Genomic DNA, 72,089 nt, shown 5'->3' on the forward strand with positions numbered 1-72,089 from the left:
TATATAAAGGAAAACATGGGAAAGTATTGAAGTCCACGAAAATGCACACTAAAAAACATACTTTACTTTTCTGTTGATTCACAAAACATACCTTCAAATTCTCTTTCCAACTGAGGTATTATAGTTGGGTGATGCATCTCTACCAATGTTTTGTTTGCTGACAGATACAAGTCATCATTACTATAGATTCTGGTATGTTACAAAGATCTTGACAGTACACAAATCATCATCACTAATATTTATCTTGTACTTCCAATGGAAAAAGAACTCTAGACATGCCCAAATGAAACCTCTTCTGGAATTGAATAAAAAATGATCAACTAATTTTTACTTTATGTGCTTTTTTCCGATCATCACAAACTGCAAAACTTCTCAGTATTTGTATATGTAAGTGCACACAGCCATACTGTCTTATCTACTTATATACACATGTACATACATACTGAAACTCAGAGGCTCCTATGCGTATTACTACTGAGAGAAAGTCTGTCAGCTGTGGGATAACAGAATAAATATAATCTGACATCAACTTGGTTGTATGTCCCTTTTGATATACCCTAATTTTTTTTTTTACTTTCTTAAGGGTAATGCAATTCTTAATCAAGACCTGCTTAGTAAAGGAAGATAAAATTAAAATATCATTTGGGCAAGTTTAAAAATAGCTACTTCAATTTTTCTAGGTGGAATTCTTGTTGACCTTCAACATAAATTATAACTACTCAATTTTATGTGGTTTAAATTATGTAAAGAATAAAAAAACCCAGTATTGGTATGAGGTCTGTGTTTAAACATTCTGGATTTGGGCATTTCATTTCAAATTTGATACATAAACACATGGCTATTAAAAACACACATGAAATACAAGTAAATAGTTAATGCTTTTAAAACAGACAAAAATACTAAAATCAAAGTTATCTTGACAAATAATTTTATGTGAAGTCTCCATTTATGGATGAATATGATCATACAAACACAAGAAAATAACAACTATCATTTGTATAATCCTAAACATTTACAGAACACTTCATACATTACCTCATTGACTATACAGAATCTGAACTAAATATGCAACATTTGCTATAATAGCATCATGCAGATGTTTACTATAAAGGTACAGTACAAGTTTCTCAATTGTACATACAACTGTCTTCCAACCAAAATGGTAACTTTTATGAATTGCTTTGAAAGTTATCATATAAATTATGACTTATAAAGTAGAAATTACCTAAGAGAATTTTCTCTTAGAATTTAGGTTTGAATTAAGCATTAAAGTTTCTCTATCTGAAATGTATCATTAACATTACATTTTTTATGAGTTCCATGATTTTAATAGAAATCTGCTGACATTGTAATTATAGAGTATCTGTATCATCCTTACTATGACAAGTATACAATTATAATGTGAGGGATAAAGGTGACTGGGAAGTCAAAATACATCAGGCTACCTGGTACTTGCCCCAAATGCTGTCAATTATATCTGTCCACCCAGGTATTACAATAATTACTTAGGCTGCAGTTCTTGCCATTTCCATTCATTTGCCTAAGAAAAAAAAGTTCACATTGCTCTGTGGAAACTGTTTTTTCTTTTCAACTAGAGTTGAAAAATCCAGACAAAAGAAGTTTATTTTACAGAACTTTGTAAATATTGAGCAATATTTTACAAAATGGGTATAACAAATGAACTATTTCTCTTAGGAGACTAGAACTACTTCTTTTAGTTTTTCTCAGTTAAATTTCAAGAAAAATGGACCTCCTGAGATAAGTGGTCCCTGTGTTAGTCTGGTAAAGGCGGAGACTTCACAAAAGGCAGCATAACCAGGGAAGAGGCCCTAAATCAAAGCGCCACACTAACAAGGTTGAATCCTACTAGGTTGGGGAGCAAGCCTGTCCTTGTTTACCACAAAACAAACTGCAAGATCAATTTTAACTTCTTGGTCAGGTTTAAGAAAGAAGCTTTCTTAAAGAGGATTTAGAGATGATACATAAATACTTTAAGAACCACAATGGGTTACATTATTTTCCTTCAGTAATTATTTAGTTTTTCTTAGGAATCAAGTCTGTAATTCTGTTTGTTTTGTTTTTGTTACCAGTCCTGAAGTGTGGACTCAAGGCCTGAGCATTGTCCCTGGCTTCTTTTTGCTCAAGGCTAGCACTCTACCTCTTGAGCCACAGCGCCACTTCCGGCTTTTTTCTATATATGTGGTGCTGAGGAATAGAACCCAAGGCTTCATGTATACGAGGTAAGCACTTTACCACTAGGCCATATTCCCAGCCCCTAGTCTATAATTCTGATTACGCTTTTATGCACACCTATTTCTGTCTCTGCATAACCTCCTCACAAAAACATGTTTATTATAAGACAGCCCTTCTAAGGATAAAGTTATGTCATTATTTTGTGATGCTTGAATTGCTGCTTGATATTTTTATCCATTACAGAATAAAAAAACTTCAATAAAATTTGCCAGTTCGGATATGTAGTATCAACGACAAAGATTCTTTTTTTTTTTTTTTTGCCAGTCCTGGGCCTTGGACTCAGGGCCCGGGCACCGTCCTTGGGTTCTTTTGCTCAAGGCTAGCACTCTGCCACTTGAGCCACAGTGCCACTTCTGGCCATTTTCCATATATGTGGTGCTGGGGAATTGAACCCAGGGCTTCATGTATACGAGGCAAGCACTTTTGCCACTAGGCCATGTTCCCAGCCCCAACAAAGATTCTTTAAAATTGATTTTCCTCTCAGAATGCTAAGCATTTTTAGCATTAGGTGATTAACATAAATGAAGCCTCAGACAAGCAGGTTTCTCTGCATATGAAACAACAATAACAAAAAAGAATATGCAGTTTTACAAAGATAAACATACACAACTGAAGAAAACATAGACAAATTCCTAAAAATATGCAGACATTATTTCTTAGTCCACATATGCTTCTTTAAAATATAAACATACACTCCCAAGGCCAAGCAACAGCCACCATTATCCTTAACAACAACAATGTACTTTCAGTTACCTGAAAGGCTTTATTATAGTCTGAAGAGTTGATATTTGGGGGAGAGAGGCACAGGGCTTATTTTTTTACATATGGCACAATGGGGATAAGTCAAGTTCCCAACCAGGAGTTTTAAAATGCTCTTGTCTTGGATCAGTGTGGCTTCTTGGTGAGGTATTCTGGTGTTAGAGCTTAAAGCATTTCTCATTGTACCTATGAATAGTCACACAGCCATGATAGGACACTGGCCTGGGCATTGCAGCTACCCCTGTGATGATACTTGTTGCAGGATCGTAACAGAGGATGGTGTCTGTGGCTTCTCCATTTTCCCGTCTTCCACCCAGGATATATATTTTACCATTGCACACAGACATACCACAGTTTTCCTGTTTAACCAAATACACAAAGAAGAAATTAACTGTTGAAGATAAGAATTTGGTAACAAACTTAAAATTAAAATAGAGTTTTTAAAAGAGGAGACATAATACGTATACTAAAACATAATGTAATTTGGGCACAAGCTCCTTTTTGTTTGTTTTGTTTTTTACTAGTTCTGGGGCTTGAAATCAGGACCTGAGCACTGTCCCTGGCTTCTTTTTGCCCAAGGCTAGCACTCTATCACTTAAGAAAGTGCCACTTCCTGCATTTTCTGTATATGTGAAATTGAGGAATTGAACAGAAGCACTATACCAGTAAGCCACATTCCCAGCCTAAAATTATTATTATTACTTTGTTTTTGTTGCTGCTGGGACTTGAACTCAGGGCCTGGGGTCCGTCCCGGAGCTGTTTTGCTCAAGGCTAGCACTCTACCATTTTGAGCCACAGCTCTACTTCCAGCTTTTTGTGGTTAATTGGAGATTAAGAGTCTCATAGACTTTCCTGCCTGGGCTGCCTTTGAACTATGATAATCAGATCCCAGCCTCCTGAGTAGCTAGCTATGTTACAAGCATGAGCCACAGTGCCCAGCTTTGAAATGAACTATTCTTTAAAATATTCACCACTAAAAATAAAAGGCAGCTTAGATTAATTTTTTTTTTTTACTGGGGGTGTGGCTCAAGTGGTGTATGCCTGCTTAATAAGTCCAAGGTCCAGAATTCCAACACTAGCAACATCAAAAAACCTTCCGGGGCTGGAGATATGGCCTAGTGGCAAGAGTGCCTGCCTCATATACATGAGGCCCTGGGTTCGATTCCCCAGCACCACATATACAGAAAATGGCCAGAAGTGGCACTGTGGCTCAGGTGGCAGAGTGCTCGCCTTGCGCAAAAAGAAGCCAGGGACAGTGCTCAGGTCCAGAGTCCAAGCCCCAGGACTGGCAAAAAAAAAAAAAAAATAACCTTCTTCCCCCAATGTGGTACATATACACAATGGAATTTTATGCCTCTACCAGAAAGAATGACATTGCCCCATTCATAAAGAAATGGAAGGACTTGGAAAAAGTTATACTAAGTGAAGTGAGCTGGACTCAAAGAAACATGGACTCTATGGTCTCCCTCATAGGGAATAATTAGTACAGGTTTAGGCTAGTCACAGCAGAGGATCACAAGAGCCCAATAGCTATGCCCTTATGAACACAAAAGATGATGTTAAGTGAAATGAACTCCATGTTATGGGAACGAGTGTTATATCACTGTTGTAATTACAACATGCCATGTGAAACTGTAGCTTTTTTTTGTTGTTGATGATAATCCTCTTGTATCCCCTGCCTGTGGTTGTCCCCGTGCTATCACTGTATTTCATCTGAGTACCCTGGATACTGTATATACTGGTATTAGAACTAGGGAATGGAAAGGGAATATCAAAATCGAGAGACAAGGATAAAAAGACAAACAACTCCAAAAGCAATACTTACAAAACCATTTGGTGTAAACCAACTGAGCAACTCATGGGGGGAGAGGGGAAGGGGGGGAGGGGGGAAAAGAGGGAGGAGGTAAAAATTATACAAGAAATGTACCCACTGCCTTACGTAATACACCACTGTGACAATAAATAAATTATTCAGAAAAACCCTCCCCCCAAACTGTTTTTCTCAAATGTTATATAAGAAGGATAAAAGATTTTAGTCTGTACCCTAAAACTGAAGATCATATTATGTCCTTTCCATGAGTTATTCTGAATATATTACTAATTATTACTAAATATCTCAACATCAATAATTTTGAAAAAAGTGGTGCAATACTCAAATGCTGTTTATTGTCACTATTGTACCCATGTTTCTTGTATATAAGATTAATTTCAAATTATGTCTCTCAGGTACTTTACTTTTCATTTGTTTTACTTATTCAACAAGTATTTTCTGAGCACAAATAAATGCAAGATACATAATACAGGAGTTAGAATAAACAGTATCTGTAAGAAAGCTGCATTTTAGTATGGAAAATAAGATCAGTTCTGACCAAGATAACTTCATTTTTGTTGTAATGGTGGAGTGGTTCTTAAAATCAGTAGAATTACAAACAGAGAAGGCAAAAAAAAGCATTAAAAGTTAAAAAGAGCATGGACTAAGGCAAGAACTTGTGTGATCTGTTAAGAGAATACAGGACATACTTAACGTAATCAGGATAAAGTTCTAGAAAGCTGAGGATGACAAAGCAAAGTTCAGATAACAGATGGCCTAGAATGAAGGCTGGACTCCTGCCTTAAGTAGTAGAGTGCCTATTTATCAACTGCAAGGTTCTTACTTAGTTCAAATGTCAGTATCACCAAACAACACCTACCTGCAGCTAAAAAGAACAATGAAGTGGTAAAACTTTTAGATTTGGGGGCTGGGAATATGGCCTAGTGGCAAGAGTGCTTGCCTCGTATACATGAGGCCCTGGGTTTGATTCCTCAGCACCACATATAGAGAAAATGGCCAGAAGTGGCGCTGTGGCTCAAGTGGCAGAGTGCTAGCCTTGAGCAAAAAAGAAGCCAGGGACAGTGCTCAGGCCCTGAGTTCACGGCCTAGGACTGGCCAAAAAAAAAAAAACAACTTTTATTAGATTTGGTTCAGTAGGTTTCCAATCAAAGGAGAGACATAATTTAACTTGTTAAGTTTCTAGGTTTGGAGATAGAGAAAAAGTAGGGGTTGAAAAGGTAAGTTCTATTTTAAGTCTGACTTTTTGTGTGTATTGGTTCTTAACTGTGGGCCTGGGCACTGTCCTTGAGCTTCCTGAGTTAGAGCTCTACTTCTGGCTTTTTTTTTGGTAGTTTAATGGAGATTCTCACAGACTTTTCTGTCTTGGCTGGCTTCAGAACTGTGATGTCCAGATCTCAGCCTCCTCAGTAACCAGTATTACAAGAAATGTGGCTTTTAACTCTAAAATCTTCAACACCCATATTAAATAGGGAGGTGGACTCTGGAGGTAGGGGCACAGGAGACAGGCTCTGATGGAGAAACACTGTAAGGAGATACACTGTAAGTCCTCAGTAATAAGTAGCAGTTGAAAACATTCAGGAAGGGCTTGGGATATGGCCTAGTGGCAAGAGTGCTCGCCTCGTATACATGAAGCCCTCAGTTCGATTCCCCAGCACCACATATACAGAAAATGGCCAGAAGTGGCACTGTGGCTCAAGTGGCAGAGTGCTAGCCTTGAGCAAAAGGAAGCCAGGGACAGTGCTCAGGCCCTGAGTCCAAGGCCCAGGACTGGCCAAAAAAAAAAAAGAAAACATTCAGGAATAAAGTGGATTGAGTAGGGGGGAAAAAAAAAACAACAACTATGAAAGAGACTACAGAGAAGACCAGAACAACATAGCTGGGTGTCAATAAAGCCAGATGTCTAGCATTAGAAGTGGCATTTTGGCAGTAAGAAGGAAACCAAAGCCATAAATCCAGAGGTTAGGAAGACCTTTGGGAGGCATGACAGGGGTGGGTGTGTGGCGGGGGGGGGGGGGGGGGGAGTGTTGCTGTAGGTGAAGTGTAGATAAAAAGACTTTTATAACATGTCTTTTATAACAAAACCAACAAAATATCTAGACTCTAACCACAGAAACAACCAGTTTGAGAGCATGATTTTTCTTCTAAAGCATGAAACAGAAAGAGATAATCCCCGGGCTAGAACTCTGAAAAAGGTTAAGAGGGGAAAAAATAAACATTCTAAGTGTGATGGGTTCCTCACTATGGGATGGTAAAAAGTAAGTGATTTCCCAAAACAGTTCTTTGTAGTGGCAGAACACATGCCTGCTATGTACAAGGCCATGCATGGGTCTGTTTCCTAGCACAGAATAAAAACTTATAATCTTATGTAAATTGTGTAAACTAATGCTAGTTCCTTAGGAGTTTAAAAGACATATATCATAATGCTTTATGTGGAACTTCTAAGCTTATGAAATAATTCAAGTACACATGAAATATTTGAACAATGAAATTCCAGTGTATTAATAATGATTGTGTACTTGGTCCCTCTTAGATGAATTACTCTTTTAGACTGTTTAAGGCTATTACCTGTCGGCTGAATGTATTCTGTACATGCATCCAGTAATCTTCAACTGGATCATAGCAATATATTGCTTTGGTCAGTCCACCAGCAACATAGATCAGGTTGTTTAAGGAGACAGCAGTTATACATCTCTTGGCAATTGGAATAGCTGCACGAAGTAGCCAAGAATTGGTTTCTGGGTCATAAGATTGAACCTAATAACAGAAATGTTTGGTTAAATGTAAAAAAAAAAGTAAATTTACTTAATAAAAAGTCTACCAAGACATAGAAACATGATCAAGAATCAAATTTCATTAACTTTGAGAATTTATGAAAATTCTAAAATGAAATACAAATCTGTTACTATCAAGCAGGGGAAAGTAAAAAATGTGCATACAAATTGTTTCCAGGATGAACAGCCATCAGATCTGCCCTATGTATTTCTAATAAAATTAAATTCTTTAGTGTAAATTCTTTAGAAGTTGTTTTATGTAGGATAACTGTTTCAATCAGAATATAATCTCTTTACACTTTTAGGAGATCTTTTCTTCAGAAGATTAGTAAATCTCAATTTAGCATAACCTAAATTATTACAAATTCTGAGCTAAAGAACTATAAACAAGTAACATTTGATGATACTGCATTAAAGTTTAACTTAGGGAAGAAACTAATTGACAAAATTCAGTTAATATGGTTAAATCATTTAGGCTCTGGACACTTTTCTCCAGAATAAACATGTTTCCTGAGATTTTAGGAACTCAGTGGATTATAGCTATTTTGAGACAGCCTCTATTTACACAAGGGCTTTCTTTTTTGCTTTGTTCTAAAATTACTTTGAAAGTATGCAGAAAGTGGCCTAGTGGAAGCAGTAAAATTGAATATTGTGCTTTTTTTAAAAAAATTTTTTTTACATTTGCAGATTTTGGAAACATTTGCAAGTTCTCTGATTCAGAGGAATTTTTTTTTTTTTTTTTGCCAGTCCCTAGCCTTGGACTCAGGGCCTGAGCACTGTCCCTGGCTTCTTTTTGCTCAAGGCTAGCACTCTGCCACTTGAGCCACAGTGCCACTTCTGGCCATTTTCTGTATATGTGGTGCTGGGGAATCGAACCCAGGGCTTCATGTATAGGAGGCAAGCACTCTTGCCACTAGGCCATATTCCCAGGCCCCAAATACTGTGCTTTTTTTTTTTTTTTTTTTTACTAATTCACTTGCCAACGGTTTTGAGTGTGAATAACTTTTTTTTTTTTTTTTTTTTTTTTTTTTGGCCAGTCCTGGGCCTTGGACTCAGGGCCTGAGCACTGTCCCTGGTTTCTTTTTGCTCAAGGCTAGCACTCTGCCACTTGAGCCGCAGCGCCACTTCTGGCCATTTTCTGTATATGTGGTGCTGGGGAATCGAACTGAGGGCTTCATGTATAAGAGGCAAGCACTCTTGCCACTAGGCCACATCCCCTGCCCACGAGTGTGAATAACTTTTAGATATCACAGCAATAAAAATTTGAAACTGAAACTCATTTTAGAAAGGTTAAGTCACACTTGTTACAGGAAATTATTAAAAACTACTTTAGGGCCTGAATTTAGCAACTGAAAATTCATTGTTTTTTCCCCAAAGAAATAGGGCAGCAGATAACATTTAAATGGACCCTCATACTAAGTGCCCTAGCCACCTACTTGATAAACTGTTTTTCCCTTTCTGCACATACCATTGGTAATTTCTTCAAGAGAACATGACTTACCTTATCAGAACAAGTATTATCATCAGGTCCTCCACCAATCACAAACAATTTGCCTATACAGCTTGTCACTGCAGGAGAGCTCACTGCTTCCTTAAGGGGAGCAACTTCAGTCCATCGATTAGAGAAGGAGTCATAACACTCTACGCTGCTAAGTCTGTTTTGCCCATCATAGCCTCCAACAACATATACCTATATATAAAATATATGAAAAAAACCCTTAATTATCAAAAGTCTGAACTTTGACAAATTAGTTAAAAATTAAGAGGATCTATCTTTTGAAAGCCCTCGACAATTATAATCTTATGTAAAAATAAATGAAAATCCTAATTGCCCAAAGGCTAGATTTTGACCTAATTAAAAATTAAGGGATCTGCCCCTCTTTAAAAGCCCTTGGTAGCTACAACATATTTAACTCAGGATGTCTGAGCTTTAAAAAAAAATCAAATCCCTTATACTATTGTCATAGAGTCTTATATTTTTCCAAATAGCCTCCTTTCAATAAAATTATAATACCACAAACATATTGTATACTTATTTACCTTACTGTATGTATCTGTGCTTTGTACAGGAAAGACTAATTTTTTATTCTAAGGACAAATCTTCACCCTACCTGTGCAAGTGCTATTGAGAATTGCATGATTCAAAGATGATGAAATGTCTGAAGGATCATTAAATTGTGAGATCTTTTTTTTTTTTTTTTTTTTTTTTTTTTTTTTTTTTTTTTGGCCAGTCCTGGGCCTTGGACTCAGGGCCTGAGCACTGTCCCTGGCTTCTTCCCGCTCAAGGCTAGCACTCTGCCACTTGAGCCACAGCGCCGCTTCTGGCCGTTTTCTGTATATGTGGTGCTGGGGAATCGAACCTAGGGCCTCGTGTATCCGAGGCAGGCACTCTTGCCACTAGGCTATATCCCCAGCCCCAAATTGTGAGATCTTTGAAGGCAGAACCTATCTCATGTCTCTCACAGTATCTAGAAAAGTACCTGACACAACCAATTTTATAGTACACATAGCAAAGAGCTTTCACAACATTTTTGGCAAATAAAAAATTAGTAGTATCTTTTTATATGATAGGCCAGCCAGTAAAAAAAGACAATTATTAAGTGGCTTATAAGAGGAATAATCTATTAAGCATTATGGGACATATTACCAACTTTTTACTTAACAAAGCTCATCAGGTTAACACATTTTTGTTGTTGTTATTGTCGGTTGTAGGACTTGAACTCTGGGCCTAGGCACTGTCCCTGAGCTCTTCAGCTCAAAGGTAGTGCTCTACCACATGAGCCACAGGCGCTACTTCCAATATATGTCTTTTAATGAACAGTTCATCATCAACTCTTTACCACCATATATAATTCTCTTTTTTATGTCTTATACTTGGGATTGAACTAAAGCACTTGAGCCTAAATACCAAGCAAGCCTTCTACCACTTGGGTCACATCACTAGTACTATTTTTTTGCCAGTCCTGGGGCTTGAATTCAGGGCCTGAGCACTGTTCCTGAGCTTCTTTTGCTCAAGGTTAGCACTCTACCACTTGAGCCACAGTGCTACTTTGGTCTTTTCTGTTTATGTGGTACTGAGGAATTGAACCCAGGTCTTCATGCATACTAGGCAAGCACTCTACCACTAAGCCATATTCCCAGCTTGTATTTTTTTTTTTTAAGTCTGCTTTTGAGATAGGATTTTACTAACTTTTCCGGAACTGGCTTCAAACAGGTGATTATTCTGCCAGTGCCCCCTGGGTAGATCAGATTACAGGCATGAACCACCACACCATGTGTTCCCCTCTTTCCCTTCCCCCTCCTCCCCGCCCCAATTCTGGAGCTTGAACTCAGGGTTTGGGCACTGTCCTTGAATTCTTCTGCTTAAGGCTAGTGATCTACCACTTAAGCCACAGCCTCACTTCTTGCCTTTTGGTGGTTAGTTGGAAGTAAGAGTTTCACAGACCTTCCTGCTTTGGCTGCTTTTGAACCTATTCCTAGATTTCAGCCTCTTGAATAGCCAGGATTACAGGTGTGAGCCACATGCATCCAGCTCTTTATAATTTTTATTAGTATATATTATTTGACAATGGGGTTTCATTATGACATTTTCATGTATGCACGCAACATTCCCCTATTAAATTTCTCTCCCCTCCTCCTTTCTTAAGTTTTAATATCTTTCACTGCTTTATTTTCATATATGTATATATAAAGTACTTCAACCCTATTACTCTGATTCACTTTTCTTTCCTCTATCTGCTGGCACCCACTGTCCAACAGAACCTATTTTACTCTCCTTTCATTTTTTTTTTTTAGTGTTTACTAACCATATCAAAAGGTTTGGTCATAGTATTTCACACATACATATACTATATTTTAATCAGATTAACTCACTCTACTTCTATTTTTCCTAAACTCATCCCTATTGTTCAATGTCTTTCAGTAAGTTTCCTTACGCCAACTTCATGTGTTGTGTTTAGTTATTATTTACTTTGCATCATTCTTTCCTTCTCCTGTGTCCTCTCCTCCACCCCCAGACAGTTCCAGATACAACCATGCTCTGTGTGTGAGTGTACATGTATGTTTGGCTATGTAGGTGTAAGTCTAGGAATACATATACTGTTTTAGATCTGATCTGGTTTTCTAATAACTGTGAAGTACTTCTGAAACTTCTACAGCATCTCACTTTTGCTTCCTTTTTCCAGGCCACCACCCTTCCTCAGGGTCCACATCACTTCCTCTCAAATACCCTTCACTCATGTGCTCTCTAAACCAGAGATCAATGCCTAAGTGTCGAGGTCAAGCTTCACCTTCTGTTGACATATGCATATGATTTACCTTTCTGTGCTTCTCTGTTTCCACAGTAGACAATGTCATTTCTATCGCACATTTCTCACACTAGTTACAAATTATCTATTGGTGAATTTGTGCACCCAATGCTATGCAATGCAACTTACAAAAGGCCATGTAAAGCAGGCATTGATGGCTCTTACCTGTAATCCTAGCTACTTACATGATTGAGATTTGAGGATCAAGGTTTGAAGCCAGACTGGGCAGGAAAGTCTGTGAGACTCTCTTCACTAATTACCAAAAAGCTAAAAGTGTAGTAGTGGCTCAAGTGGCAGAACACCAACCTTGAGCAAAAAACTAAGGGACAGCACCCAGGCCTTGAGTTTAAGCCCCAATTCAGACACAACCACACACAAAACAAAGTTGCAAAAATTCTAGTTGTTTTGTGTGTCACTAGTGAGTATCCAGTTGACTTGGTCAATTTTGAATATTAAGTACCAAAACTACACATAATGTAATGGGTAGAGATAAACCACTAGTTTTAGAAAATATTTTATTGGTGCTGGGAATATGGCCTTGAGCGCTTGCCTCGTATACCTGAAGCCCTGGGTTTGATTCCCCAGCCCCACATATATAGAAAATGGCCAGAAGTGGTGCTGTGGCTCAAGTGGCAGAGTGCTAGCCTTGAGCAAAAAGAAGCCAAGGACAGTGCTCAGGCCCTGAGTCCAAGGCCCAGGACTGGCAAAAAAAAAAAAAAGAAAAAGAAAATATTTTATTTTCAGTATATTTATCTCAAGGTCACTGTTTCACTAGCCTTGTCAAAAGCTACAGCAAACTACATCAGGATCTTTAGGAATTCAATAGATTTTAATCTGTTTGGAAGGGCGCGAATATTTCCTAATATAAAAGTTTTAAGAAACCTTTATGGGGAGATAGATGAAGGAAGACTGGATCAGGGACTGGGTGGGAAAGAGTCCAGGTAACCATTTCTGATTCAATTAGAGAGGTTCTGGGGTTTTATTGGTGGTTCAGGGTCTCATTGTAGGGCTTAAGAGGCAGCAATCTTTTTAGAAAGCTGCATTAGGGGAGCAACTGAAGACAGATGTATAATGGTATCCTGTCTTCACATAATCTTGTCATTAGTTTAAAGGAGTTTGAAGTATATGATAGAGAAGTAGTGTCAGGAAGACACTACTTGGTACAACTGAGGTATACTTAGATGTTTAATACATTGGGCTATTATATTAGATTTAACTTTTAAAAAGAGGACACAGTATTTTGGAAAAATTTGCAACTACTAGTTAATAGATAATTCTTAGATTAATAAGGATAGCAGACAACCCAAATTTTATGTATTTTAGTAATATCCATTAGCTGAGGTCAATCATATATTTTCTTCAAAATAAGATAACTTAAATATACATCTACTTCACTGCCAAAGTCAGTAAAAGGAAAAAGTTGATTGCATTAGACACTGGACTTTCCTCATATTTAATATGGCTTTTTTGTTTTCCAATTCCTTTTAGGCATTTGACTCCGGTGATGCATGACCAGAGAAATGTGTTGCACTGCCATGAATTTCAAGCTGTGAGAACAAAATATCCATTCAAAAATACAGTGTTATACTGTGGTTAGAAATGGAAGCAAATGCAATTTGAATCCAAAATACCCAGAGGGAAAGTGAAGTACAGAACTTGACTGTGGAATTTATTTTGGAATTGTATCAGCAATAGTAATAAAAAGGTGTTTCTCTTACTTTACCAAGGAGAACAGCCATTTTGTGACGCCATCTGCCTTTATTTAGAGAGGCAACTCTGATCCAAATATTTAACTGTGAGTTATAAATCCACACATCACGGCTGTTGATTCTTCCACCTTTAAATGCAAAACAGTGCACATGCAATATGTCACTATGTATCTACCACTGAGGGATCTATGCCACCTAGGCACAGGTAATAAAAACATGGAATTTATTCATCCAATTCAAAGATATGAGAATTTGCAATAAATGAAAGGAGGATACTTTCACAGCTTAATAGAAATAGTTTACACAGCAGATTTTAACTTTGCCAACTGTTATCTTGAAAAGTAATGACTAAACTGGGGGAAAGTTAAGGAAGGATAATACTTTCCAAAAAAATGAAATGTACTCATGACTTGACTTATGAAATAGTATGCTCTCTGTACAATACCTTAGCAATAATAACAAAAGTATTTTTTAAAAGAAGTAATGACTGTAAGTCTACAAATAATAAAATAAGAGTTTGCAAATGACTAAACCTGTTAGTTTAGAAGTCAGGTATCAGAAGACCATCAATAGGTCTATTCTAAAGATGCTCTACAAACCAAAGTACAAAATGAGGTTTGTGTTGGTATGTCATTTAGCGAGTAATAATAATCTGCAAAACTAGTAAACCTACCAATGAACAGATTGCCAAGCATACCTAGACATGATAGAATTTTACAGAAAATATGATTTAAGATTAAATTAAGAATCTTATTGAAAAATCCTATTTTATAAACTTTGGGGATATTTTCAGAAGGCATGGGTAAATTAGAGATGAATATTTCTAGGTCTGCATGCTTTATAGCGATTTCTAAAGAGATCATTTTAAATCATATTCTACACATTTGAGAGCCATTTAAAATATGATATGACTAAAGGCTTTTCTAACAGATCCCTTGTCAATCATTCTAAACCATGTTGTATATCTTTGCAAGGGCAAAACCATTCTCAATGTGACTAATATAAACTGAGTTGCCCAAAACGATCACATATACATTTTATTTTTTTCTTTTCTCTCTTTTGTCCCAGGACCTTGCACATGTTAGGAAAGCACTCTATCACTTGGTCTATGCACTCAGTCCTCATTTTCTTTTAAGACACTATTGTTTAAAACATCCAGGCTATGCCAAAATCAGAAATAGTAGCTTCTATAATATCCTTTACTTACCTGAAACAAGAATGTCATTCCTTAGTGCACAAACAGCATACTCTGATTTGGTAAATTCTGGAAGCTTAGCCAAAGACTTCCATTCTCCTGTGACAGGATCATAGCACTCAGTATATGGGAGATTAAATCCTCCAACTCGTTCACAGCCACCAACAACAACTATCACCTCTGAATAGCCAGTGGACCTAAAATAATTATTGTGAGAATACACAAGTAATAAATTATAATATACTCAAGATTGTTCAAAATCCTATAACAAACCACACAGTTAAATTCATTCTCTGAACATGTTTGTGCTCCACAGTGGGAAAGTACAGGCTGGCAATTCCTTTTGAGAACATTTACAGCGAAGTTAGCAGCACTGATATTCCATTGAAAGTGCCTAGAAGTTTTAGGGTTTTTATTGGTTTTTGAGACAGTTTCTCCATTATAGTCAGGCTGGCCTCAAACTCACAATCCTCTTGCTTCAGCTGGAATTACAGGCATGTACCCCATACACACAGTGAAACTATGGATTTTGACTTTCAAGTTGTAAAGAAGTCCAAACATACGTATAATGTATCAAGGATGTCCTTCAAATGCAATTTTACAACTATTGTTATTTGCCTGTCTGTCTCTCTCTCTAAATATCTATCTAAAATATATTTGAATGTATCTATCTACCTAAAACCACACAAGGTATGATAATGTATTCATCATCTCCTCTCTTTTCTTTCTTTTTGTTTTTGTTTTTTTTTTTTTTTGGCCAGTCCTGGGCCTTGGACTCAGGGCCTGAGCACTGTCCCTGGCTTCTTCCCGCTCAAGGCTAGCACTCTGCCACTTGAGCCACAGCGCCGCTTCTGGCCATTTTCTGTATATGTGGTGCTGGGGAATCGAACCTAGGGCCTCGTGTATCCGAGGCAGGCACTCTTGCCACTAGGCTATATCCCCAGCCCCTCTCTTTTCTTTCTTAAGTGGAGTTGGTTTGTTTTTTGTTTGTTTTTGGTAGCCTAGCTTGGACCTGAACCTTCAATATTTCTGTTTCAGTTTCCTGAATGCTGGGGAGGTCTGTGCCTACATTCCAGGGCCTCAAACCTGTAGGTAAGGGCTCTCCATTGAGCTCTATCCTGTGCAAATTGGGGCAGCCAAGAACGACTTTCTAACAGATCCTGGGGATCAAATCCAGGGCCCTGTGCACACTAAGCAAGCACTCTGTCACTGGGCACAGCTCCCAGTTTACTATACAGTTTACAAAATGTAGGCAAATACTGCTATTTTCATCAAGTTGCTGGTTCTAAAAAAAATCTATATATATAATCTAAATGTCCTTTAAAGGAGTATATGAAGTTTTTCACAATTAAAAAAAAAGAGAGAGTAAGAAGTCCAGCACCAGTAGCTTGTAATTGTAATCTTAGCTTCTTGGAAGGCTGAGATCTGAGGATTGTGGTTCGAATCCAGACTGAGCAGAACATCTGCGAAACTCTTATCTCCAATTAACCACCAAAAAGCCGGAAGTGTGGCTCAAGTGATAGAGTACCAGCCTTGAACAAAAAAGCTTAGGAACAATACTCAGGTCCTGAGTTCAAGCCCTAGGATGGGTACTGTCTTCCCATCCCCCTGTAGAATGATGAGAAAGGAGATACCAAATGTTTCTCCAAGATATTTTGTTCATGAAGTTAAAGGACTCTCTTACCATTAAAAACAAAGTTATTATTTTTTTTTTTTTTGGCCAGTCCTGGGCCATGAACTCAGGGCCTGAGCACTGTCCCTGGCTTCTTTTTGCTCAAAGCTAGCACTCTGCCACTTGAGCCACGGCACCACTTCTGGCCGTTTTCTATATATGTGGTGCTGGGGAATCGAACCCAGGGCTTCACGTATATGAGGCAAGCACTCTTGCCACTAGGCCATATTCCCAGCTCTGACTATAACTGTTTTGACTTAATAGTTTTGGTCAGTGTGAAGCTAAAAACAAAAAAGCAATATTAATATGTCTCTGTATTTGAGCTATTTCAACTGACTGAATCATTTGCCTATTCCATGTCAGGCATACTTTTCCCACTACAAAATCATAAGTATGTGTTACAGAAATAAATGTTGCTCACAAAAATGCAACAAAAAAAATGGAAACCAAGAAAACTCCCAAAATAATGTTGAAAGGTGATCCTAGCTAATAATCAAAGTAATTAAAGAAAGAGTAACAAGAAAGGAAGTAACATAGGCCTATTCATCATTCAGAAACTCAAAAGTAGCTAAAAGTCAAATGATTAAATGAAAAAAAATGGACTAAAACAGTGGAATAAGACTTTAAGGTTTAAAGAGACAAGATTTAATAAAGGGTACTTCTAAATTCAATATGTTAATTTATCTAAAGAAGTTGTTAGATATCAGAAGAGGGGGTTAGTCAGTCCTAGAAGCAATAAGTAAATATGTAAATGAATCAAAGTATAAATACTAGGCACAGAGGCAAGGATCTGCTGTATCCATTCGTTACTGTCTAACGGACAGTTCATCATATCTAAGCAGACTTGAACATTATTAGTTCTCTGACAAGAACAATTTTTTTTTTTTTTTTTTTTTGTTTTTTGGCCAGTCCTGGGGCTTGGACTCAGGGCCTGAGCACTGTCCCTGGCTTCTTTTTTTTGCTCAAGGCTAGCACTCTGCCACTTGAGCCACAGCGCCACTTCTGGCCATTTTCTGTATATGTGGTGCTGGGGAATTGAACCCAGGGCCTCATGTATATGAGGCAGGCACTCTTGCCACTAGGCCATATCCCCAGCCCAAGAACAATTTTTTGACTGGGACTTTCTCAGCTCAGAGGATCTCGGGTCTAAAGATCTACAAACTCCCTTTGTTTGGATTTCAAGTTTGTCAAATAATTTTTGAATGCTTTAGTTTCCCATATAGTACCTTGTGTATATTAGGAGAATATGCTGGCAGATTGCCACAAAATATTTAGTCTGCTTGACAGTGACATTTCTTACTGCAGATAGTGATATAGATCAGGAGATCAATGAGTTAATTATTCTCTCAAAGTTCTTGTGAATATGCCCCCAATAGTTTGATCTACTTTTACTTTCTAAACTTGTTCAAGATGCAGCATCAGTCTGGGTGACCATTCTGCAACATGCAAAATGGCTTCTTTAGGGAAACAGCTATTATTGATCAAAAGATTTAAATGTTGACTTTTCAAAATCAGCAATTATCTAAGAGTTTATCATCAAGAAGTAATTGTAGATATGCTTAAAATACTGACACACAAAAGATGTTTGTCTTAATTTTAAAAAATACAAAATAGCTTAAACGTGCATGGGAGTGGTGCTAATGATATAAAATCATTTACCAGGCTTCATGTCATGCAATCATGTTTTTATTACATATTGATAGAAACAGAATATGAAAATGCTTACAATCATGCAAGTGAAATAATAAATTCATGAGAGGAAATAAAAGAGAACAGGGCTAGGGAATTCAGTAATAGAACATTAGTCTAGCATGAACTGTGTTGCAGGAAGTCCCAGCAATACATGAACAACAACAACAACAACCAAAAGAAAGAAAGAAAGAAAAAACTGGGAGCAATGACACTCCTGCATGGCTGCTACCCTAGTTATTCAAGAAATTGAGGTCAGGCAGATCAAGGTTCCAGGTCAGCCCAGGCAAAGATATTCATGAGATTACAATCTCAACAAAAATAGCTTGGCTTGGTGGCATACACTTGTGCTACAGTGAGAATCATAAAATAGGAGAATTGTAGTCCAGGCCAGCCTAGGCAAACCTGAGGTTCTATCTCAAAAATAGTCTAAGCAAACTGGACATTGGTGGCTTATGTCTAATCCTAAAAAGCTGCTCAGGAGGCTAAGATATGAGAATTGTGGTTTGAAATCAGCTCAGGTAACACAAACCAGACTCTTCTCGATAATTACTAAGCAAAAAGCTAGAAATGGAGGCATGATGAAACAGTAGAGCAGCAGCCACAAGTAGAAAAACCCTGAGAGAGCTTGTGGTCCTGAGCTGAAGCCCCAGTACTGGTGTGCATGTGTGTGCTCATATTATGTACAAGAGTGTTATTTCTGGGAGTTTTTAAAAAAATATATAGATAGTATACTTTGATTATCTTCCTCTCTAAATTTTGTTCACTTTTTTGGGGGTTCAAGATACAAGACTTGAACTGAGTACCTGATGCTTTTGCTTACTTTGTAGCATTCTACAAACCGAGCCACAATCCCCATCCCCTAAATATTGTCCAATTAACAAAGCATTCCACTCCCACTCTGCCCACTTTAAGAAAGAGCAACGAACAGGAGAAAGAAAACCATACCTTCAAGATGTACACATAAATGGATATGTTAAAATGAAACCCCCTTGTACAAATAATATTAATAAAATAATCACACTTTAGTAGTCACTACTGGGTATCTGCTCAATCTAGTCTGAGGCAGGGTTTTTATATACTCAATTTCTATTCTGTGCTTCTGCTCCCATGGCCATAGGCAAATGTACAAAGAGGGTAGTGTGGCTGAATGTGAAATTGTATGTTTTGGAGAGATTCAGTCTGAGTGACTGAACTTGAGAAATATAAATGCAAAGCTATGACTGGCCATGGTCAGCCAGACTAATGAGAGCAAATTATATAGACATGCAGAAAAAGTGAAGGAAAGAGGTAGAGGAAAAGAACAGTTTGGTTTCAAGGCTTTTCAGTAGCCTGTTAGTTTTCTTTGGGGTCCTGTTGAATTTTTTCCCTGAGGTTACAAGCTACTGACTCCTTTTATCATTTGAGCACATTTTTAAATTTTATGCTTAAACTGATTAACTGGTTTTTGTTATTTGTAATCAGAATTCTGAATGGATTCAAAGGATTGCAGAAGAAAAACCTACAACAGCTTTCAAATTCAGAAAAAGATTCTCAATCTTCCACTTTAAAAAAGAAAACAAAAATTGTGAAGTACCATTTTTCCTCTCCATAGTAACAAAGCTTTATAAACTGAGTTGACAGAGTAGAGAAATAGATACTTTTGTATTCCTGGGATGAAGTATAAAACTGGAAGGCAATTAATAGAATTTACAAAACTAATACTGTACATATCTCATGACTGAGCAATTCTACTTCTGATAATTTAGGTTATCAATGAATACTGTATGTATTTAGATACATGTTCACTGAGTATTGCTTGAAAGGGCAAAAAAAAGGCAACCTAGACACAATCTAAATATCCATCAATTATAGATGAGTTAAATTATGGCCTGTTCATAAATGGATTATTGTATAGCTCTTAAAGATCAAAATTTGAAAATTCAATAATTCAACGAAAAAGGAGAAAGAACTATAGGTGGTGATACAGAACAATTGCCAACCTCCACCCCACTTGTTTTTAAGTTTTGGCAAGAGTTTATTTTGGCATTACAGGATAAAGGTAGAAGTAGAAAAAAAAAGAGAAACATTTTTTGCCCCCAGGCAGAAGACAGCTAAAGATTTTACTAAGAATACTTCTGTCTGAATGTGTATGTGCGTAGTGGCCATGGGCTCAAATTTAGGGCATGGGCACTGTCCATGAACTTTTTTGCTCAAGGCTATTGCTTTACCACTGGAGCCAAGGCTGCACTTTTGGCTTTTCAATGGTTAACTGGAGATCAGAGTTTCATGGACTTTCCTACCTGGGCTACCTTTGAACTGCAATAAGCAGATCTCAGCCTCTTGAGTAGTTACAATTATAAATGAAAAGCCCGCTCCAGCATACTTTTAAATGGTAAAAGTATAGAACTGTGGATGTAGGACCTTATCTGCATAAATAGGAAGGAAGTTTGTGTACAAACACACATGGCACATACACATACATCTATACAAAGAATATTCATAAAGGTTAAAAAAAATGCTGTAAAGAGATTCTGTGTGAGCACTAAAGGTTCTCCCTTACAACAATCTGAGTTCAAAATAATGATCATTTGAAAGTGGAGGTATGGCTCAAGTGGTAGAGTATTAGCAAAAAAGCTAAGCAAGAGTGTATGACACTAAGTTCAAGTCCAAGTCCTGGAGATAATAATTCATACATAAAAATGGTAGCCATACATCATATCATATAGTAGAATATCTTTCTTAATAGGGACTAGGTGATCAGAACACTAAATTCTAGTTCTGGCTCTGCTCCTAACTAATTCTGAGAGTAGAGTAAGGGCTTCAGTTTTATCACTTATAAGAGAGTTGATAGATTAGTTAGTTACAAAATAGTCTTTCTTAAGAATAAATGTAATTCTAACACACTTAGTCCTTGGTGAAGTGCAACAAGAACTTGAGCCTTGACCTCCCCTGGTGATGGCAATTAGGTTCCCACATTCTTTATATAGTAATTGATAGTCAGATAAGAGAGAAAGGAGACCATTGGAAGAAACAAGGGCTGATTCCAACCTTCAAGTGTTGAGCTTATTATTAACTCTTAGCTATCACTATTTTTCAGAGGAGTGGAGCAAAGGGCATCAAGTTTTTTCTACAGGTAGGAACAACTTGTCACAAATGATCATTATATTGAAAGACACTTGTTCAGCATAATATCACCTATGTTCTACTTGAGAGCTTCATTTTGTAGCCAGTCTAGTCTTACCAAACTGAAAAATCAGCATCCACCAGGAAAAATTACTCCTGCAGGAAGAATCTTTATAGTAAAGACAATCTGGATTCACACATGATATAGAATTAAAACCAAACTATTGAGCAATCAGGAGTTAAAAAATCTGGCATTAACTACAGAAATCTGGTTAACTACAGAATTCAGTATTTGGGTTTGAGCAGGAAACAAAAGTGGAGGTCAGATCCAACTGTCAACAATGGGCAGTAGCATGACATATTTTTCAGGGACAGCAGAATAAATACCAGCTAAGATTCATAAACTGGGATGAGGCTAGGGCAAAGTCCCATCACAGGCTCAGAATTCACTCTTCTCCAGATGAAATGGTCACTTTGGACGCCTAGCAGTTAACATACAGAGATGGCTCCCAGACAACTTAAATATTTATTAGACAAAACTTAAGCTCAAGGAGGAAGATGGTGCTGCCATAGTAGGGAGGCACCCCAACTCGCTCCAACTGATTAGTGAGCTGGGAACTCCAGCACCCAACACACCATCAAGAACCCAGCAAAAACAGCAGCCAGAAGCAATAGAAAAACGCAGGAAACGAAAAAGAACAAAAAAAGAAGAGCCTATAACCTGCACGGAGCCGGAAAATCTCCAGGGTACCCCTCCCCCACCCGCCAATCCTGGCCAGAACAGGGCCAGGCTGGGAAAGGGAACCCAGTGCCAACAAACCGACTGCCGAAAAGTCATGCCAGGAGCGCGGAGTCCAGACAGCAAGAGCTCCACGTACCACAGAGGGAGCGCGAATTGAGACAGACGGCGATGACGGGAGGCACGGGACGGCATGGCAGGGATCAGACGTGAGCAGCAGGGGAACCGGGCAGTGCAGAAGGGGAGAGCTGGGGCCGCCACCACCAAACAACGGATCGCTGCACCCCAGCACCACAGCCCCGAAGGGCCAACAACAGCGCAGGACACACATACAATCCAAGACCAGTAAGTTCCCCATTACTCACCCCCCCCCAAACGGGAGACCACCTATCAGAGACCCAAACCCTACAAAGAATCTAGAGCTCCCTCCCTCCCCTTCTGCACCCTGAGGGAACAAAGAACCCCCAAATCAGGCCGAAAAAGGTCCCTTCAGGCTCTGGGAGGACACAGGAGCTAGCAGAGGAGGGGTGGAGCAGCGCCAAGGCAGCAGAGGAGCCTGAACCGGCTGCACCGGCCCTGCCCCCTTCCCAACAGGGGCCTGGGGACCAGCAGGCATTGGAAGCCCCACTTGAGGCGCCTGGGCCTCCTGGATTTTTTGAACAAAAGTCACAGGCTCACAGGTGGGCAATACCAGCCCAGCAGGGTCACCTGGGCCCGATCACACACACACCCTCGCAGAGGAGGCGCAGTCTGTGGGCGCCAACCTGAGCCCGGGCACTTGATCCCACTGGGGCCCACACATACCACCCTCCACAGCAAACTCACAGGAGGGCACAAGCACACCCCAACAACCCGGGGCTCGCTCTGGTAGGCGTAACCCGCACAGGTAGGCAGGGCCCCACCAGCGGCAGTGCCCGCTCTGATAGGTGCACCCACACAGGAGGGCAGAGCCCCCCAGAGGCAGCAGCCACTCAGATTGGCAAATTTCACACAAGTGGGTGGGCTGCCCCTCAACAACACTGGCCCCGGAGCAATCCACACAGGCGGGAGAAAGGCCTGAGAGGTGAGCTCCCCTGACCAAGGTAACGAGAGGAGAAAAGAACCAAAGAAGAGAAAAGCCTCCACGCCACGCTGAATCAGCGACCAGAAAACCCCCACCAGGGGCACGCTAGGGTCAGCACAACACAGTGGCAGGACACTATCCCACAGAGAAAGACAGAGAACCTACCCACCCCCAAGTGCAGTGAGGGTGACCACCTCGGCAACAACCGAGACGGGCACGCTCACCCATTGGGCAGGAAGGTTCAACAACCAAACTCAAACCCAGAGCCAGGACACAAGTCTTATACTGACAGACCAGCGGGAACCAGCACAAAGCCAAACCAGGGAAGCCACCCACAGATCTCCAGATGCACAAATCACAAAGAAATATAACAAATTTCATCAAAGGGAAAGCCAACTCGCCAGCTCCAAAAAGCAGCAGACTGAAGAGGAGATGGAGAATAAAAAAACAACTGAGGCTATATTAGCAGAAATGATGGAAAGTCTCAGAAACGAAATCAGAAAACAATTCCAGGAGTTCAGAGTGGAAGTCTCGAAGGACATCCAGGAAGCCAAGAAAGAAATGGAAGCAAAAATGGATACAATGCAAACCTCCCACAAACAGGAGTTCAGAGTGGAAATCTCGAAGGACATCCAGGAAGCCAAGAAAGAAATGGAAGCAAAAATGGATACAATGCAAACCTCTGTCAAAGAAGACCTTAACATCCTGAAAAGTGAAATGCATGAAAAAATAGATTTAAAATACAACTCTTTAAAGGAAGAAATTTCCACAGTCAGAGCTGGTCTGGTAACCATAAATAGCTCTCTGACATCCATAAACTCCGCACTTGAATCCACAGCACAAAGAATTGACCATATGGAAGCCAGAATCTCTCTCTTGGACAGTGATGCAACCGATAAGAACCAGAAAATTACCACACTCCAAGAAACGGTAAAGCTCCAGGGCAGACTAATCCAGGAGCTAGTGGACAAAGACAAGAGATATAATCTGTGCATAATTGGAATAGAAGAAGGAGCCCAATACCAGAGCAGAGGACTTCAACATATTTTCAATAAAGTGATTGCAGAAAACTTCCCCAATCTCACAAGGAACCCCATCCAGGTAACCGAAGCCTATAGGACACCTGGCAGACCAGACCCCAGAAAAGCCATGCCAAGGCACATAATATTCAAGACTTCGGATTTCAGGAATAAAGAGCAAATTTTGAATGCAGCCAAAGCGAAGAAAGAAATCTTTTACAATGGGAAGAGGATCCGAATAACAGCAGACCTCTCCACACAAACCTACCACGCGCAAAGAGAATGGAAGAACACCATCCAAGTTCTACAGGCCAACAAGTACCAACCTAGAATAAAATATCCAGTGAAGTTGGAATTCATATTCGAGGGGAAAACCAGATCTTTCCATAACAAAGAGGATCTAAGGGAGTATGTGAATAAAAAACCAGCCCTACACGAATTCTAAGAGGGGACTCCCATCCAACAGAAACCATACAGGACACACAGACAGAAACAGAAAGAAACTACAATAGCCAGAGCCCAACAGAAAGAGCAGCTCACTAAAGACAAGAAAGAAAAAAAGAGGAAAAGCAGCCCAACAAGAAAATGGAAGGAGAAAAAACACTCATATCCTTGATCTCTTTGAATATAAACGGTATAAACTCTCCGATAAAGAAGAGCAGACTGGCAGAATGGATCCGCAAACAAAAAGTTGCCATCTGTTGTCTACAAGAGACCCACATTACAGCAAGGGATAAAAACAGGCTCCGAATGAAAGGATGGAGCAAGATATGAAAGGATGGAGCAAGATCTTCCAAGCAAACGCACCTACCAAAACGGCAGGAGTAGCCATCCTGATCTCAGACAAGCCGGACTTCTCATTAAAATCAACTCAAAAAGACAAAGAAGGTCACTACATTTTAATACAAGGAAAACTCCAGAATCAAGACATCACGGTGATAAATGTATACTCACCGAACAAAAGAGGCCCTATATATGTCAAGCAAATTCTCACAGAACTACAGAACAAGATAGACCCAAACACAATCATAGTGGGAGACTTTAATACCCCACTCTCCAAGAGACAGATCCAACACCCAGAGGATTAGCAAGGGAGCTGAGGACCTAAGTAACACCATATCCCAAATGGATCTGACAGATCTATACAGAATCTTCCAACCTACAGAGACCCAATACACCTTCTTCTCATACTCCAAAACAGACCATGTCATAGCCCACACAAAGAACCTCAGCAAATACAAAAGTATTGACGTCATCCCATCCATTATATCTGACCACAGTGGATTAAAGGTAACCCTCAATAACAACAGTTACCACAGAGGCTATACACATTCTTGGAGGTTAAACCCCACACTGTTATCCAACACTTAGGCCACAGACCAAATCAAAGATGAAATCAACGAATTCATAAGCCATAATGACAATGAAAATACATCACAAAGAAACCTATGGGACACAGCTAAGGCAGTACTGAGGGGCAAGATCATCGCCCTCAGCACTCACATTAAAAGAAAGGAAGCAGAGCAGGTGAATAACGTCACGATGAAACTAAAACAACTGGAGAAACAAGAAATGATCGAACCTAAAATGACTAGGAGGAGAGAGATCACAAAGATTAAAGAAGAGATAAATCTGATTGAAAATAGAAAGACCATTCAACAAATAAATAAAACTAAAAGTTGGTTCTTTGAGAAAATAAATAAAATTGACAGACCCCTTGCAAGACTTAAAAAAAAAGGAAGAGAAGAGACTCATATACGTAAAATCAGGGACTCCACCAGAAAAATAATAACAAGTACACATGATATCCATACAATCATAAGGAACTATTTCCAGAACCTCTACTCACTAAAAAACAATAATTTTGCAGAAATGGATCAATTCTTAGAGAAGTATAAACTGCCCAAACTGAACCAAGAAGAAATAAATCAACTAAATAAACCAATATCTTACAGTGAGATACAGGGGGTAATCAAGAACCTCCCAACAAAGAAAAGCCCAGGCCCAGATGGATTCACCAATGATTTCTATAAAACCTTTAGTGAGGAGCTAATACCAATACTCCTCAAACTCTTCCACGAAATAGAAACAGAGGGAGAAATCCCAAACTCATTCTATGAAGCTAATATCATACTCATTCCCAAACCAGGCAAAGATCCAACAAAAAAGAGAACTACAGACCAATATCACTAATGAACACAGACGCAAAGCTCCTCAATAAAATATTAGCTAACAGTATCCAGAAACTGTTCAAGAAAACTATACATCATGACCAAGTAGGCTTCATCCCACAGTCACAAGGATGGTTCAACATCCGTAAATCAGTCAATGTAATTCACCACATAAACAGAACTAAAATCAAGAATCACATTGTTATCTCAGTCGATGCCCAAACAGCCTTTGACAAAATACAACATCCATACTTATTAAAAGCTCTGGAGAGAACAGGGATAGAACATTCCTCAAAACAATAAAAGCCATATACAACAGACCAACTGCTAATATCATATTAAATGGAGAGAAACTTAAATCATTCCCCCTAAACTCAGGAACAAGACAAGGATGCCCACTCACCCCACTTCTTTTCAACATAGTGCTGGAATCCCTAGCCCTAGCAATAAGGCAAGAGGAGGACATCAAAGGAATCCACATCGGCAAGGAAGAAATCAAACTATCCCTATTTGCACACAACATGATCTTATATCTGAAGGACCCAAAAAACTCATTCCCCAGACTCCTACACCTAATAAACCATTTTGGCAAAGTAGCAGGATACAAAATCAATCAAAAAAAGTCAGCAGCTTTTCTGTACACCAGCAATGTACAAGCAGAAAAGGAAATTATGGAAACAATTCCATTTACAGTAGTCAAAAAAATAAATAAATAAAGTACCTAGGAATCAACTTAATGTGACGGACCTATTTAATGAGAACTATAAAAATCTAATAAAGGAAATCAAAGAAGACACACGGAGATGGAAAGACCTCCCATGCTCATGGGTAGGCAGAATCAATATAGTGAAAATGGCCATATTGCCCAAATTGTTATAAAAATTCAATGCAATCCCTATCAAAATCCCAGTCACATTCTTCACTGAAATAGAGAAAGCAATCCATAAATTCATATGGAACAGCAAAAGACCTAGAATAGCCAAAGCAATTCTAGGCAAAAAAAGCAGTGCAGGAGGTATCACAATACCAGACTTCACGCTCTACTATAGGGCCATCATAACAAAAACAGCCTGGTATTGGTATAAAAACAGATCGGAAGGGCTGGGGATATAGCCTAGTGGCAAAAGTGCCTGCCTCGGATACATGAGGCCCTAGGTTCGATTCCCCAGCACCACATATACAGAAAACGGCCAGAAGCGGTGCTGTGGCTCAAGTGGCAGAGTGATAGCCTTGAGCGGGAAGAAGCCAGGGACAGTGCTCAGGCCCTGAGTCCAAGGCCCAGGACTGGCCAAAAAAAAAAAAAAACAGATCGGAAGACCAATGGATCAGAATTGAAGATCCAGAATTAAAACCACACTCTTACAGTCAGCTGATATTCGACAAAGGAGCTAAAGACATACAATGGAATAAACATAGCATCTTCAACTACTGGTGCTGGGAGAACTGGGCAGCCATATGCAGAAAACTCAAAGTAGACCCAAGCCTATCACCATGCACCAAGATCAACTCAAAATGGATCAAGGACCTCAATATCAGACCTGAATCCTTGAAACTACTGAAGGACAGAGTAGGCAAGACGCTAGAACTTATAGGCACAGGAAGGAACTTCCTGAATAGAGTCCCAGGGGCACAACAAATAGGGGAGAGACTCGACAAATGGGACTATTACAAATTAAAAAGTTTTGCACAGCTAAGGACATAGCCACCAATATAGAAAGACAGCCAACGATATGGGAAAGGATCTTTACCAGCACAGCAACAGACAAAGGCCTAATATCTGTCATCTACAGAGAACTCAAAAAACTAAGACCCTCCAAGCCCAATACACCAATCAGGAAATGGGCAAAGGAGCTCAAGAGAGACTTCACAAGAGAAGAGATAAAAATTGCAAAGAAACATATGAGGCAATGTTCAACATCCCTGGTAGTAAAGAAAATGCAAATAAAAACTTAGATACCACCTCACTCCAGTTAGAATGGCCTATACTCTGAACTCAGGCAAAAACAAATGCTGGAGGGGGTGTGGGGAAAGAGGAACCCTTCTCCATTGTTGGTGGGAGTGCAAATTAGTACAACCACTTTGGAGATCAGTATTGAGGTTTCTCAAAAAGCTCAATATAGACCTACCCTATGACTCAGCCATACCACTCCTAGGCATCTATCCTGAACAGCAGGTCCCAAGATATGAATGGATCCAAAAATATGGTACCTATACACAATGGAATACTACATAGCAATTAGGAATGGTGAAATATTGTTATTCGCAGGGAAATGTTCAGAACTTGAACAAATAATGTTGAGTGAGACAAGCCTAGAACATAGAAAACAAAGGGGCATGATCTCCCTGATATATGACTGTTAAGATGGGGTGACAGAGAGACAGTAGAGACCAGGTCTGTGAAACCAAAAACTGCTTGTCAAATGGTATTTCCCACAGGATTGGGTCAGCGATCCCACATTATGTAACTAAAACCAAACAACTACTCAACATATAAAAGCCAAAAATTGACCTCTCAGTGGAATACAATAGCTCAAAAGCTATGTATGTACGTTCATATAAGACTATTTTCGAGAAAGAAAAACAGGGCGTAAGATATCAGAAGAAATGTACACACTGCCCTACTATGTAACTGTACCCTTTTTGCACAACATCTTGTCAAAAAATTTGTATTCAATTAATAAATAAATTAAATTAAAAAAAAAGACTATTGTCGACATATTGTCTAATGCTGACATTACATTTAAAGCCCTAGGTGAATTTTCTTTGGCGTAGGCCACGTGGTTACTGGATGTGTTCTTGGTACATTGTGTATTGTATGTCTACCTGACCTAGGGTAGGGAAAGAAAAGCAGGGTATAAGATATCACAAGAAATGTACACACTGCCCTACTATGTAACTGTACCCTTTTTGCACAACACCTTGTTAAAAAAACTTGTTTAATTAATAAACAAATTACAAAAAAAGAAAAATAGTATTCCTAAATAAAAAAATAAACTGAAGCTCAGTTTAAGTTGATTACTATATGACTCTATCAATTTCAAAACTATTCCTGAATCTAATATGTATATGAATATTTAATAAATTACCTTTAAGTAGTTGTACAAAGGAGTTGCCATCTAACAAAGCAGTTAATGAATGCAATGCTTCTTGATTAATGTGATCCATTTATAAATATGAACATTTCCCCGCCCCCCGTCCAAGAATATGAACTCCCACTGGGCTCCAGTAGCTCATGCCTGTAATCCTAGCTACTCAGGATGTTGAGATCTGAGGATCAGGGCTCAAAGCCAGCCCCAGCCTGGCTTTGTGAGACTCTTAGCTCCAATTAACTACACCCAAAATGAAAAAGCCAAAAAGAGAGCTGTGGCTCAGCCTTGAGCACAAAAGCTCAGGGACCCAAGTCATGAGTTCAAGCCCCAAGATGGGTACCGACTCCCTCCCCCAATGTTTTCCATATTAAACTTTTAGTTTGGAAACAAATTTCCACTGTGTGTTAGGGACTTAGGGATAAGGTCAAAGGAAGAGAGCAAGAAAATAGGTAGCTAAGGGCATTGAATAAAAGTCACACAAAGTATATTTTTTTGCTGAATTTATGATATAATATTAAAAAGGTACTAGAAAGAGACACTATGTGTACTGATCAGGAGTGTCAACTCTGAATACAGTTGAATACAGCAAGAATACACTTTGAATCCTCAGTATGCCACTTACTAAACTATGTGATCTGAAAAAACTATTTTTCTGAGCCTTAGTTTATACATCTATAAAACTGGTAAAACAAAAAGTATTAACTCTCAGGTGTTTTCTGAGCATTAAATGAGTTAATACATGGAACAGTACGCAGAATACTTCCTGGCACCTAAGTGTTCTATTATTATTATTATTATTATTGTTTTGCAGTACTGGAGACTGACCCAGGGCCTTGTACATGCTAGACACCTTGAGTTCATCTTTGCATCACTAAAGATGGGACAATTGGATATATTTTGTTGCCTCATGTGATCAACATATATATTATATAGGGAGGATTCTAGTCACAAATATTTAACTAATTTCAATGAAACTGAAGTTTGTAAGTAATTTTTTTGTCAGTACTGAAGTGTAAGTGTGAAGGGACTTCATGCATGTTTAGTAAACATTCTACTGTTTGAGTCATAGCTCTAGGCCATTTTGTTACTTTCAAGATAGAATCTTATGTGAGTATTTTTTGGTCTGGGCTGACTTAATCCTCTTGTGCATCTGGGATCACAGAAATATAACACCATACCCAGATTGTTCTCTGAGACAGGGTTTTGCTAACATTTTTAACAGGCTGGACTTGAACCATGATCCTTTTATTTCTGTCTACTTAGGACCTAGGATTCCTGGAGTGATCTATTTGTCTAACCTCGAGTTTCAATTTCTAGGAGGCATAGTTACAGGATACCATACGGAAGCAACAAGACTAATCCAGAATATATAATATTTTTCTGGACAACTTTTCCATCAAATCAGAATCATAAAAAAGAACTACTTTGGAATAAATGAAACTTGTTGGAAATAATCAGATGTAGTATGTATTCCTGAATTAGATCTGGGTTTATTAAAAGGCAGTTTAGAAAGCATTTTAATAAAGGATTAGGTATTAGGATATGAATTATTATTGATTTTAATGTAAAATCTTATTTTGTCTATGCTCTTTTTTTGTGTGGGTCATGGGGCTTGAACTCTGGGCCTGGGTGCTGTCCCTGAGCTCAAAAGAGGATTTAGAGAAATAGCAGGATTATGAGGAGAATGTTATTCCAGATGCCAATGGAAGAGAAAGTTTCAAGATGGGTAAACCAATTAATGTCAAATTCTGAAAAGCGATCAAGTTGGATCAGGGCTGAAAAGAGACTAGCAAATAAAAACAGGTCAGTGATGACTTGATTAAGAGGAGTTTCAGTAGTGACTGGAGCAGAAGTCAGAGGAGGGAATTGTGGTTGAAGAAGTGAAGACATCACAGCTCATTCAAAGAGGTTTGTAAGATGGAAACCTGCACAAATAATACAGAGTTCAGATAATAAAACTTCTAGTAATTAGGGCTAATATACAGTAACAGATATGTGTAAGATAGAATGTTAGCAACAGAAGGTGATGGCTGACTTGTAAAATAAAGGATTTCTCTTTACATTCCTCATATAATATCTGTGTAAAATAAATACCTGCCATTAATTTAAAATATCTGCAAATTCAACTTAAATATAATTTTTAGTGGTCTTATAAATTAAAGTGATATTGTAATCTTACATATATAGATGTGTTTTGCTATATGAAATAGATTGGTTCCCTTAAAAATCCGGTGTTTGTTAAGTAGGGCATTGATGATCATGATTAATTTCTAGCCACTCAAGATGCTGAGATCTGAGGATCACAGTCTAAAGTGAGTCTGGACAGAAAAGACTATGAGACTCCATTTCTAAAGCAACCAGAAAAAGCTGGGTTGGAGGCATGGCTCAAGCGGCAGAGTTCCAGATGACAAGCTAAAGGCCCTGAGTTCTAACTGCAGTACTGTTTTAAAAAAAGAGAGATAAAATATACTTTGGAAATAAAATAATTAAGTAATTAAATTTGAAAAGTCATCCTTTTAAATGAATGATTGGGGTCAGATGCCAGTAGCTACTTAGGAAGCTGAGAGCTGAGGACTATGATTTGAAGCCAGCCTAGGCAGAAAAGTAGCCAGACTCTGACATCTACCTAAACAGCAAAAAGCCATATCTGTAGGCATGGTTCAAGTGGTAGAATAGCAGCCCTGAGAGAGCACAAGCCCCTGATTCTAAGGCCCAGTACTGGCACAAATAGAAAAAAAAAAAGAATGATGAGATGCTAAGGCTACAATGGGATTTTATTTAGGACATACATTTATAACATTAGTAAGTTATTTTCCCTTTGGTGAGATTGTGTATCCAGAAAACTCCTCAAAGAGCTAATAATCACATAACCTTAAGACTCTTTAGCTTTATTTCGTGTGGAGGTGAGACAGGATCTCCTAGTTAGCCTGGATTTGCTATGTAATCCAGACTGGTTTGGAACTTAAGATCTTCCTGCCTCAGCTTCCTGAATGTTGGGATTTCAAATGTGTACCATAAGGCCTGGCTTTTGCTTTTTAAATTCAGATAGTTGGGGCTGGGAATATGGCCTAGTGGCAAGAGTGCTTGCCTCGTAATACATGAAGCCCAGGGTTCGATTCCCCAGCACCACGTATATAGAAAACGGCCAGAAGTGGCGCTGTGGCTCAAGTGGTAGAGTGCTAGCCTTGAGCACAAAGAAGCCAGGGACAGTGCTCAGGCCCTGAGTCCAAGGCCCAGGACTGGCAAAAAAATAAAATAAAATAAAAATAAAAGTAAATTCAGATAGTTATGAGCGTGTGTGTGTGTGTGTGTGTGTGTGTTGGTTTGTGGGGCTTGAACTTGGGGTCTGGGTGCTGTACCTGAGCTCTTTTGCTCAAGGATAGAGTTCTACCACTTTAAGCCACAGCTCCACTTCTGGTTTTTGAGTGGTTAACTGGAGGTAAGAGTCTCTTAAGGACTTTCTGCCCTGGCTGGCTTCTAACTGTGATCCTCAGATCTCAGCCTCCTGAGTAGCCAGGATTACAGGTGTGAGCCACCAGCACCTGCATTGAGCTTTGGTCTTTCTACATTGTGAAGATCAGCATAGGTATCTTAATGGCCCTTAAAAATTTAAACAATTCTAGAAAACTTATCAATGTATTTATAAAAGAAAATTGATTATTTTTTTGTCCTTTGTTAAAATCAGAAGTAGAATCAATGTTTCTTTTTTTTTTCTTCTTCTTCTTCTTTTGAAGCAGAAGCAGGGTCTCACTATATACCTCAGGCTGGCTGCTTAGGCACTGTGACTGATAGGACTATAGGTCTTATATTTCCCTTTTAAAACAATTCTTTTTGGGCTGAAAATATAGCTCAATGGCAAAGCACCAGCCTAACATGTGTAAGACCCTTGGTTCAATTTCAAGCATCACAAAAAAACCTTCAATTATTATTATCATTTTTTTTTTTTGGTGCTGGTCCTGGGGCTTGAACTCAGGACCTGGGCACTGTCCCTGAGCTTTTGGCTGAAGGCCAATGCGCTACCATTTGAGCCACAGATCCACTTCCAGCCTTTTGGTGATTAATTGGAGATGAGTCTCACATACTTTCTTGCCTGGGCTGGCTTTAAACTATAATCAGGATTTACACATGAGCCACTGGCACCTGGCTTAATTACTTTTAACTCAAATAGCTAACTTTGAAGAAACACATGTACTTTTGCCTTAATATAAAGGAATTTGGTTGGTTGGTTTTGTTTTTTGCCAGTCCTGGGGCTTAGACTCAGGGCCTGAGCACTGTCCCTGGCTTCTTTTTGCTCAAGGCTAGCACTCTGCCACTTGAGCCACCGCACCACTTCTGGCTTTTTTTTTTTATATATGTGGTGCTGAGGAATCGAACCCAGGGCTTCATGTATACAAGGCGAGCACTTTACCACTAGGCCATATTCCCAGCCCCTATAAAGGAATTTGTTAAACTTTTATAAAATAATTACCCAAGGCTGGGCACCGGTGGCTTACATATGTCATCTTAGCTACTCAGGAGGCTGAGATCTCAGGATCGTGGTTTGAAGCCAGCTGGGGCAGGAATATCAATGAGACTCTTATCCTGGAAATGGCACTGTGGCTCAAATGGGACAGCACTACCCTTGAGCAGAAAGGAGATCAGGGCCAGCACCCAGATCCAGAGTTTCAGCCCCAGGACCAGCAAAAAAATAAATATTATATATGTATATGATTTATTTAAAAATTCAAATTTTAAAGTACTGAAGTGATTTTCTTCTTCTTCTTTTTTTTTTTTGCCAGTCCTGGGGCTTGGACTCAGGGCCTGAGCACGGTCCCTGGCTTCTTTTTGCCACAGCGCCACTTCTGGCCATTTTCTGTATATGTGGTGCTGGGGAATTGAACCTAGGGCCTCATGTATGGGAGGCAGGCACTCTTGCCAGTAGGCCATATCCCCAGCCCTGAAGTGATTTTCTTAAAGTAGATCATACTTACATTACATTACAAATTTAGTAATAGTAAATCATTACTAGGCATTTATGCTTTACCATTAAAGATATCTTTATCTCCTATTTTGTTTACTTTTTATTTTGAGACAAGGTGTTGTTCCATATTGCCTAGTACTCAATATATATTGAAAGTGCTTACATTCCAGAACAATGACACTCAAAATCAGAGCTAAAAATGTGGTTTTCTGCTTGGCGATGGTGGATCACGCCTGTAATCCTAGCTACCCAGGAGGCTGAGATCTGAGGATTGCGCGATTCAAAGCCAGCCTGGTCAGGAAAGTCCTTGAGACTCTTATCTTCAATTAACCACCAGAAAACTGGAATTGGCACTGTGGCTTAAGTGGTAGACTTCAGCTTCAGAGCTCAGGGACAGGGCCCGGCCCAGAGTTCAAGCCCAAAAACTGACCAAAAAAAAGGGGGGGGGTTTTGAATTATGCTATAGTAAATTTATAGAAAAAAATGGGATTTTTATGGGAAAATACTTGTTTCACAACCAGTTTCAACACTGAATTGTACAAGTAAACATAAAAAGACAATAAATTTTGTTAGGTGCTTTCTGCCACAATACAAAACCCCAACAGGGGAGGGCAGAAGGGGGAGGAGGTAACAAACAGTACAAGAAATGTACCCAATGCCTAACGTATGAAACTGTAACCTCTCTGTATATCAGTTTGACAATAAAAATTTTTTTAAAAAACCCAAAAGCAATGTTAGCTCTGTCAGAAAAATATTAAAATCATTTTTACAACAGAACTTTCTAGTTTACTTACAATAAAGTAACACACACAGACACACACACACAGACACACAGACACACAGACACACAGACACACACACACACACACACACACACACCCAGTATTTCTTCCATTGTTACAGCCAGGCAACTATTTTTCTATAGTTTACAAATTAAAATCTATAGATGTGTTGTAGGAATAACTATATGTTAATTATATCTATAAACAGTCTTCTCACCTGCGTGGCCTAGTCCTTGGGGACATCATTTCATTGCCAAGTATGTGGTACCGTCTTGCTTCATGTAACAACTGGTAACACTCAGGAGAATTCTGGATCAATTGGTCCACCTCAACTGTTTGAACAAAGTAGTTGGGATGCAACAGAGGGAGTCTCACATGTGTCAGGAGCTCATGTAACAATGGTCTTCTCAGATCAACGGCACGGTAAACCCAACGCATAACGGCTTCAAAAACCATCTCTTCTTTACCAATCACAAGTTCATCGCTACAAATATAATCAATAAGTTCATCTTTGTCAAGCTCAAGAAATTCTTCATGTTGGGACACATCCTCAAAAGTCTGTAATGCGAAGGTTTTGCATTTTGTGAAGAGTGTTTTGAGTGAATGGGTGTCAGCGAAGCGCTGGATTCCTAAGCAATTACAAGGATCAAGTTGTTCCTCTAGGAACTTGGCACATGCATCACGGAGTACACTAATCTGAAAGAGGCTTGATGTTTCAAAGAGATACTGGACATTCTCTGTGGTGATCTTCACCTTTCCAGTATATACATACTGCAGAAAACATTCCATAGCTTCAGCTAAAATGCCATTGATTTCAACCAACATTTCTCGGCTTTCCCTGTGGTCATTGCAAAACATAGCTCTGAAGTAGCTACTACAGGCAGAGAGGACAGCTCGATGGCAAGGAAACTCTTTTCCTTCCACACAAATGATTACATCAGTGAATAAGCGGCTGTCTCGGAATTCATTGAATATCTGGAGTATGTTTTCAGCATGGGATGATCCTGAAGAGAAGTCAAAAAACTCATGACCTGTCAGAGATTTGGGGTCCATTTCAAAAACTTTACGCTTAGTAGCTGGGGAATCACGTACCCCAAGATCCTCTCTGTTTAGTCTGCGTCCCAATATTAGTACCATTGTTACATCAGTTGACTATATAATTGTTGAGAAATGACTGGAAGAGATCTTCTTTAAGTGGCTGAAAGGAACAGAAATGAAAACATTACAATCTGTAAAAAAATTCAGAAAGAAATCACATGACAAATATATTTCACATGGACATAGGACACTATCTCATTTTGAGAAAAACTGATGAAAACCTGCATCTTCAAAATTAGAACATTAGGGATCATTTGCAATAGTTTTTTTGAAACTCTCAGATGAAAAGACACTATGTACTTTTCAAATTACTAAAACTTTCCATTTCCCTTTTCACACAGCTGGGTTTTATTCTAGTTAACTGAGCTGATGGCAGAGGTAAGTCAGAGGACAGAATTTCAGTATGGTCACAATCCTAATAGTTATTGTCTTAACATAACATTGTAAGTTTTATCTTACAGTGAGTTATTATCTAAGTTATTATCTTAACATAACATTGTAAGAGAGAAATTTAGTAATATATCAATCAACAAACCTTAAGAACATACGTTTGGCTAGTATCTTTTCTTCTTTTTTTTTTTTTTGTGGGTTGTGGATCTTGAACTCTGGGCCTAGGCGCTGTCCCTGAGCTTTTCAGCTCAAGGCTAGCTCTCTACCACTTGAGCCACAGTGCCACTACTGGTTTTCTGATGGGAAACTAGAGATAAGAGTCTCATGGATTTTCCTGCTTGGGCTGGCTTTGAACTGCAATCCTCAGATCTCAGCCTCCTGAGTAGATAAGATTACAGGTGTGAGCCACCAGTGCCCTGCTTCTTTTCTTTTTTCTTTTCTTTCCTCCTCCTCTTCCTCCCCTCCCTCCCTCCCTCCCTCTCTCTCTCTCTCCCAGTCCTGTGGCTTGAACTTAGGGCCTAGGCACTGTCCCTGAGCTTCTTTTGCTCAGGGCTAACATTCTACCACTTGAGCCACAGTGTGACTTCTGGCTTTTTTCTGTTTTTGTGGTACTGAGGAATCGAACCTAGACTTTATGAATGCCAGGCGAGCACTCTACCACTAAGCCACATTCCCAGCCTCTCTTCTTTTTTAAAAAGCAATTTTTCATAAGGAAATCATCAAGAATATGTGGAAAAAATTATTTATATAAGATGTTTAATTCTGCATTAACAGAGGATACTTAACCTAAAAACCTCACAAAAGGGAATTAGTTAATTCATACTCTTCGTTCAGGAAGAAACAGTCCATGAGCACTGGTGGCTCATGCTTGTAATCTTATCTACTCAGGAGGCTAAAATCTAAGGATCATGATTTGAAGCCAGCCCTGCCAGGAAAGACTGTGACTCGTATCTTCAGTTTACCACCAAAGAGCCAGAAGTAGAACTGTGACTCAAGTGGTAGAGTGCCAGCCTTGAGCAAAATATACTAAAGAACAGCACCTAGGCCCTGAGTTCAAGCTCTGGTCAGCCCCACCACCTTCCTCATGCCAAAAAAAAAAAAAGGTATGCAGACTAATGGCATGGGAAGTATTAGATAATAAGAGGAAAAGCAGATCTTAAGTACATTCTAACAAAAAACTTACATACTAATGCGTATGGGGAGACCAGGAGACCACAACCAAAAATCAAATGGTTGACTTATCTACTGTTTTTTTTTCTCATATTCTCTAATATTTCCTTTATATAGTTAGTACTTTGTTTAAAAAATGTCTAGGCCCTGCTTCCTTTCACTAAGAAAACCAAGGTCCCATCTTCTCTCTTTCTGTGGCTGTGGATAAGTAACAAATGAATAGACTTAGACACGGGTATGGAGCTCAACTTTCTTTGACATTAAAGAGTTCTCTTTTGCCAGTCCTGGGGCTTTAACTCATGGCCTGGGCACTATCCCTGAACTTCTTTTGCTCAAGGTTAGCATTCTACCACTTGAGTCACAGTGCCACTTCTGCCTTTTTCTGTTTATGTGCTATTGAGGAATTGAATCCACGACTTCATGCACGCTAGGCAAGCACTCCACCACATTCCCAGCCCTAGAGGGAGTTTTTTCACTTACTTTATTTCTACATCTACAGGTGATATATAATCCAAAGTGTATTAATAACCGGTTTAAAAGCACTTGTTATAGTAGCAATAAGAAGGTAGCAAAAGGGTATCATGAGTAATTCAAAATATGAGATGCCGGGGCTGGGAATATGGCCTAGTGGCAAGAGTGCTTGCCTCGTATACATGAGGCCCTGGGTTCAATTCCCCAGCACCACATATACAGAAAATGGCCAGAAGGGGCGCTGTGGCTCAAGTGGCAGAGTGCTAGCCTTGAGCAAAAAGAAGCCAGGGACAGTGCTCAGGCCCTGAGTCCAAGCCCCAGAACTGGCCAAAAAAAAAAACAAAAAAAAAACACAAATTATGAGATGCCATCCTATATAACAAGACTAAGAGTTAACAATCTTAATTTAACACCGTATTTCCTGAACCCTGTCACGTATTAAGCTATTCTTCATTTAAAAATTAAAAATGACACAAAGGGAAATAAAATATATAATAAAATCAAGAAGCAACTCACTTTATTACATACTCTCTTTTTCATGTTATCTTTGTTCTCTTCTTTTTTTTTTTTTTTTTGGCCAGTCCTGGGCCTTGGACTCAGGGCCTGAGCACTGTCCCTGGCTTCTTCCCGCTCAAGGCTAGCACTCTGCCACTTGAGCCACAGCGCCGCTTCTGGCCGTTTTCTGTATATGTGGTGCTGGGGAATCGAACCTAGGGCCTCGTGTATCCGAGGCAGGCACTCTTGCCACTAGGCTATATCCCCAGCCCCTTTGTTCTCTTCTTAATCACTCTAATGCTTCTGATAGTCTAGTGTCAAGATTCACTAGATGTTTCCAACTTTAGCAATTCACACTGAATTTACTTATTTTTGATGCTCCCATCAGCAGCAGCAGTGGACTATTGTTAAAGGACTCTCTAGGCCTAGAGTTTAGAGCATAAGATAATGCTGTTGCAGTTCTTTTTATTATAGTTACAACACCAAAGTAATAGTTTAAGGTAGCACAGACAAGAAGTCTTATATGCAGCATATGTCATAGACAACCCTAGATATCCCTTCTTTCATTCTTGCCAAATTTAAATGCTCTAGCCAACTGCTCTATTATTGCAATCTTTTTCTTGGTGCTAGTCCAGAACTCTGGGCCTTGGCACTGTCCCCAAGGTGTTTTTTTTGTTTGTTTGTTTTGCTCAAGACTAGTGCTTTACCACTTGAGCCACAGCTTCACTTTCAACTTTTTGGTGGTTGACTAGAATAAAACTTTCATGAACTTTCCTTCCTTGAGCTGGCTTTGAACCTAGATCCTCAGATCTCGGCTTCCTGAATAGCTAGGATTACAGGTGAGAGCCACTGGTGCCTAGCCTATATGATTAGTTTTAAATTTTACTATCACTAATTAATTATGTAGAAAGTGCACATTTGTCTCACTGTAGGTCATCTAATTTCTTGGGTTATGGCTGTCCATGTGTATGTGTCCACATCCTCTCATGAGTATACACAGATAAAATTTTAAAACCTATTTGTAAAGTATAGAATCACGTCAAAATTCACCTTTCCATACAGAGGCAATAGCACATATATTGAGCATATTTTAAATATGAAGTGATCTCAGAAACACTTCATTTTTAATTTTTTTTTTTGTCAGTTGTGGGGCTTGAACTGTGGGCCTGGGCACTCCCTGAGCTCTTCAGCTCAAGGCGAGAGCTGTATCTCATGAGCCACAGCACCACTTCTGATTGTCTGGTGATTACCTGGAGATAAGAGTCTCATGGACTTTCCTGCCTAGGCTGGCTTTTTTGAGAATTAAATTTTATGGCCAAGGTGATGTACAGAGGGGTTACAGTTACATAATAAGGTAGTGAGTACATTTCATTTTTCTTTCCCTTCCCTAGTTCAGATAAGCATACATACAATATCCAGTGTACCAAAATCATATACAGTGACCACAGGGGGTACCGTCAAAGGAAATTCACCTAGTACATTAAACATAATGACAACAATAAAATCTTCCTGTTTCCATCTCTTGTAGTTCATTTTGCTTAGCCTCATCTTATATAATCATATGTACATAGCTGTTGAGCTATTGTGATCCTCTGATGGGTCTATCCTAGACCTTTTTATGTATATTTAGTAATTATTTGGTTTTATAGACATAATGTAAAGTCACTGACCGAAACATGTGGAAATACCATTTGAAAAGAAGTTTGTTATTTTATAGACATGATTTCTACTATTCTCCCCCCACCCCCAACAGCCACATATCAGGGGGACCATGCACCTTTGTTCTCTATGTTCTTAGGCTTGTCTTGCTCAACATTATTTGCTCAAGATCTGACTATTTCCCTGTGAATGCCATTATTTTATCATTTCTAATTGCTGTGTAGAATTCCATTGAGTACAGGTACCACATTTTTTTGGATCCATTCATCTGTAGTGGGACATCTAGGTTGTTTCCATATTTTGGCTATTGTGAATTGTGCAGTGATAAACATGAATGTGCAGATGTCTTTACGGTATCCTGGATACTGTTGTTCAGTGTAGATGCCTAAGAATGTATGGCTGGGTCATAGGGTATGTCTATACTGAGTTTTTTGAGGAACCTCCATACTGTTCTCCAGAGTGAGTGTACTAATTACACTTCCACCAAAAGTGGAGAAGGGTTCCTCTTTCTCTGCATCCCCTCCAGCTTTTGTTGTTGCTTGAGTTCAGAGTATAGGCCATTCTAACTGGAGTGAGGCACTATCTCAGGGTTGTTTTTATTTGCATTTCCTTTACTGCCAGGGATGTTGAACATTTCCTCACGTTTCTTTGCCTAGGCTGGCTTTGAACTTTGATCCTCGGATCTCAGCCTCCTGAGGAGCTAGAATTATAGGTATGAGCCACCTGCGCCAGGCTCAGAAATACTTCTCTGCTTTTTGTTTGTTTGTTTGTTTTTGTTTTTTGCCAGTCCTGGGGCTTGAACTCAGGGCATGAGTATGGTCCCTGGCTTCTTTTTGCTCAAGGCTAGGGCTCTAACACTGAGCCACAGCGCCACTTCTGGCTCTTTCTATATATGTGGTGCTGAGGAATTGAACCCAGGGTTTCATGTATACAAGGCAAGCACTCTACCACTAGACCATATTCCCAGACCTCAGAAATACTTCTATACAGAGAAATCTATCCCTCATCGGCAGGAAAGATCCCACTGCATCCAAATGTCACTTTCTTGTTGCTGTTTCACAAATGATAAAAAAGAGAAATCTACAATTATGTAAACATAGATTGGTGACATGTAACTCATTTATTCTAAAATGCTTTAATCTGAATGCTTTCTTAGAGTCAATTTATTATTAAAATAGCTACATGTCAGCTTCCCAAATCAGCAGTTTATTTTTTATATCAGCTTCTCTAAATTCTATTTCAAGTTCCAAAAATTCACACAAGCTATTGTAGACTTTGGTAATTATATCAGTAGTGTCAACAAAAAAATTCTTGGGCTTTCTGCCTCCGTATGTTGTCCTTCTCATAATGCTTAAATGAAATGTGAACAAAGTAGCATGTTAGAAGAACTGAACAATTGTCCTTCGGTTAAAATAAACCAGTAGGAAAACATACACAAAAGGATACTTTGCTTTTCATATCTAATGATCTTAGTATATGTAGTATTAAATAGATTAAAAGATTGCAGTATTAATAAGTGTAAGAATCTGTTTTTTTATGTTATTTTCCACTCCTTCCCTCATAATTGCTTCTTTAGCTTGTGAACAGACAAGAGAACACATTCTCCACTGATTTTACCCAATAGAAAACTGAAAAATCTAAATTAGAACACATAAAACCACATGGTATGATAGAGAATCCAACAGCAACAAGAAACTCATTCACTGCTTCATTTGTAGGGAGGCCATCTCACAGATTCTTCTCATAGCAGCTGTGGCTTGCCACCTGGCTTTTGAACATTTTTGCTTTCTCTGGACTTTCTAAGAACTCTCCATTAATGAGTCTCCATAACACAGAAAATATAAGGTCTTTCTAACAGGGTCTGATTTGCACAGAGGCATCTTAGAAATGTGAAGAGAATTTGGAATATGGCTTTTGGACTTTCAGATATAATAATTTATTAGATTTTGCCTATTTTAGGTAAATAAAATATTTTAACCACCAATGGTTATAAATGTAAACAAAAGCTTAATCATATCTCAAAGTACAGTATTTAATATAGGTTCAGAGTTTATCTTAAATGAACTTATACAAGCAGGAAAGACTACAGATTGAATTCTTCTAAATTTTTTGCATAAATTTAAAAGCATAATTATTACTGTGAGGAAAAAGTTGAGCAATGAATAAACTTCTCTGTACAAAATGTGTAGGAAAGGCTGGGAATGTGGCTTAGCGGTAGAGGGCTTGCCTTGTGTGCATGAAGCCCTGGGTTCAGTTCCTCAGCACCACATAAACAATAAAAGCTGGAAGAGGTTCTGTGGCTCAAGTGGTAGAGTGCTAGCCTTGAGCAAAAAGAAGCCAGGGACAGCACTCAGGCCCTAAGTTCAAGACCCAGGACTGGCAAAATAAATAAATAAAAATATATAAATAAGTGTGTGTGTGTGAAAATGTTTATTCCAAAGAAAAATAAGGATTGAAAGATATATTTAGGTAAGTTAAGTGTGATCAGACTGCAATGTCACAACTGATTTATCTGGAAAAAGTAGTCAACATGCTCTCTTTTTCTCCTTCATTTCTTTAGGTTTTTTTTTTTTTTTTTTTTTTTGGCCAGTCCTGGGCCTTGGACTCAGGGCCTGAGCACTGTCCCTGGCTTCTTCCCGCTCAAGGCTAGCACTCTGCCACCTGAGCCACAGCGCCCCTTCTGGCCATTTTCCATATACGTGGTGCTGGGGAATCGAACCAAGAGCTTCATGTGTAGGAGGAAAGCACTCTTGCCACTAGGCCATATTCCCAGCCCCTCCTTCATTTCTTTAGGTGCTTTATTCCTTGAGCTATTCTCCTACTTGAAAGCATTGGTCCTTTAAAAGATTCTTCTGGTTAAAGATATTCTAGGGTTTATATCCCACTACAGAATCATAAGTGTTGTAGACCTACTTTCTTATTTTTAAATTACATGTGCTTGGCCTATGTCCCAGAATAATGAGTGGAGATAACCTATTCTGATGTCCTGAAGACTGGAGAACAATGCAGAAAAGGAATTGAGCTTCTCAGAAAGGAATAAAAATAGTGGGTATTGGGGTGGGGATATGGCCTAGTGGCAAGAGTATACATGAGACCCTGGGTTCAATTCCCCATGCACCACATAAACAGAAAATGGCCAGAAGTGGCGCTGTGGCTCAAGTGGCAGAGGGCTAGCCTTGAGCAAAAAGAAGCCAGGGACAGTGCTCAGGCCCTGAGTCCAAGCCCCAGGACTGGCAAAAAAAAAAAAAAAAAAAAGTCGGTATTTAGTAACAAATGATTGTGACACACATTTGAAGGACACATGGTTCCTTGTTATTCTGACTGGTGGTTAAGTGATCCCTGGTTAAAAAAAAGGAAAATGGCTTAAATCACTTAATAACAATGTTTAGTTTATAAATAGTACAAATATACCTTGTCAGCATTTGGTTGGTCAAAACTTCATTCAAAATATTTGTGTTGTTTTAATTTCCACACCTAAAATAGAGAACAACAACATGTAAATCAGATCCTCATCAGTTCATGTACAGTTGGCAGTATTTATTTACCCTGAAAATTTTTCTTAGAATACCAATTTCTGACTGAAAGTTCATTTTTGTATAGAAAATCATTAAGGATTACACTTTCTTGAAACAAATTAATAATTTTATGTTTTTCTACATATCAATCTTATGTATCAGTTTCTTCCCTTGAAATGTGTCCTGTAGTAAGATTTAAGTGACAGATGACAAAACATATCCCTGATAACAAAACGTGGCACTGAGATGAAGAATAAATATAGTGTGATCACTCCCCTTTGTGGTTGGCTATTTGAAGAATAATTTTCTTTTTTCTTTTGTCAGTCATGAGGCTTGAACTCAGGGCCTAGGTGCTGTCCCTGAGTTGTTTTTTTTATAGTGTCCTACCACTTTGAGCTACTTGTGTTTCTGGTGGTGAATTGGAGAATCTCATGGACTTTCCTGCCCAGGCTAAAATCCTCAGATCTTAGCCTCCTGAATAGCTAGAATTACAGGTGTAGTTTAAAGAATATCTTGAAAGTTAGTTTCATTCACATCTGGTACCACTAAATAATTCTATAAAACTCTATAAAATAATGTATAAATCTACATAAGTCTATAATAGTTCTATCAATTCTAGTAATTCTATCAATTTCACCCAAAGTATACAGTATAGTTACTAGGAAGTTCATAGTAATATCAAGAATTCAGAAAAATTCCCAGATTTTAAATCCTTAGTTATCCAAATTTCTAAGTTTATTACATGCTTATATTTCCTTTATATACATGTATGTATATTTCTTCTGCGTTGTTGAACCTTATTGACTTAATCTCTATACAAATGCAACAATTCTGAATAATTCCTCTCTCCTTTTCTTCTTTTTTTTCTATCTATAAGTAGAACTTGTAAATTCCTAGCAAGTTTACGCCAATTCATAAGTTGATACCAAAACCCAATACACCAAGACTATGATTATCAGATAAATGTTATCTTGTATTTTTCTTTACTTTCAGAAGTAGGTCTAACTTATATGTAGTTGTAGTAAAAGAACTTAGCAATTTGGCTAAGTTAGAAGATTGGTAAGCATTCCTTCCCAATGAGATCCTGAGCCAATGAAAGCATTCAGGTCAATTCAAGAAACATTTATGGTCTGTGTCTGGCACTGGGGTAGCAAATATTGGATTCAGGTCCAATTTTAGACTCTTTAAGTGTAAGACTAGAACCAATGCCAAGATTGACATTAAAATATATTTCAATCCTTAATATTTCTCTTGAAAACACAAGTACCAATTGGAAGAGAGCCTCTCATGATTCAGCTAGTCTAGAATTATACCTATAGTATAGAAAGGGCAAGGCCAGGGCATTCAACAGGGCATTTATTTTCTTCTGGACTTTAGGTAACACTTACCAAGCAAGAGACAGTGGATATCAAGGTACAAAGGCTGTAGGAGATGTATTATGTCCGAACTGGTCTACAGAGTAGCTATAAAGCAACAAACTTCTTTGCCCTTTTTAGAATAAAGGAATCCTATACAAAGCAACTAGGATCAGCCTCAAGGATGATGAGTCACTAAGGGCCTTCTGAAGACTAAATATTACAAAACACAGGGAACTAACAAGATCCTTACCTTAATTACCATGGCCTTTACAACTTTTGGTAGTACCTTGCCACATACTAAAACCCTCTATATTACTCCATTTTCTTAAATTTAACCATTGATAAAGAACAACAGGGCAGAAACAACAAGAAGGGACAAGGAAGAAGAGGTTTATCATTAAAGCTACAAAGTAACTAGAGCTAGGTAGTAGCTACTGAGCTACAGGGTAGCTCAGCCTGTAAGCCTAACTACCCAAGACATTGAGATCTGAGAATTGGATCAAAGCCAGCTTGAGCAAGAAACTTTGCTAGACTATCTCCAATTAACTAGCACAAATTGGGAAGTGGAACTGTGGTCAGGTGGTAGAGTACCAGCCTAGAAGGGAAAAAGCTAAGGGACAGTGGCAACAATAACACAGTAACTGAAACGTAAAACTAGCAAATAATTGATCCTTTATTTATTTGGCAGGGCTTGGGGCTTGAACTCAGGGCCTGGGTGCTGTCCCTGAGCATCTTCGTGCTCAAGGCTAGTGCTCTACCACTTGAGCCACAGCACTGTTTCCAACTTTCTGGTGGTTAATTGGAGATAAGAGTCTCATAGATGCTCCTTCCCAGGCTGGCTTCAAACAGTGAGCTTCAGATCTCAGCCCCCGAGTAGCTGGGATTACAGGTGTGAGCCACCGGTACCCTGCTATCTTTTATTTTAAATAACCAGAACTATGCAAAACTGAAGGTTGTTTTTTTTTTAAATCTGAGACCAGGAGCACAAACTCAGTGTCTGACACTTTTGCTCATTGGTTGATGTTATACCATCTGAGTCAACCTCCAACCTGAAATGAACCATATTTTTTGTTTTGTGGCCATGGGGCTTGAACTCAGGGTCTAGGCACTGTCTCTGAGCTCTTTTGTTCAAGGCTAGCACTCTACCACTTTGAGTCACAGCTCTACTTTGGTTTTCTGGTGGTTTATTGGAGATAAGCATCTCATGAACTGTGAATCTCAGATCTCAGTCTCCTGAGTGGCTTTGATTGTAGTAGGTATGAGCTACCAGCTCCCAGCCCAGCTGAACCTTTGTTTTTTAAAATAAAATTTCAGATATTTTCACTTGGCTGTATCAAAAGCTCATTAAAAAACATCTTTGATAGACACCTTTCCTTTTTTCTTTTGGTACTAGGGATTGAACCCAGGGTATTCTGCAGGTTTATGACTTGAACCCTAGGGGACCACTTTTAAAAATTACAAATTTAGCCAGGTGTCAGTGGTTCACACCTGTAATCCTACTCAGGAGGCTAAGATATGAGGATGAAGGTTTGAAGCCAGCCTGGGCAGGAAAGTTCATGAAATTCTTCCAAAGAATTTACAAAAACTAGGGGGGCTGGGGATATAGCCTAGTGGCAAAAGTGCCTGCCTCAGATACACGAGGCCCTAGGTTCGATTCCCCAGCACCACATATACAGAAAACGGCCAGAAGCGGCGCTGTGGCTCAAATGGCAGACTGCTAGCCTTGAGCGGGAAGAAGCCAGGGACAGTGCTCAGGCCCTGAGTCCAAGGCCCAGGACTGGCCAAAAAAAAAAAAAAAAAAAAAGAAGAATTTACAAAAACTAGGAAGTAGAACTGTAGCACAAGTGGTGGAGGACTAGCCTTGCACAAAAAAAACTCAGGGACAGTACCCAGGCTGTGAGTCCAAAGACAAAGAACTGGCGCACACACACACACAAAACATTACAAATTTAGCTGGATGCCAGTGGCTCATGCCTGTAATCCTAGCTACTCAGGAGGCTGAGATTTGAGGACTATGGTCCAAAGCCAGCCTGGGCAGGAAAGTCCATGAGACTCTTATTTCCAATTAACTACCAGAAAACTGGAAGTGGTTCTGTGGCTCAAAGTGGTAGAGTGCTAGCTTTGAGTGAAAAAGCTCAGGGATCAAACTCAGGCCCTTAATTTAAGCCCCATGACAAAAACAAAAACAAAAAAATACCAAAAAAACACAAAAACACCTTATGAAGGTTGGTAAGGTGGCTTAACTGGTAAAGTACTTGCCTAGCAAGGACGTGGGTGCAAACCAGCAAAATAAATGAAAAATATATTTAAAATCTAGTTTTCAAGCTATTTTTACATTCCAGTTTCCTTTTGTTTTCTGTCTGTACTGGTGCCTGAACTCAAAGTCTCATGCTCTTGCTTGGCTTCTCTGAGAGTATCATTCTACTATCTGAACCAACCCCCTACTTACATGACTTTTTGTGGGTTAATGAGAGTCTTAGATTTATCTGTCCTGGGATGGCTTCAAATCACAAACCTCAGATATCTGCCTCCTGAGGATTATAGGCCTAAGCCACCAGTTCCCAGGTTTTCTTTTAATGCACTGTTTTACTAAAAGATCTACGGACACATGACAAAGGTCTATTTTCTGATAGCAGAATTTTATTTGTCAGTTGTAGAGCTTGAACTCAGGGTCCAGAAACTGTCCCAGAGCTTTTTTGCTCAAGGCTAGCTCTCTACCACTTTGAGCTATAACTCCTCTTCCAGTTTTTAAGTGGTTAATAAGAGATAAGCATCTCATAGCCTTTCCTGCCCAGGTTGGCTTCAAACAGTGGTCCTCAGATCTGAGCCTGCTATGTAGCTAGGATTATAGGCAGGAGCCACCAGTGCCCCAGCTGTTTTTGGTTCTTTTGTTCCAATGAGTTAAATCTGTAAGTATGCCACCAGGTACTATGTTATTTGACCTAATTTGAGAAGCACTGTTCTAAATGTATAAAAACACTTAAGTTCGTGATTTTTATTTACCTTTGTAAATTCAGAAACTACAGAACTAACTTGTAGGAATCTCAGTAAGATGGGGTTAAAGGTATGACTCAGGTGGTAAAGTGCCAGTCAATGAGGGAAAGCATCAGATAGTGAGTCCCTGTCTTGAACAAAAAGCAGTAGAAAAAAAATCTCAGTACAGAATAACACCTAAACACGTCTTTGAAAAAATTTTGTTTTCATTTTGTGTGAGATAAGGTCCTGGCAAGTAGACAGGGCTGGCCTTAAAGTCAAGATCCTCTTTAGTAGACGTAGCCACTAAACTAGAAAGACAGCCAACCACATGGGAAAGGATCTTCACCAGCACAGCAACAGACAAAGGCCTAATATCCATCATCTACAGAGAACTCAAGAAACTAACCCCATCCAAGCCCAGGAAACCAATTATTAAATGGGCAAAGGAGCTAAAGAGAGACTTCACAGGAGAAGAAATAAAAATGGCAAAGAAACATAGGAGGAAATGTTCAACATCCCTGGCAGTAAAGGAAATGCAAATAAAAACAACCCTGAGGTAGAACCTCACTCCAGTTAGAATGGCCTACACTCTGAACTCAGGCAACAATAAGTGCTGGAGGGAATGCAGAGAAAGAGGAACCTTTCTCCACTGTTGGTGAGAGTGTAAATTAGTACACTCACTCTGGAGAACAGTATGGACCTCAAAATATTCAGCATAGACATACCCTATGACCCAGCCATACCACTCCTAGGCATCTATCCTGAACAACAGTATCCAGGATACCATAAAGACATCCGCACATTTGTGTTTATTACTGCACAATTCACAATAGCCAAAAATATGGAAATAACCCAGATGAATGGATCCAAAAAATGTGGTACCTGTACTCAATAGAATTCTACACAGCAATTAGAAATGATAAAATACTGGTATTCGCAGGGAAATGGTCAGAGCAAATAATGTTGAGCAAGACAAGTCTAGAACACAAAAAACAAAGGGGCATGGTCTCCTTGATATATGACTGTTGGGAGGGGGGGCGACAGTAGAGACCAGGTCTGTAAAATAACGAACTTCTTTTCAAATGGTATTTCAAATGGTGTTTTGGTCAGCGACTTTACATTATGTATCTAAAACCAAACAACTGGGAATATGGCCTAGTGGCAAGAGTGCTTGCCTCCTATACATGAAGCCCTGGGTTCAATTCCCCAGCACCACATATATAGAAAACGGCCAGAAGTGGCACTGTGGCTCAAGGGGCAGAGTGCTAGCCTTGAGCAAAAAGAAGCCAGGGACAGTGCTCAGGACCTGAGTCCAAGCCCAGGACTGGCAAAAACAAAACAAAACCCAACAACAACAACAACAAAACCCCAAACAACTACTAAACAAACATAAAAAAGGTCTAGGCTAGACCTGTCAGAGGATCACCATAGCTCAACAGCTATGTACACATGATTAGATAAGATGAGGATAAGCAAAAAGAACTCCAAGAGAAGGACACAGAAGGATTCTATTGTCGTTAAGTTTAATGTTCTAGGTGAATTTCCTTTGACGTACCTCATGTAGTTACTGTATATGATTTTGGTACACTGGATATCATATATATGCTTACTTGAACTAGGGAAGGGAAAGAAAAATGAAGAAGGGTGTAACAAATATGACAAGAAATGTACTCACTACCTTATTATGTAACTGTACCCCCTGTGTACATCACCTTGTCAATAAAAATTAAAAAAACAACAAAAAACAGATCCTCTTTAGTGCTGAGATTACAAATGTAAGTCACCATGCTTAGTTTACCTAATCACTGATTTTAGTTTCCTTTAATAAGTGTCAAATGCTGGCAATAATCCCAGCATGACTCTCAAGGCAGAGGTCAAAAGGTTTTCTGTTAAGGTCAACCCAGACAAAATTTTAGCTAAAACCGTATGATCAAAAGCTGGACATGGGGGGGCTGGGGATATAGCCTAGTGGCAAGAGTGCCTGCCTCGGATACACGAGGCCCTAGGTTCGATTCCCCAGCACCACATATACAGAAAACGGCCAGAAGTGGCGCTGTGGCTCAAGTGGCAGAGTGCTAGCCTTGAGCGGGAAGAAGCCAGGGACAGTGCTCAGGCCCTGAGTCCAAGGCCCAGGACTGGCCAAAAAAAAAAAAAAAAAAAAAAAAGCTGGACATGGGGACTGGGAATATGGCCTAGTGGCAAGAGTGCTTGCCTATTATACATGAGGCCCTGGGTTCCATTCCCCAGCACCACATATACAGAAAATGGCCAGAAATGGCGCTGTGGCTCAAGTGGCAGAGTGCTAGCCTTGAGCAAAAAAGAAGCCAGGGACAGTGCTCAGGCCCTGAGTCCAAGCCCCAGGACTGGCCAAAAAAAAAAAAAAAAAAAGAATAAATGCAGCTGCTTACTTGATATGTATTCATACTTATTTTTCAAAGGCTTGACCTTTGGCTTTTAATGAAATGGCAGAAAAACAAGGAAGTAAAAAAAAAAAAACTGTCTTGCAAAAGCATTAAGGTTTTAAAAAACTTGGACAAAAGCCAGGAAAGTTTAAGATAAAGTTGATAGCCAGCCCTACCACAGAATAGTATTTCTTCTTCCTGTTTAGAGATTAAGTCACATGCATTGTTAGAATAAATTTTTATCAAATTGTATGTGTGTGTGTGTATGTGCGCCCCCATCCCCCAGTGTGCCCTGCCAGTCCTGGAGCTTGAACTCAGGGTCTGAGTACTGTACCTGAATATTTGACATTTTTGCTGAAGGCTAATGCTCTAACCACTTGAGCCCTGGTTCTACTTTGAGCTTTTTGGTGGTCCACTGGAATCTCATGGAATTTCCTGTCCCAGCTGGCTAGAATTGTGATAATCAGATCTCAACTTCGTGAATAGCTAGGATTACAGGTAGGAGCCACCATTGCCGGGGGGGGGGGGGGGTGGTGGTGGTGGTGGTGGTGGTGGTGGTGGTGGTGGTGGTGGTGTGTGTGTGTGTGTGTGTGTGTGTGTGTGTGTGTACTGGGACTTGAATTCAGGATCTGGGCGCTGTCACTCACCTCTTGTGCTCAAGGCTAGCATTCTACTACTTGAGCCACAGAACCACTTCTGGCTCCGAACTGCAATCCTCAGATCTCAGCCTCCTCCATAGCTAGGATTAGAGGAGTGAGCCATTGGTGCCCAGCTTTATTTTTTTTTTAAAGGTGCCTGATCTCAAATGTCTATTAAGCTATACAACCAGGCTGGGCACTGGTAGCTCATTCTATAATCTTAGCCACTCAAAAGGCTGGGAAAAATCCCTGAGACTCTTATCTCCAATTAACCACCACAAGACCAGAGGTGGAGCTGTGCCTCAAAGTGGTAGATGTAGCACTGAACAAAAGAGCTCAGGGGTGTACAACCAAGGTGGGGGGAGACTGTACAACCAATAAGACTCTATCAGTGAATTCCTGCCCCAACCAAGAGAGCTCCTAAGAACTGTATTATCTTCAGTGAACTTCTACAGATTTACAGGAAAAGAAGTCAGGGGAAACCTCAAGTGTTCTATTAGCTCAGGTTAGAAAAAACACTGTCAATGCACTACTGAAAAATGACTGACCTCCAGATTTCATTACTGTTATTTTCCTCGTTCAAAGAACCTATTTGCAATTCACTTCTTAAAAACCTTTAATTACCTTGAAGAGTAAGATATTAAAATGTGTGAGCTAGAATTGCCCAAAGGAGAAAAAAAAACAAAAACCCACAACTGAGTTCTTTTAGGGGACTATATTCAACGTGTGTGCAGTTCCTGGGTCTTTAACTCAAGTCTGGGTGGTCCCTGAGCTTTGTTTTGCTGAAGGCTAGCTCTGCCACTTGAACCACAACCCATTTCTGGCATTTTGGTGGTTAACTGGATATGAGTCTCAACCCACCTCCCTGCCAGGGCTGGCTTCGAACCACGATATTAAGATCTTGGCCTCTAGAGTATCTAGGGTTACAGGGGAGAGCCAACGATAGCGCTTAATCTCTCTTCAAAGCTACAACAGAAAGATTTTAAATCTGTTTAGCAAACTTAATTAACATTAACCTCTAGGTTCTTTTTTTATCAACCAATGGTGGACTTCAATGGTCCGCAATTGCAAAGACTGTGTTTATAAAGGGCAAGCGATTAATCATTAAAATCTACTAAAATCAACTGTTAATAGTCACTGCCCTTCAAAATGTACTTTTGTGGTTTAATTTCGCTATCTGAGCCTCTTTACAAAGTCGCAGGAGGACGGCAGACATTGCGACAGCAGCTGCAGGGCCCAAACGTTCCGGTTCTCCGGGGCGGACCGAGGTAGTGGTCTTGGCATGCCCAGAATTGCCGACTCGCTGGGGCCCAGCCGCCGCCGCTGCCCCGGAGGCGGGGGAGGGGTGGAGGGAGGAGGAGGAGGGGAGGATCGAAGGAGGGGGAGCGAAGGGGGAGGCACCCAGCCTCCCTCCCCTCGGCCGCTCCCCTCCTCCCCCGCGCCCGCGGCCCGAGCGCGTTCTCGCGCGTCCTCCAGATCACCTTCACGGGGGCGGGACGAACTGCAGCCGCTCCGCAGGCGCCCAATCCCCGCCGGGTTAACAGTTCTCGCCGCGGCGTCCGGACTTAGAGGGCGGGGACAGTGGGAACTAAGTTAAGACGCGGAGCCTAGAGTGGTGGGGAGGTGGAGAGGTTAGGCGGGGCCTGCGCCTGCGGCACGCCCGCTCCCCCGCCCGCGGGCTCCGTGGGGACGGCCGCTAGGCTGGGCTCCGGGAGTAGGCCCGGTCGCAGTCGCGGTAAACAAAGGCTGGAGCACGGCGGGGGCGGGGGTAACGGTCAGGTGACAGCGCCAAGCACATTTCGCAATCGCTTTAACGGGGCTCCTCTAGTCAGCAGCACAAGAGACCCCTACGTTGGATCAGGAGTCGCCCCCAACAGGCTGGATTGGAGGCTGTGGCATTCTCGGCACTTCTGGGGATTAAAAGAAATAAATAAAAAGCGGTGCCATTCGAAGCCCAGATTAAAATGAAGACCAGTGCCCCGGCTCGTGCCGACTTCACCTCGCGTGACCCTGCCTGACCCCGAGGCGGCGGCGCGACCACACCTGCTGCGGGAACCCGCGGTCTCCCCACTGCCCCCTTCCCCGCGGCCTGCGCTACAGTTCCGGGACCGTACCGCCGGAGGTGGGGGATACCCCTCCCTCCGATTGTCGCTACCGACATCGGCCGGGAGGAACCTGGCAACGCTGGTGGCCCTGCGCCTCAGAAAAAAAAGAGTCCAGTAGGCCCAGCCGAAGTCCTTCCTGAGATCCCGCCGCTGGCTCCAGGAGGCTGGCGGCCACCGCTGGCTGCCCTCCCGCAGACACTGGGCAGTCAGGACCTCGGCTTCCCCTCCGCCCCCGAGGTCCCAGGTTCAGCCAGTTCCTCGCCTTTAGGCCGGTCCTGGAGCTGTCATCCCCAGGTACCTCTCAGCGCGGGCTGGAAGCAGCAGCAGCGGCCAGCAGCGCAGTGCACTCTCCGTCGCCGGCTTCTCCTCTAGCCTCCAGGCACCGCAGCAGCTCACAACAAAGGAAACATGTGACCGTCCCGGCCAAAACACTGAGCGTCATGGGCCCTTGGCCAATCAAGTGGGCATCCTCCTTCCGGGGACTATGGGAGATGTAGTTCCCAGGACCAGGGGCCCGTAGGGGCCACCTGCATTTCCCGCTATAGGGCGGGACACAATTCCAGGGCTACTGACTGGAAATATTTTCTTTTATGTAGAGCTGGATTAAGGAAATTAGCCTTGTGCAAGGATCCTAGCGTTTAGTGTTTACTGCCCTCAAAACCCCTTCCATGTCCCAAGGCAAAAAGCACACTGCCAGGAATTCTCAGAACTGTGGATCTTGGAATGAAGTTTAGCAATTTTAAAATTTCACCCTTGGAAATACAACTGGGATATATTTTTTTAAACGTTGTTGTAAAGGTGATATACAGAGGGGTTACAGGTAAGGTAAGTCAGATAGTGAGTGCATTTCTTTGTGAACAATGTTACCCCTTCCCTAGTTCTTTCTCAGTTTTCCCCTCCCATCTCTACCCACAAGTTGTATAGTTCATCTTCAACGTAGTGTCTAGTGAGTGTCCCTGCTGTATTTGTTCACCCTTGGCCCCTCAATTTCTGTGCCTACCACACCCAAAATGTAAAAGAACAAACAAGAAAAAAACAACACACCAGCAAAAAAGAAGAAAACTTTTGTTTCCATTTCCTGGAGTTCATTTGGATAAATACTACTTTAACTGGGAGATATTGAAGGCCTGAGGGGTAGAATGAAATAGAGCCCTGGTCACCGGAAGCTGCAAAGGAAATTGCCTTTCTCTGTTAATCTGTTAATGTCACTGGTACCAAAAATCCAAGATTATGGCTTTATGTTTTATGCTCATTCAGGTTTAACAAGTTATCCCAAATCTTTATTTTCCAAGACAGATAGATATCCCCAGAACATCATTTTTTTTTGCCAGTCCTGGGGCTTGAACTCAGGGCCAGAGCACCATCCCTGGCTTCTTCCCGCTCAAGGCTAGCACTCTGCCACTTGAGCCACAGCACCGCTTCTGGCCGTTTTCTGTATATGTGGTGCTGGGGAATCGAACCTAGGGCCTCGTGTGTCCGAGGCAGGCACTCTTGCCACTAGGCTATATCCCCAGCCCCCTGGCTTCTTTTTACTCAAGGCTAGCACTCTACCTCTTGAGCCACAGCGCCATATTGGCTTTTTCTATATATGTGGTGCTGAGGAATCAACCCAGGGCTTCATGTATATGAGGCAAGCACTTTACCACTAGGCCATATTCCCAACCCCCATTTTTTCCAAGGATAAACTTTCTTATATCAAAGTTACACCTCTCTTGTACACTTTATGGATATGCCTCTATGAAATAAGAGGATGTGCTCCAATGACCAGAGATGGAAATAATATGGAAGATGTGTATCTTGGCCTTTTAAGTATGCTTTGTAGGCCTGTTTTCAGTCTCATTAAACTTATTAGAAGTGGGGCTGGGGATATAGCCTAGTGGCAAGAGTGCCTGCCTCGGATACACGAGGCCCTAGGTTCGATTCCCCAGCACCACATATACAGAAAACGGCCAGAAGCGGCGCTGTGGCTCAAGTGGCGGAGTGCTAGCCTTGAGTGGGAAGAAGCCAGGGACAGTGCTCAGGCCCGGAGTCCAAGGCCCAGGACTGGCCAAAAAAAAAAAAAAAAAAAAACTTATTAGAAGTGAAAATCCCTGCTATTTATTGAAGGATACCTGGCTACTGCTTACTGCTCTGGCTTGGCTGGTCCCAGGGGCAGAGATATGAGAGGGTCCTGGATTGAGCAAGGTGTCTCTAGCTAATGGAATTACCAATCCATGAGGTCCCCGCATTAGGTGCAAGAAGTTGTAGGAATAGAGGAGGAGGATACCTTTCCTCATCTACCAGAGGGAGCTCATCAGACAAACACTTAGGTTACACCATTAATTCAATAAAAATGGTGTCAGATTCCCTGGGATCACCCCAGACACTTTCTTGTCACACTCTTGTGGGAGATGGGTTCAGAATGATCAATTACTGATAACTCAGAGAAAGGGAGGGAGGGGATTCCACAAGCAGGTATCCTTGGAGATAGCCCCTGCATACAGCCAGAGGCCTCTGTGGGTACAGTATCTGTCTGGTCATGTGAAGGAGGCAGCCAATTGAGGCTCGAGGGGTTTCAACCATATTATCCTTTCAGAGATACAGTATGTTGTGACATAGCCTCTTTTCTTGCAAATCCCATGGTAGGCTTTGCTTTTCTGTTTTATTTCCCTCTATTGCATCCACTACTGCCCTCAAAACTGGAAAGTGGACAGGCATCCATCCATAGCTGTGGGAGCTTGCTCTTCAATCCCTGCAGTTCATAGAAATACTTTCTAGACATTCCAAATGCTTTCAGATCCCTGTGCCACTCTTGAGCTCTAGAACTTGGGGTCCTCCCTGTCTCTAATTGTAGTAGAAAGTTTGGGCTATTTGGGGGGATTAGCATTGGGGCTTGAACTCAGGGCTTCATTCTCACGCTCAGATTTTTCTGCTCTACCAAGTCTGGCACTCTACCACTTGGGCCACACCTTCACTTATGGCTTTTTGCTTGCTAATTGGAGGTAAGAGTCAGTTAGACTTTTCTACCCCACCCGGCTTTGAACCTCAATTCTCAGATCTCAGCCTTTTGAGTAGTTAGGATTACAGGCATGAGCTACCAGTGCCTAGCTAACTTTGGACACTTTAAAGCCCATCTTTGATGCTACCTCTTCTGGAGAGCCTTCTCTGATTCTCTCTTTCCCACCTGTGAAGACATGTGCTTTCCAGTCCTTTACAATGTGATGGTCATAAGTGTGTGTGTTCAATGGAATTCTATGCTTCCATCAGAAAGAATGACATTGCCCCATTCATAAGAAAATGGAAAGACTTGGAAAAAAAAAATCATTTTAAGTGAAGTAAGCCAGACCAAGAGAAACATAGGCTCCATGGTTTCCCTCATTTGTAATAATTAGTATATGCCCATGATAATTAGCAGAGGATCACAGTAGTTCAATAACTATGTACATATGACCATATAAAATAATGCTAATTGAAATGAACTCCAAGATTTGGAAACAAGAGGTTTTTCTTTTTTTTTTTTTGGCCAGTCCTGGGCCTTGGACTCAGGGCCTGAGCACTGTCCCTGGCTTCTTCCCGCTCAAGGCTAGCACTCTGCCACTTGAGCCACAGCGCCGCTTCTGGCCGTTTTCTGTATATGTGGTGCTGGGGAATCAAACCTAGGGCCTCGTGTATCCGAGGCAGGCACTCTTGCCACTAGGCTATATCCCCAGCCCCCTAGAAACAAGAGTTTTTCTTTTTAGTTAACTGTTTGCAGTTTTTTTTCCCCTTTTCATTTATTTTCTGTGGTCACTTTTTTTTTTGGTACCCTTTGCCTTGTATATAAGTTTATCTGATTTGGGGAAGGGAAGGGGAATCACAGAAACGGTAGGACAAAGGGTGAACCAATGTAACAGTGATACTCACTAGACACTGTGTTGGAAATGAGCTCTACAACTCAGGCAGGAAGGTAGTCAGCGAGGGAGGAGGAAGGAAAGCAGGAGAAAACAAGGGAGGGGCCAACAATGTTAGAAGAGAAATGTACTTACTTATGTAACTGTAACCCTTCTGTATATTACCGTTACAATAAAAAGTGTGTGTGTGTGTGTGTGTGTGTGTGTGTGTGAAAAGAATTAGATAAGTTGAAGTGATGGTATGAGTGGGGTTGGGGAGAATGATGAAAGCACTGGCACTGATCAGGATGCGTTGTACTTAAAAACTGACATGCGCAGCTATGGTACAACTACTTAAAGATAATAAAAATTAAAAAGAAGGAATGGCATTATTGTGTTCACATCTAGCCCCTGAACGTGGCTAGGCCCTTTGATGAGATTCAGAACTTTGAGCTATTTTTCCACAAGAAATCCCAGCTGAAAAGCATTGGAGAGTTTTTAACTGAGGGTTTCACAAAGAGAGAAAAATATGGTATATCACACTGCAAAATTCTGTACCAATCTGCTCTCTCACCTCAGCTCCTCCTCTTGTTTTCGGGCCTTTCCCTGTACAAGCCATTGAATCCTTTCCTTTCTGTGATCTCTGCCTTCCTCAAAGACACTCCTTCTCCTATATTTGTAATTTGCATTTTCTGTAATTTGCATTTTGTACGCTTTTCACCTCTAGAAGAAGAAGAGTTCCACTCTTCAGAAGACAGACCATATCATAAATAAAAGTTGTACTCTGCCTATCATACCACTCTGTTTTCCTCTAGAGTTTTATTTAATGTCTCAGCAGGTTGGTTGCATAACCATCCCCCCCCCCCCCCCGTGTTAACTGAAGGAAGAGTAAATACAGCACAGTATTTACTCCTGCGTGGCACTTGAGCCTCTTTAGTCTGGAGAGCTACCCTTCCCTCCTTCTCTGGTGATCTTAATTGCAAATAGCATTTTAAGCCATTTAGAGATAGAGGTCTGGCTCTCCTTGCCTACATAGATACCAGGAAAGGTTTATTTGCTGTGGTATTGGGGATGGAAGTGAGAGCTTTGGGTATACTGAGCTAGCTCTGTCACTAACTTATACCCTCTAATAGGAGATTAAGTTGCTCCTTGGGCTTATACATACTCTAGCTCAGCCAATCATAGGCCCTCTTGGCCAGGCAGTGTTTCAGCTCAGGCTTAGCAGCATTGAATTTCAACAGGGAAAGATCTATCTGAAAGCATTTCCATTTTACACTTTGGGGAAAGAGGGCTATCTGTCACGAAGGTGAGATCGATCCAGTCTGCCACCGATCTTTCTTTTTTCCCTAAGCCATGTCATCTGTCACAAGGTGTTCTTCCTTACAACAAGACATGGCGATTGCACTCTCTAGGGTGGGTGGGTGGGATGGCAGAGTTGTTCTTGAAACTACCCTTCACAGGTTAAGGTAGATGAAGTACTGGGGCATTTGATGACCTCAGGGTTTTGTTTGTAACCAAACTTGCCACACTAAATGCAAATAATGATGATTGGTTACTAGCACGTGCCCTGGGTTCTGGGTATAGGAGGGCTGAGGCACACTTACTCTTTCCTCACTGTGGCACAGGCTCCAGCTCCAAGGTCAGCTCATTTTCCTTTCCTCTCTTCCTCCTTCATCATATCCCCACTAGCAAGCCTTCAGGTGGCTCCTCTGGTCTCCAGAAAAATCCAGGAGAAGCTGGATTTTGAGGAAAATGTCATAAATGACTCCCCTGACTTTTCCAGGCAGGTGAGATTTCCACAAATGATAGCTCCCAGCAACTTTCACATGACTTGTTGAGACACCCTGGGAGGTATGAACATCTCTGCTTGTGGCCTCTGGGCACAAGTTTAGCCAGTCCTAGAAATAACCACATTCCCATTGTGGCCTCAGCATAGCAGTCTGTTCTCCAGATGGAGTTCCTACTGCTGGCCCCAGTGGCTTTAATCTCTTGCCTCCAAAGCTGGCTGCCCTGTGACATTTAAGAGGCATTTCCTGACTCCAGTGTTATCTGCTGTGCCTAGTAGTGTTCCCCTTCCAATACCTGCCTCTTCTGAGAGTGTGTCCTGTCCACTTGTGATCCTCCATGAGAGCTACCCAAATAGTCCTCCCAGGTATCCTCCAGGGACCTGTCCAAGAACTATGTGTAACAGACCTCCTCCCCTGTTCTGGAAAGATACCATCTGATTTCTTATGATATGATGTCATTTAAGACCCTGAGATCATTGCTTCAGTTCTCAATTTGGTTTCTTCCCCTCCCCCCCCCCATGCAGTGTTCTTTGATGACCTTTCCTGGTTTTCCATTACAAAAGATGCCACTTTCTGAAGTTCTAATGTAGATCTCAGAGGGTGTTCCACAAACTGAAAGCCCAGGGACCACTCTCATTTTTTTTCTGCCTCATTTTTATTTCCTTATATAAGCTCAACACTTGTATATCCTTGGGCTCTCTACAAAGACTGCAGATCTCAATGCTTACAACAAGGCTTCTAAAACTGAAGGGTGGAAGTAAAAATTTGGCTTAGCCTTATAGTAGCCATATATCCCTGAAGTTATTTTTTTTTCAGACTTGCTGGGCTCTGGTGGCTCACATATGTAATCCTAGCTACTTAGGAGGCTGAGATCTGAGGAGTGTAGTTTGAAGCCAGCCCAGGCAGGAGAGTCTGTGAAACTCTTATCTCCAACCACCCACCAATAAAACCCCCCAAACAGAAAAAAAAAAAAAAACAACAACCAGAAATAGAACAGGGGATCAAGTGATAAAGTGCTAGCCTTGAGCAAAAAAGCTAAGAGACAGTACCCAGGTCTTGAGATCAAGTCCCTATACTAGCACCAACTATACATTTTCAACATTTACTTTCTATAAAAATCCCCTTTCTGGGGGCCGGTGAGTGGCATGGCTTAAGTGGTAGAATATTTGCCTAGCAAATACAAGGCCTTGAGTGTAAACCACAGTATCTCTTCCAACTTTACCTTACAGAATTATCTAGACTAAATAAGAGTGTAGAGTACCTGGGAATACTGAGTGGTATACAGCAGCCAAATTGTTATTTTTAGCTCTCCCTCTACCAATTCTAACTATATTCTCTATGCTTTGTTTTATTCCTTAAGAACAGGTGAAAAAAGAAGGAAATAATTGAAGGATATAAGACAGTGGCTCACATTTGCAATCCTAGTTGCTCAGGGGGCTGAGATCCAAAAGATCACAGTTCAAAGTTAGCCTGAGTAGAAAAATCCTCAAGACTCCATTTCCAAAACAACTAGCAAAAATCAGGACTGGAGGCATGGTTCAAATGGTAGAATACCAGCTGAGCAAGCATGCTGTTCTAGGGCAAAGCTTTGAGCTCAAACCTAACTACTACCAATATCTCTATAGTTATCTGTCTGTCTGTCATCCATTGTACAGATTTGAAAAATCATCTTAATGAAATGATGTGATTTAAAAACCTAGAAATCAAAATCAGCCCTTTTGAACACTCAACCACTAACCTATTCTCCAAAGAAGTTACCAACTAGGTATAAGAGAACATTTATAGTATGTGGGTATTAAAATATCCACATTCCACTGTCATCTAGTTGAGCTCAAAAAAAACCATGGTTAATTTAGCTCAAAAAACCATGCTTGAGTTAACTGACCAAGGGATAGAGAGGGGCTGACCAAAAGAACTGTGTTTCTTTCAGTAACCTTTTGACATTGAAGAACAAACAACAAACCCTACTGTATGCATATGTAAAATATAGAAGTATTTATTTACTTATTGTTTTTGAAAGAACTAGAGGATTGGACCCAGGACATCATGAATAATAGGCAGGAGCTCTACTTCTGAACAAAATCCCGGTCTCTAAGAATTTCTTTTAAATGTTTTAAAAGATCCTTGCCTATTTGCTTCCAGCTCCAGATGACTCTGTAACTGGCCTAGAAAAGAACACAGCCTCCCAGGTCACCAGCACAAAAGGCCAGAGCCTCTTGACCCTACTTATGACAGCATTGCAAGCACATACCTGGCATATTTTGGAAAGCATGTCTGGTTCTATTACTGGTACATGGAAGTTTTGCCCCAGCAGCAAATCTCTAAATTTAGATGCTTTTCAGGATGAACTTTGAGTGATCTTTGTCCTGAAGATTAGTAAGAAATTAGAGGGCACCTTGCTTTTAAAATTTACTAATATGAAAGACAATGTTGATACTTTATAGTGGAAAACTTATAGTGATTACTATGCTAATGGAAAAGAAAGCAAACAGTGTCTAAATTTGTTTCCTTTAGGGTTCTCAGTAAAAATTAACATGGAGTTTAATTCCAGTGAAACAAAAACAAATCCAGTGTCAACTTTTTTTTTTTGGTAACTAACTTCACAAGACCTTGAAAAGTTAAAGATGACATATACCTGTAATTTCAGCATTTTGGGAGGAAGGTGGCTATGAGACTCTAAACAAACAAACAAACAAAAACCTACCACAACAAAAACCAAGAATAAAGGAAATCAAAAGTGGGGGAGACTTTTTAAGGAATTCAAATCAATGAGGAGCCAGCACCTTTGGGCACTGGTGGCTCACACCAGTAATCCTAGCTATTCAGGAGGCTGAAATTTGAGGATTGCTGTTCAAAGCCAGCCCAGACAGGAAACTCTTTGAGACTCTTATCTCCAATTAACCACCAGAAAACAGAAAGTGGCATTGTGGATCCACTGGTAGAGTACTAGCCTTGAGCTGAAGAGCTCAGGGACAGGGCTCAAGTTCAAGCCCCAAGACCAACAAAACAACAATAACAAAACAACAACAACAACAACAAAAAGAGCCAGCTCCTGTCAAGGCTAGCCCCACCAACAAATCTTAGTGGTGAGTCAGCAGTGTAATTTTGGATTCAGATTGATTGAATTCAAATCCTTTCTGTGCTACCAGTAACTGGGAGACTTTGGGTGGTTTATTTTACTCTTTGGTCCTCAGCTTCTTTATCTGAAAACAGAATTTAATATTACTTTTTTTCTTTTTTTTTAACATCAGTACTGGGGCTTGAACTCAGGGCTTGGGCACTGTCCTTGAGCTTTTTCGCTCTTCCACTTGAGCCACAGTGTGTGTGTGTGTGTGTGTGTGTGTGTGTGTGTGCATGTGCACGCATGTGTGTATGTATATGTGTATGGTTAATTGGAGATTAAGAGTCTCACAGACATACAGACTCTCCTGCCTGGGCTGGCATAGAATGGAGATTTCTAGATCTCAGCCTCCTGAGTGGTTAGAATGATAGACTTAAGCCACCAGTGCCCAGCTTTCTATTAATATATTGTTATTATTAAGTGACAGTTAAATAAATCATACAATCCTCAGTAAATTGTATTATTCACTTCAGACAGTAGTATTATTTCTTTCTAGATGTAATGACAGGCATTCACCTTTCCTAGCAAAAGAATATTCTTTAACAGAAAAGTAATTTAAAAAATACAAAAAAGAGAGAGGTTCTTGGGAGAGACCAGTCATAACTTAGCCATCCTGGACAAATTACCTTGCTCTCTGTTTCCCCACCTCTAAAGGGAGCCCTGTGCCTTGTGCCCAGGAGGATATTTGGCCAAACTATTTCCAAAGACTTATCTATAGTTTTGGAAATACTGGGTACTTCTCTGTTTGGTCTTTTGTTTTGCGATGCTGTGAACAAAACTCAGGTCATTAAGCAGGTTAGGCAAGTGCTCTATCACTGAGCTACACCCCTAGTCATACTGCCAGGAATTTCTAATTAAAAGAATTTCACTTGGTGAAAATGGCCATATTGCCCAAATTGTTATACAAATTCAATGCAATACCTATCAAAATCCCAGCCACATTCTTCACTGAAATAGAGAAACCAATCCATAAATTCATATGGAACAGCAAAAAACCTAGAATAGCCAAAGCAATTCTAGGCAAAAAAAGCAATGCAGGAGGTATCACAATACCTGACTTCAAGATCTACTACAAGGCCATCATAACAAAAACAGCATGGTATTGGTATAAAAACAGATCGGAAGACCAATGGATTAGAACTGAAGACCCAGAAATAAAACCGCACTCTTACAGCCAACTGATATTCGACAAAGGAGCTAAAGATATACAATGGAATAAACATAGCCTCTTCAACTACTGGTGCTGGGAGAACTGGGCAGCCATATGCAGAAAACTCAAAGTAGACCCAAGCCTATCACCATGCACCAAGATCAACTCAAAATGGATCAAGGACCTCAACATCAGACCTGAATCCTTGAAACTACTGAAGGACAGAGTAGGAAAGACACTAGAACTTATAGGCACAGGAAGGAACTTCCTGAATAGAGTCCCAGGGGCACAACAAATAGGAGAAAGACTCGACAAATGGGACTACTACAAATTAAAAAGTTTCTGCACAGCTAAGGACATAGCCACCAAAATAGAAAGACAGCCAACGATATGGGAAAGGATATTTACCAGCACAGCAACAGACAAAGGCCTGATATCGGTCATCTACAGAGAACTCAAAAAACTAAGCCCCTCCAAGCCCAATAAACCTATTAGGAAATGGGCAAAAGAGCTAAAGAGAGACTTCACAAGAGAAGATATAAAAATGGCAAAGAAACATATGAGGAAATGCTCAACATCCCTGCTAGTAAAGGAAATGCAAATAAAAACAACCCTGAGATACCACCTCACCCCAGTTAGAATGGCCTATACTCTGAACTCAGGAAACAACAAATGCTGGAGGGGCTGTGGGGAAAGAGGAACCCTTCTCCATTGTTGGTGGGAGTGCAAATTAGTACAACCACTTTGGAGAACAGTATGGAGGTTTCTCAAAAAGCTCAATATAGACCTACCCTATGACCCAGCCATACCACTCCTAGGCATCTATCCTAAACAGCAAAATCCAAGATATCAAAAAGGCATTTGTACTACCATGTTTATCGCGGCACAATTCACAATAGCTAAAATATGGAAACAACCCAGATGCCCCTCCACAGACGAATGGATCCAAAAAATATGGTACTTATACACAATGGAATACTACATAGCGATTAGGAATGGTGAAATATTGTTATTTGCAGGGAAATGGTCGGAACTCGAACAAATAATGTTGAGTGAGACAAGCCTAGAACACAGAAAACAAAGGGGCATGATCTCCCTGATATATGACTGTTAACAAAGGGAGACGGAGAGACAGTAGAGACCAAGTCTGTGAATACTGTATATGTTCTTGATACACTGTATATTGCATATATGTCAACCTGACCTAGACAAGGGATAGAAAAACAGGTTGTAAGATATCATAAGAAATGTACACACTGCCCTACTATGTAACTGCACCCTCACTCTCTTTGCACATCACCTTGTAAAAAAATTTATGTCCAATTAATAAAAAAAAAACAATATAAGTTACCGTATTACATGTAAATTATATGAATACATCAATTCATATGTCTATGCAAGACCATCTGCTGTATAACTTCTTACTGAAAAAATCTATTTTACATGTGTATTGTAAAAAAAAATAAATAAATAAATAAAAAAGAAAAAAAAAAGAATTTCACTTGGAAATGGTTTTTTTTTTTTTTTTTTGGCTCAAGATGCACCCAAAATAGTACGTTCCTGGGGGCACATAAAAGAATTGTGGGGCCATAACTGGCTTCAAATAACTTGTAATCAGATTTCACTCTGAAAATGAAAAGCCAGCTTTAGAGGCCGAGAGTTAGAGGACACAGCTCTTTATTTTGGATCAAACTGGATTCATTTGCTGCCTCCTCAAACTTTTATTTGCCCTACAACTCTCCCACTCTTTTGTTTTTCTTATTTTTTGCCAGTCCTGGGGCTTGAACTCTGGGACTGGGTGCTATCCCTGAACTTCTTCTTTTCTTTTTTTTTTTTTTTTTTTTATGAACAGAGTTCTTTTTTTTTTTGGCCAGTCCTGGACCTTGGACTCAGGGCCTGAGCACCATCCCTGGCTTTTTCCTGCTCAAGGCTAGCACTCCACCACCTGAGCCACAGCACTCCTTCTGGCCGTTTTCCATATATGTGGTGCTGGGGAATCGAACCGAGAGCTTCATGTGTAGGAAGGAGGCAAGCACTCTTGCCACTAGGCCATATTCCCAGCCCACCTGAACTTCTTTTGCCCAAGGCTAGTGCTATACCACTTGAGTCACAGTGCCACTTCCAGCTTTTTATGAGTACCTTATTGGAGATAAAAGTCTTATGGACTTTTCTACCTGGGCTGGCTTTGAACTTTGATCCTTAGATCTCAGCCTTCTGAGAAGCTAAGATTACAGGTTTGTGCCACCAGCACCCATCTTCTCCCAGTCTTAAGAAACATCATCCCCAAAGGCTTTCCATGCTAGGTGCCAAGGAGAGCATCTTTCCCTCTTGTAGACCTTCTTTAAAGGGAGGGCCCCAGAGAGCTTTCCCTGCCTTCAAATATCTCTTCCTGTACCTAAACTGAATTGTGTCTTCTCTTAGCACTGTTGTGGGATGCTTTGTCTCTTCCAATTTGACCCCTAGACCTTAATATTTTTAGCTTCCAGCTAAGGGACTTTTGGGAGTATGTAGAAAAATTTAGAAAAGGTAAAGAATAAAATCCAAGAATTAAAAAAAATCAAAAGTGGTGGAGAATCTTTAAGGAACTCAGATCAATGAAGAGCCAGCTCCTGTCAAGGCCTGCCCCATCAATAAATTTTAGTGGTGAGTGAGGAACTTAATTTTGGATTCAGATTGATTTTCAAATTCTTCTTGTGCTATCACTAACTGGGTGAACTTCTGATCTTCTGATCCATGATCTTCTGACTTCAAAATTGCATCTGTTAACATGTATTTCCATGTTTTTATTTTTATATCCATATTATAGGATATCTAGATCTACTTATACACATTTCCATATTTAATGTTGTACATACAAAACAACTCATAGATATTTAATAATACATGTAAATGTCCTCTCTGATCTTCTTTTTCTTTTCTTTTTTTTTTGGTAGCACTGGGATTTGAACTCAGGGTCTTGTGCTTGCATAGCTATCACTGTACCACTTGAGCAGACCCCTAGTCCTGTCTGATCTATTTGGATCTGCTGTCTCTTTCCAGACTTGACATGGATCTGTAGCTTGGAACTGGATGCTTCTCAACATCACAGTCAGGATGCTTGCCCATAACTTTCTTTTGTTCACTCAGACTCCTAAGCCTGGGGCTTCCCCTTGTGTCTCTGCCTGGCAACGTGTGCCATACCCTCTGGGGAGCTTTGAATAACAGTACTTTCAGTGGAAATCATCTCCTCATCTGTTGGCTTCATCAAGCTTCAATAATAATTAACTCCACTTAAAAAGTGCAATGAGGGTCTGGGAATGTGGCTTAGTGGTAGAGTGCTTGCCTGAAGCCCTGGGTTTGATTCTTCAGTACCACATAAACAGAAAAAAGCTGGAAGTGGTGCTGTGGCTCAAGTGGTAGAGTGCTGGTCTTGCAAAAGCAGCTCAAGGATAGTGCCCAGGCCCTGAGTTCAAGCCCCAGGACTGCCAAAAATAAAATAATAAAAAAAGATGTAATGAGTATTCTCAATGTTATCTGCAAAGTATGTAGGTGTTAATGACTGAGATGGTGGTGGATGAAACAATGTGACAATGTAAAGGAACAGTAGGGCTGCAAGATTTAAGTGGCAGTAATGGTGGCATTAAGTAACAGTATAATGGTTCCTAGCCCAGTAGAGAAGATCATAATTATTATAATTTATAGCAATACTGATCTCAGAAGCATAAAGTTTTATTAACTCAGAGAGCACTTTTACACATATTTCTTTCTTAATTTGTTTCTTAAATATATACCTTTAGTTATTATTATTGTCTGCTTACAAAAAGAGTTAGTCTTTCTGGTGAGTTCACAGACCCAGAAATAAAATTGGAACTCATTATCTCCAATGTCCTCATTAGACAGCTGAAGAAATGAGTCCCAGGGAGAGGAAGGGAGTCTGACTTTGATCCCATCTCTCCTGGCTATTTTCACAAGTTGCTTTCTGCTCACTAAGCACAATCCTGTAGCTGATGGCCTTCATATCAGTCACTCAGCCTTCCTTTCCCCAAGGTCTGGCTGTCAGCCTTCAGTTTTCCCCTAGCCCTGCTCCGCTGCCTTTAACAAGAGCTGTTCTTTTATCTCCACTAACATAGCTTTACAACAGTTTCTCACAGCTCTCATGTTAATGATGGAAGAAGCCTTGGTCCTCTGGCAGGATAACTAACTTTCTATTCTGCAATGTCAGGCTGGCCTGGCATTGGGAACCCAGGCATGGGATCAAGGTTACCTGGGGTTTCAAGTCAAGGTTTGATTACAGATTTTCCCTTTCTATTATAGCTTAGAGTAGAAATGGTCACAAAACTAGGGATGCAGAAACCTGAATTAATTGATCTAGCTACTTCAAATTGCTTAGAAATGAAATTTTCTGTAGAATATGAAGTTAGGCTCAATTTGTGGCTTAGAGGTTGGAGGAAAAGTTTAAAGGCTTGCAGCAGGGAGGGGAAGGGGGAAAGGAGGTAGATGGTGCTGCTGGAGACATTCTCCACTGTTTTGTCACAGTGCTTTTAGTGTTTTAGAATAAAGCTAGGAGACTGAAGGTATAGTTGATAGATGTGGCTTAGTGCTGAATCAGAGTTTCCATTTGAGACAAAATTTAATAGTACCAGCAAAGCTTGGCATAAGAGAGGAGGAAGCAAGCATAGTCACAAACAGTGAAAAATAGAAAGCACTGGAATTGTCTGAGCTGGTGTCAGGCTGTCAACAGTAGACAGGATCAATTCAAACTGCTGCTGATGCTACCACCAGAAATAAAAGCTGACTATCTCCTCTGGATTGCTACCTTCACCAACAAAAGTTATGCTGTGTCTATGCTGAGAACAGGACTGACAGCTGGGGCAAATTGCTGCCAGCAAGATGTCAGTCTAAAGGGTAACTGTTCATGGTCAGCAAAGGCAGGGACCAAGGAGTCAGGTGGATGATGGAAGCCAAGGGCTGGGTCATTAATGGGTTCAGACAGAAGTCAGGTGAGTTGTTGGCATAAAGATATATCAGCTCAGTAAGCACAGATGGAAGTCGTTATCTGGTTTACAAACAGATCCTGAACAGGAGAGGGGGATAAGGCAGGCATCTGAGATAGTACCAGAAAAACTTTCCCAAGGAAGAAATCAAGAACCCTGGCCCAGGACCAAAGAGCTATGACATATTTTTTAATAACTACATTTTTAGGTAGCTATAGCCATGGGGTGATCTTTTAGGCTTCTCAGGGAATCTCATTTATCTTCTTTCTCTCATTGCCAGGGGCTTTATTCCTGATAGCTTATCTGCCTTTCCAGGAGGGATTCATCTGAGCCTCAGGGAATATCTTTGAATTTTCTCTTTAAGATTTTTCTTCTTTAAAATTTTTATTTTAAAATGCTAAAATCAGAGGGGTTACAGTTAACCTAAGTCAGGCAAAGAGTATATTTCCTTTTGGATAATGTCGCCCCTTCCCTTGCTCTCTCCCAGTTTTTCCCTCCCACCTCACCCACAAGTTGTGTGGTTCATTTTCAACATAGTGTCCATTGCTGCATTTGTTCACTCTTTGTCCCACCAATTCTGTGCCTCCTCTTTCACTCCCAAGATAAATAGTCAAACAAGACAAAAAGAAAAAGAAAACAAAAACAGCAACAAAGAAAAATCCTCTTGTTTCCATTTCCTGAAGTTCATTTTGGTAAGTATTATTTTGGATGATTAGTTACACATAGGCATTGTGCTTTTTTTGTTTCTCTCCTAAGAGTGGCCTCCTGTGGTCTCACTGTATGTGAATGCCCAGAGACTATCCTTTATTATGTCCCAGTGTGTTTTACATCTAGCTTCCACTTATGAGAGAAAAAACATGTGCCTTTTGTCTCTCTGAGTTTGGCTTACCTCACTTAACATGAGGCCCATCCATTTCCCTGCAAATGACATAATATTATTCATTCTAATGGCTGTGTAAAATTCCATTGTATATAGGTATCTCATTTTTTGGATCCATTCATTGATTGTAGGCCATTTGGGCTGTTTCCACAACTTGGCTGTTGCAAATAATGCCAATGAACATGGATGTGCAAATGTCTTTTTGATATCCTGTCTTGTGATGTTCTGGGTAGATGCCCAGGAGAAGTATGACTGGGTCATAGGAAAGATCTAGGTTTAGTTTTTTGAGGAACCTCCAGATTGCTGTCCAGAGTGATTGTATTATTTTATTCCCATCAACCATGCAATAGGGTTCCTAGTTTCCCACATCTCTGTGAGCATTTTTGTTCAAATTCACAATGTTAGCTAATCTAACTGGGGGGAGATGGTATCTCAGAGTTGTTTTGATTTGCATATCCTTAATGGCCAGGGATAACAAGCATTTCCCAACATGTTTTTTTTTTTTTTTTTTTTTTTTTTTGTCATTCTTCTCTCTTCTTCTGAGAAATCTCTCCTTGGTTCCTTTGCCCATTTAGTGATGGGTGAGTTTCCATCTTAATTATATGGGATGGTAGACATTCATACACAGTGAGACCAAAGGAGGATACTCTTAGAAGAGGAATACAAAGGCACAATGCCTATGTGCCTCTGATCATACAAAATAATATTTATAGAAATGAACTCCAGGGCTGGGAATATGGCCTAGTGGCAAGAGTGCTTGCCTCATATACATGAAGCCCTAGGTTCAATTCCTCAACACCACACACACACACACACACACACACACACACACACACACACACACACACAGAGAAAAGGCCAGAAGTGGTGCTGTGGCTCAAGTTGGCAGAGTGCTAGCCTTGAGCAAAAAGAAGCCAGGGACAGTGCTCAGGCCCTGAGTTCAAGCCCCAGGACTGGCCAAAGAAAAGAAGAAATGAACTCCAGGAAATGGAAATTAGTTTTTTTTCTTTGTTGCTGTTTTTTTTTTTCTTTTTGTCTTGTTTGTCTGTCTTTGGGAGGTCAAGAGGGGGCACAGAAACAGAGGGACAAAGGTTGAACAAATACAGCAGTGGTACTTTCTAGATGCTATATTGAAAGCAAACTATATAACTTCTGGGTGGGGACTGGAGGGACAAACTGGGAGAGAGCAAAGGAAAGAGTGACATTGTCCAAAAAGAATTACACTCATTGCCTGACTTACATAACTGTAACCCTTTCCACATCACCTTGATAACAACAAAATAAATAAAACGATTTTCCCTTCTTAGCTGGGCACTGGTAGCTCACAGTTGTAATCCTAGCTACTCAGGAGACTGAGATTTTAGGATTACTGTTCAAAGATAGTTGGGCAATAAAGTCCTTTAAGACTCTTGTTTTTTTTTTTTTTTTTTTTTTGCCAGTCCTGGGCCTCGAACTCAGGGCCTGAGCACTCTTCCTGGCTTCTTTTTCCTCTAGGCTAGCACTCTGCCACTTGAGCCACAGCGCCACTTCTGGCCATTTTCTATATATGTGGTGCTGAGGACTCGAACCAAGGGCTTCATGTATTGGAGGCAAGCACTCTTGCCACTAGGCCATATTCCCAGCCCCCTTTAAGACTCTTATTTCCAATTAATCATAAAAAAGTCAGAAATGGAGCTGTGGCTCAAGTGCTAGAACACTGGCCTTGAATAAAATATTTATATACATGTATGTAATATATATAGCTTTTTCCTTGCTACTTCCAAAGGGTAGGATTATAAAAAGTATAGAAAGCAGTATGAAGAATTGAAGTAAGTTGTCCATAATTCCACTGTCCAGAAGCAATCACTCTGCTTGGGCAAAGTGTTATAAGAGGGTTATGGTATTAGATGAGGAAGACACTGTCTTAACACTATTGGTATATCTTTTCCATTTCTTTTAACTATTGTAAATATGATTGGAAACATAATATATGTATAAATTTTTATCCCACCTTTTCATTTGTGCTAGTCCTGAGAGCTTGAACTCTGAGCCTGGGCCACAGCTTTACTTTCACCTTTATCAGTGCTCACTTGGAGACAAAAGTCTCAAAGACTTTCCTGCCCAGGTTGCCTTCGAACAGTAATCCGCATATCTTAGTATAGAGGAATACAAGTATGAGCCACCAGTGCTTGGCTCTATCTTTATTATTATTATTATTATTTTAGTAATGTGTTACCGCTAACCTTGCACTCACAATTTGTGTGTGCGTTCCAATAAAACTTTATCGACAAAGCAGACAACACTGATAAAACATAGCAGGCAACACTGATAAAACATAGCAGGCCAGATTTGGCCAGTATGTAGTGGCTTGCTGACCTTGTAATCCAGTGCCCAGCCTGCTCAGGCGGGGAAGAAGTGACCCCTAATGAAAAAATAGTAATTGGCAATCAATGAAATGGTGATGCTGTCCTCTGGGAGGTAGCAGTAAAACTGTCAAATCTCTATGGACCAGAAACTCACCATGTAGGCCATGCAAGCAGGCAGAACTACCTTGTATTTAAATAGAACTGCCTTCTGTTAAAATCAGTTTGATTTAATCCAGGATTCCCTGGATCAATATTTAACCCACAGCACAGCAGGGAAAACCTCTAACAAGAAAAAGCTAGGACTTTTAATTCTTAATGAAGATTTTCTAGGAAGTTACAGAAGAGGGGCCTAATTTTTGTCCACTATATCCCTGATTCTCACCACCAGTTTGCTGAAATAGAAATGCTTATTTGAGGCTCTTATCAAATACTTGTTTTAAAATGTAATTTTATTGTTGCTCAGGAAATGAATACATTTCCAAATACTTTTCTGATGAGTGTATCATTTATTTTCACATCCTTCAGTCTAAGTTAGGCCTTGATTGGACATTAAAAAGGACTTTCTCATCCAAGTGCTGATAGCTCATGCCTGTA

General features: G+C 40.3%; 1 protein-coding gene across 3 annotated transcripts; it reads right to left on the bottom strand.

The window, feature by feature from the left end:
- Positions 1-2,685: 2,685 nt before the first annotated feature.
- Klhl24 (kelch like family member 24) lies at positions 2,686-53,763 on the bottom strand. Of its 3 annotated transcripts, XM_048347028.1 has the most exons (10): positions 53,690-53,739; positions 43,809-43,871; positions 39,026-39,163; positions 38,760-38,803; positions 35,332-36,312; positions 14,838-15,022; positions 13,640-13,758; positions 9,116-9,304; positions 7,409-7,597; positions 2,686-3,371 (listed from the first exon to the last, which is right to left on the bottom strand). In XM_048347028.1, exons 5-10 carry the CDS (start codon positions 36,249-36,251, stop codon positions 3,171-3,173), a joined length of 1,803 nt encoding a protein of 600 aa, XP_048202985.1. In that variant the 5' UTR covers positions 36,252-36,312; positions 38,760-38,803; positions 39,026-39,163; positions 43,809-43,871; positions 53,690-53,739; the 3' UTR covers positions 2,686-3,170. The 3 variants fall into 3 exon arrangements, with proteins under 3 accessions (XP_048202985.1, XP_048202984.1, XP_048202987.1); XM_048347027.1 differs by lacking the exons at positions 38,760-38,803; positions 39,026-39,163 and having other exon boundaries at positions 53,690-53,738; XM_048347030.1 differs by lacking the exons at positions 38,760-38,803; positions 39,026-39,163; positions 43,809-43,871 and having other exon boundaries at positions 53,654-53,763.
- Positions 53,764-72,089: the final 18,326 nt, after the last annotated feature.

This window comes from Perognathus longimembris, chromosome 5 (assembly GCF_023159225.1).
Source record: "Perognathus longimembris pacificus isolate PPM17 chromosome 5, ASM2315922v1, whole genome shotgun sequence".
NCBI lineage: Eukaryota > Metazoa > Chordata > Mammalia > Rodentia > Heteromyidae > Perognathus > Perognathus longimembris.

Bases quoted from the DNA above. Each gene is read 5' to 3' on its own strand.
- Klhl24 (XM_048347030.1), bottom strand. From the start codon at position 36,251: ATGGTACTAATATTGGGACGCAGACTAAACAGAGAGGATCTTGGGGTA. The intron at 15,023-35,331 runs GTGAGAAGACTG...TAATTATTTTAG, and splicing joins CCAAGGACTAGGCCACGCAG to GTCCACTGGCTATTCAGAGG. The intron at 13,759-14,837 runs GTAAGTAAAGGA...TTGCATTTAAAG, and splicing joins GAATGACATTCTTGTTTCAG to GTGGAAGAATCAACAGCCGT.